This window comes from Notamacropus eugenii, chromosome 5 (genome assembly GCF_028372415.1).
Source record: "Notamacropus eugenii isolate mMacEug1 chromosome 5, mMacEug1.pri_v2, whole genome shotgun sequence".
NCBI lineage: Eukaryota > Metazoa > Chordata > Mammalia > Diprotodontia > Macropodidae > Notamacropus > Notamacropus eugenii.
In genome coordinates this window covers 73,316,881-73,388,969 of record NC_092876.1, presented here as the reverse complement: position 1 = coordinate 73,388,969, position 72,089 = coordinate 73,316,881, and the positions used below count along the sequence as shown (strand labels likewise).

The following is a 72,089-nucleotide window of genomic DNA, read 5'->3' as shown; positions in this document are numbered from 1 at the left end:
GGGCTAGTACTCTTATCATCTGAGTGAATGGCAGCCCCTGCCCACTCACTGGCAAAGGCATTCAAATTCTTCTGGAGATGTAGCTTTACTTTGTGGGGTGCAACAGCCAGGGTGCTGTAAAAGGGTCAGGCTTCCAAGTTAGTTTAAATTACCTCTAAGTGTCCCTTCCAGCTCTGCTTCCATAATGCCATGAGGCTCTTATTAAGTCAAGGATAAGTGATAGGATGGGCAGTGAGGTGGTACAGTGGATACAGCACTGGGATGGAATCAGGAAAATTCATCTTCATGAGTTCAAATCCAGCCTCAAACACTTACTAGTTAGGTGACCCTGGGCAAGTCACTTCACCCTGTTTGCCTCAGTTTCTTCATCTGTAAAATGAGCTGGAGAAGGAAATAGTAAATCACTCCAGTATCTTTACCAAGAAAACCCCAAATGGGGGTCACAAAGAATCAGACATTACTGAAATGACCAAACACCAGTAAAAAGGGATAGGACAGGGACTAATCACCATCTGCTGGCATCTTATGTCTCCTCACTTGCTCTAATCTTCTGACCTAAAGCTTTCTTCTCACTTGTATCTCACACTAAGGACCCCTCCTATTCTTATGTGTTAAATTCTGAGGAATCACAGTTTGGAAGAGGTTACTCAAAAAAAAAAACCCTCTCATTCACAGTGTCTTTGTAAACAGAGATGGGCCTGTCTCTTCATATGGAGCAGGACGACCCCCAAGAGGTTGGGAGGTAACCACCCTGTCTAATGTTAAAAATCAGGTCAGATATGAGCTTGTCAAAGTGAGGAGATGTGAGAGGGCTTGGTCTTTGTCCTGGAGTAAGCCCCCAGCTATGGGAGGGGTTTGGGTTTATTACCTCCAGTCAAGATATGCTGAAATGAGTTATGTTGTGATCACCACTGCATTACCCATGAATGCTTCCCATGTCCATTCCTGTTCACTTCTCAGAACAGTAAAGGCATAGAATCCCAGAGCTGCAAAGAACCTTAGAAATCTTCTAGTCCAGCCTCTACTGAAGAGTGAATCCCTGCCATAACATTCTTTTTTTTTTTATTTTTTAATGTTTAACAATCACTGCCATACAATTGTGATTTTATCCCCCCCACCTACCCCCCATTCCCCCCCTCCCTCCCCACGACTACATACAATTCTGTATAGATTCTACATATACTTTCCTATTGAGTATATTTTCACTATAGTCATGCTATGTAGTCAGACTAAGATAAATGAAAGAAATCGTATAACAAATCAGAACATGATACACAAACACATACACATACACAAACATGATCTGCTACAATATGTGAGTGACTTCCATATTTCTCTCTCTGAGTGTGGCAGGCATTTTGCCTTGAGATCCTCCATTGGGATTTTTTTTTTTCGTAAGAAGTTCTTATGTTATTACAAAAATCTAAGTCTACCAGAAAAAACTCTCACACACTGTGGTTGTTGCTGTGCATAAAGTTCTCCTGGTTCTGCTCCTTTCACTCAGCATCAGGTCATATAAGTCCTTCCAGGCCTCTCTGAAGTCTTCTTGTTCATCATTTCTTATAGCACAATAGTACTCCATTACATTCATATACCATAATTTATTCAGCCATTCCCCAATTGATGGACATCCCCTTGACTTCCAGTTTTTGGCAACTACATAGAGTGCTGCTATAAATATTTTTGTACATGTGGGACCCTTTCCCATTTTTATGATCTCTTGGGGATATAGTCCTAGTAGCGATATTGCTGGGTCAAAGGGTATGCACATTTTTGTAGCCCTTTGGGCATAGTTCCAAATTGCTCTCCAGAATGGTTGGATGCGCTCACAGCTCCACCAACAATGAATTAGTGTTCCAACTTTCCCACATCCTCTCCAGCATTTATCATTTTCTTGTTCTGTCATGTTTGCCAATCTTATAGGTGTGATGTGGTACCTCAGAGTTGTTTTGATTTGCATCTCTCTAACCAATAGTGATTTAGAGCATTTTTTCATATGATTATAGATAGCCTTAACCTCTTCCTCTGAAAATTGCCTGTTCATATCCTTTGACCATTTATCAATTGGGCATAACATTCTTAATAAGTATTCATCCAGCTTTCCCTTAAAGACCTCTCCAGTTATGGGAAACACTGTAACAAACAAGGAAGTCTTCTCCATCACAGGATGACTTCAACTGTTAAAAGAAGTTTTTTCTTGCTATTAAGCCCAAATCTACTTCTCTGTAATTTCTGTCCACTGGTCCTGCTTGTGTAACCCTGAAGTCACTTAATCCTGTATGCCTCATCTGTAAAATGAGCTGGAGAAGAAAATGGCAAACCACTCCAGTATCTTTGCCAAGAAAACCCCATGTGGGGTCACAGAGAGTCAGATATAACTGAAACAAATGAACAACAAAAGTAGGTGATAATACAAATCAATTTACTTATTTTTTTCAGAGACAGTGTTGGTGTAATGGGAGGAACTCTGGATTTGTAATGAAATTTGTAGTAGACCTGAACTAGAGTGCTGGTTCTGCCACTATTTACTTGGGTGAACCTTGGGCCCCAGGTTGTCCTTTTATCCATTACATCACTCTATCTATCTCTCTCAATACCTTTATTTATATGCATGTGTGTCCCCTCATGTATCACATCCATCCAACATATTCCTTTTGCTTGTGAGTTCTAAAACCAATATATTTTGAGGTTGTCTTATCCAAAAGTCTTCCTTCCTTGCTCATTTCAGTGCAGCTTTCTGCTAATCTCTATGTGGATAATTGACATTCTTACTCCCTGAATGAATCTTGCTCTTCCCCAGTCTCATTTGACATTTCCTCCTGGAACAGCATATTCCTATTACTCTGTTTTCATTGTGGAATTTCCATCCTCAGGGACAAGGTCCTGATCCTGTATCATAGTAGATTCCTATTATCTACCTCCTCTGTTCCTCTCTACTGCCATGGTGAAATGTCAAGTACTAGGGAAATCATTTGTGGCTTACAAGAGCCAAAGTTTTGGCATAATTGGCTTAGGATTGGCCAAGGTCACTGGCTACAAGACAAAGCCAAAGTCTACTCTGTCATGATCATTTAATATTAGAGATATAAGATACCAGGAAGAAAAGTGACATGACACATTAGATAGAGGAGAAAGGAAGAATAAAAATATTCTGTTGGAATTTGGCAGAGAAGAGGTCAAAAACAGTTGACTAACCATGCAGCCCCCAGAGGCATTTTTATAATTTATTTATTTATGACATCAAGGCCCCTAAAAGGACATTGCTGAGATGCTTTTCTGATCCTGACTCCAACATAGATGGATGGATTTGGAATTTGGCAGAGAAGAGGTCAAAAACAGTTAACTAACCATGCAGCCCCCAGAGGCATTTTTATAATTTTTAGAAACAATAGAGTTGTAGAACCTAGTTTGGTACCGATAAAACTGGTCTACCAACAAAAGGTTTGCCCGTGTTTAGCTCTCACTGGAGCAAAGGACTCTTCTTTTTGTGATCTGAGTGGGACTGATATAAATTAAGCCTTCTTGTGTGTGTTAATGCTGAGATTTATAATCTTAGTGAATTATATATATATATTTGTATGTATGTATGTATAGCCATATAGCCATATACATTTATATTAGTGAACAATATTTATACAGCAATATAGGTGAACTTTCAAACATGTTCCACACTTACCTACTGCAGATTCCTAAGGTAATTTAGGGATGTTTAGTTTGGAGGAGAGTAGATTTAGAGGGGAAACACAATTAACAATAATAACAACAAAAATAATAATTGTTAACATTTATACAGTGCCGACTGTGTTCTAGGCACTTTACAAATCATGTGATCCTCACAACAAACCTGGGAGGTTGGTAGATGATGTTATTATTAAGCTCATTTTACAGTTGAGGAAACTGAGGCAGGCCAGGTTGTTAAATGACTTACCCAAGATCACACAGCTAGTGTCTGAGGATGGATTTGAACTCAGGTCTTCCTGAGTTCAGGCCCAGAGTTCTATCCACTGTACTACCTAGCTGTCCCTAGTTAACTCTCTAATAGTTCTCTTCAAGAATAGGAAGAGTTGTAACAAAGGATAGAAGTTACAAGGAGATAGATTCTGACTTAATTTTTGCCATCTTTTCAAACAGCATTTCTCATCCATTACATTTCTCATATTTTTTTCCCATGGTCACAACCACCACTACCACCCCACATTGTCCCCTGTGGGGTTTATTATTGCAGCAACTTTATCATTGAAACCATGATGTCTTTTGCATAGCTAATGTACAGTTGGACTAAAAAGCTACCAAGGCCCCTTCCAGCTCTCAAAGTCTGTGATTCCGTCACCTCCAATCCATCCCAGCTACACAGATGCCAGAATAATCTCCTTAAAGCAAAAATCCAATCACGCCACTTCTCTGCTCAAGAACCATTGGCGACTCCCTATTGCTTCTGGAAGATGAAATATTAAGCTTGACACTTAATATACCTTACCATCTGGCTCTGCAGAGATCTTTGCAGGCTAATTGTATACTTGCTATAAGTCAAACTTACTTGCTTTCCACAAACTTGGCATTTTATCTCTCTCCTGCACTGTTGCAGCCTGTCCTCTGTGCCTGGAATGCATCTTCTCCTGTCCTTTCCATCTTAGAATCCCTAGTTTCCTTCAAGGCCCAGTTCATGTGTGTGTGTGTGTTTGTGTGTGTGTGTGTGTGTGTGTGTGTGCGTGTGTGTGTGTTTCTGGTATCTGCACACCCCTGGTAGAACATAAGCTATTTTTCATTGTGTCTTTTCCCCGTGCCTTGCCCGTAGTGGACACTTAATAAATGCTTTTTGGATTGAATTGGAACCTAACAAAGAGTTTCCTAACAGAACTATCTGAGATTGTAATAGGCAGCCTTGACAGATAGTGAGTTCATCATCATAGTTGGTTTTCAAGCAGAGGTTAAATGAATGCAAGGTAGGGATGATGTAAGGAAGATTTATGCTGCTGATAGATATCAGAGGAGATTGTCTCTAAGATTCTACTGACTTGGATGCTGAGATTCTGATTTACGGATGGGTGAAGGCATTTTCTTGATTGGTTTTATCCTCCTTTGGTTCCCAGGAAAGCATATGGTAGAACCACAGACTTGCCTGAAGACAGCAAAGTTTTCTGTTACTGTAGTTATTAGAGTTCTCATGTCACTCCAAGGGTTGGTCTGGGTAAAATTTATACCTTCTTCCTGTCTGACATTGACAAATTTTATAGACCAGTCTTTTAATGAAGAAATTTTAAGATTTTTTTTTAAAAAGACCAGTTATACAGGAGCCACATGGGTCTTTTCAGGCTCATTTTTTAAAGTACTGTTATTATTTCAATTAAGAATTTTGTCTTAAATAAAACACCAAGGAGAACTTGAAGAAATGTGTGGCCTGTTTCTCTATTCTCTAAGTGTCTACTTCATAGAATGAAGAATGTAGATATTTTCAATTATGAGAACCTTGAGAGCAGAAGTGGCCTCTTTTGCCTCTAAAGTATACCTCTAAGTGTAAGGTACTTAATGCTTGGAGTAGGTTCTTCACCTTCTCCCTCTTGACTCCGATCAATGCTCAGTTGATTGTGAAGATGAGTCCTTTGTGAAAGGACAATGCTCAGTGGATTGTGAAGATGAGTCCTTTGTGAAAGGACAAGACAGTTAAAAAGTGATTTTAAGAGAGGCCAAAACACCATTTTTAAAAAGCAACTTTAGCTTTCAAGCAGTAATTCACTTAGCAAAAGCAGCTAGGTAGTGCAGTGGATAGAGCACCAGTGCAGAAGTCTCACCTCAGATGCTTGACATTCACTAGCTGTGTGATCTTGGGCAAGTCACTTCATCCCCATTGCCTCATCCTGGGTCATCTCCAGTTACCCTGATGAATATCTGGTCACTGGACCCAGATGGCTCTGGAGGAGAAGTGAAGCTGGTGACCTGCACAGCCCTCCCTCACTCAAAACAAGTGCAAGTCATGTCATCATTTCTCTGAAGGCATGGTGGTCTTTGGCAATGAAAGATGAACACACACACTTAGCAAAAAGACTTCTTTATCCTATAATGCCAGAGGCATGTAATTTCATGTAAAAGTCCAGTGCAGACTCCTCAATCCACCCACTTTCTTTTCAGAACTGAGGGACCATGGCTATGGGATACTGCATATAAGATGACATTTTCAACATATTGATAAGTTTTGCCAAACTGCTTTTTCTGCTCTTTTATTTTTTGTTATAAGCTGTCTCATTGTAGAACCTCTCTCTGGGAGTTAGAGGTGTAACAGCAAGTGAAGTAGGATTTTTTTGCTATTTTTCTGGATTGAGTTTTAGCCAATCAAGTGCCTTCACTGAGTCTTGCCTTTGAATCAAGAGTCTTTGATTGAATCAATCAATAATCTTTGATTGGAAACAGTATATATAATGTATTGCTTGGAGAGGGAGTGGAGCAGTCACAAGCAGAGCTGAGAGAGAGAAGTGAGTGTGAGTGGGACAGGGGAACTTGCTTGTGGGGAAAGAATGTTTGTGATGTTGGGAGCGCTGTCTGTTGATTTGTGTTAGCTTCTCAGACAGAAGTCCTGTCTGTTGGTCTGTGGTAATGTGTATAAATATTGTTATAGCCCCGTTAAGCTTTGTTTTCCTAGAAACAGAAGCTGTGGGCAGGAGTCCCTGGAGTCTGCTGTCAGGCAGAAACAGGAAGAATTTGGAGTGGAACAGTCCCCTTGAACTGAGACAAGGAGCAAGAGCAGATAGCTGCCTGCATGTGAACCCAGGCAAGAGCTGGGAGCAGCCGTGGGGTTTGGAAGTCAGCCTCGAGTCAAAATGGGAGAGGACTTTACTTGGACACTGTGTGTTGATGAAAGAAATTGTTCTTCACTAGAGGGTGGATGGTGTGGTATTTTCTGCTACCCCTTACGGAGGCATCATGCTATAGAAGACCTAGCTTTGGACCCCCTGACTTAGAGGAGGCAATGATGTATGCTATGCGCCATATGAGATACATATCTGTATTAGAGGATATGTTTTGCTTAAGGATGTTGCAATGAATGTTGTGCTTTACTTTATTGAACAATGTTTAGTTTATTGTTGAAGAAATACAGGGTTTATTGTACTACGCAATTAGACCCTTACAATCATTCACAGTAGCAGTCCTCAGGTGCACTGCTGTGATTGGCATTACAAGAGGTGGGAGAAATGTGCTGGGAAATGTAGGTGATATTAAAAACAAAAGATATCAATATTTATAAAATTTTATTTTAATTTTGTAAAGTTTTTTTTTAAAAGAAGTATGCCATAGGATGTGTTAAGGCAAACTACCACCATCACACCTGTCCCCCCCACACACACACACACTCTCCACACTCCATTAAGGGAAAACTTATTATAAGCTGATTCGATGGATTTTTATTTTTTTGCAAGTTACTTCCACAGTATATTTTAGGTTCTTTGGCATAGGCCTTTCTGCAGTGGCAAGATATGGGTAGTTCATGTTCCTGTTGGTAACTATGAGTCCCCCAGAATCCTTGGTTACCTTCCAAATTCTTGAAGATTGAATAATATTCGACTTATTTCATTATATTCAAATTCTTCAAACAGACTAAGTCTCAGTTTTGAGTCCTACTTCATGGATCTCCTCCCCAGTGATTTTGAATACTATACTGTAATCATTAAAACCTGTTATCATTCCCCACTGCCCATTCTCCTCACCGAATTCCCCTAATGCCCCAGCTACCTACCTCTTCAGCAGTGCTGTTCTCTGGAATACCTGCTCCATAGATAACAGACTTGCTTTCGTAGTCTTTCTCTGCTTCCTAACACTAGAGGATTTCAACATAGATAAGGATAATCCCTCAAATACGATAACCCAACAATTATTCAACTTATTCATTTCCTTAACCACCTCCTCCACCCCAACTCAGCCAATCACCAAAGATGGTAAAACCCTTGATCTTGCCATCACTTTTGTGCTTATGAATTCTGAAATTACCTTATCTGATCACAATCATTCCATCTCTCCTTCTACCTTGTAACCCCAAACCCTCTTCTTTCTCTTCACCTTGATCTCTAATCCCTTGACCCTCTGAGTTCTTTCCCAAGCCAACACATCTGCCCTAGCTACACTCTCCTTCCTTCCCCACATTTACTGACCCCTTGTTGAATCAGTACAACTCTACAGAGTCCTCTTCTCTTGAATCCCTTGCCCCCTTGTATTGCCAATCTTGCCCTGCCAAACCTCAACCTTGTATCATGGCCACCATACCCTGCCTTCACTCCAACTCACATGCTACAGAACAAATCTGGGCCCATACTGACTGGGTCCACTACACATTTATGGTACCTCAACTTGGCCCTCACTGCTTTCTTTTTACACATCCGTAATTAATTCATTAGTCTACTCACCATAGTGACTATTCCATACTTTTTCATCCCTCCTCATATATCCCAAGGCTTCTCTTCTCCTGCACACTTTCAGCTTGAAAACTTTGCCTCATATTTTACTAAAAAATTATGACTGTTTGCTGAGAGATCCTTCTTCTCTCCTCCTCACCTCACATCACTCCAATGTCTTAGGTCACCATCTCTTCCCTCATTCCTGTCTCATATAATGAAGTGGCCCTTCTCCTTGCCAGGCAAACCCTTCTACATGCCAAAGTGATTTCACTGCATCACATCTTACCCAGAAGGTTGCCTCCCACCCTATCTGCCTGTTCATTTGCCCCCAAGGTCTGCTACTGTACCTGGCTTGTACCTGGAATGACCTGCTACTGGTTGCCTGGTGCAGGAGTGCAGGAGTCACAGTCTTTGATGCTGATTTGCACTGAGGTCTCGGCCTTGCTGTTGGCTTGTCAGGGATGGCTACTCTGGACAGCACTCCACTCTTACCCCAATGTGACAGACCTTTTCTGCTGATCTTCTAAGCTGTCCTGGGCTGGAAAATTATTTTTATCCTGTTCCTTTGCCGATTCTGCCACTCCAGAATTCATTTTGAGGCATGATGTTACAGTTATATAGAAAGGAATTTGGGAGAGCTCAAGTGATTCCCTGCCTTTATTCTGTCATCTTGGCTCTGCCCCTGATTTGGAGTATTTTTATATGGCTATAGATAGCTTTATTTCTTCCCTTGAGAAGTGCTTGTTTGTATCCTTAGACTATTTAGGGAGAAATAGAAGATAAATTACATTTAAAATAGCTACAAAATGTATGAAATACTCAGGGAGGCTTCTCTTCTCCAAGCTAAATATGCCCAGGTCCTTCCAGTGATCCTCCTATAATATAGACTCAAGACCCTTAACCATTCTGGTTGTCCTCTTCAAAACGCTCTCCACTTTACCAATGTTCTTTTTATGGTGTGGTACCCAGAAACTCACACAGTCCTCTGGATGTGTGCTTCCTAAGATGCATAGTGTCAGAAGAGAAATCATGTCAGGCAGATGTTAAGGTGAAACCTCTGGAAAGAAGCTCAGGAGCTAGAGGGAGTTCAAGATGGTTTGGTTCCTCATCCAAAGTCTACGTGCTCTAGGTCCTTACAATAGATTGAAGAATTGGAGGGGGAGCAACAGGAGGAAGGGCTGCCAATCTTTTTATCATTCTGATGCCATGATAATTGATCTTTTCTCCTACAGAGCCTAAAAGAAAAACAGACTATGCCCAGTCCCAGAAAAACATGAGACCAGCAAAGGGAGCCAGAGCTCAAGGGCATCAAAGGCCACGAAAGGCCCACCATCAGAGCTCCCACCAGCCTGCCACAAACACCATTGTCTCTAAAATGGCAGAGAAACATCACCTTGCCAGTGAAATTGTCCAAGACTCCTACTCACTGGTGAAGTACTCTTTGGACCAACAAAGTTTCCATGTGAAAGCCCTTTTACAGATGGCACGAGACAGTTTTGACCAGCAGCAGAAGGTCATATCAATCTTGCATGACATGGCTGCTGAACTTCATGAGGAAGTCGAATTCATGAAACTGAAATGGGGGATATCATTAGGGGAAGGGAGAGGGGAAGAAATAGGGAACATATGTTGAGGTTAATCAATTAAACGAAGTTGTTTTGGTAAGACATTTCCACAGCTTGCTTTTCATGCCATTCCTATGGTTTCTTCAGAGGGTGGACTCCCTCTGCCTCAGTTTACTTGTCTGTGAAATGGGGCTATTGATAGTATCTACCTGACAGGGTTATTGGGAGAATGAAATGAAATAATGTAGGTAACACACTTTGTAAGTGTCAGATATTTTTGTAATTATTATGACCAAGAATTTTTTTTTGCACTTATTTAAGGAGTTTCTCTCTCCAAGAGGGCCCCAAATGTTGAATAAGTTGGAGCCCTGAATGAAACTTCTTTTCCATATTATTTTTATAAAGGTTTTCTCTTAGGGGAATTTTCCCCTGTTGAATAAGGTCATACTCCACTGAAGACTTAATTTATGGTGTTATGATTCAGGATTGGCAGAGATCTTTAGAGGTCATTCTAGTCTAATCGCTCATTTTGTAGGAAAGGAAGAGGGCCCAGAACAGTTAAGAACACAAGTTAGTAGGTAACATGTGAACATTTCATCAACTTAGAGCTTGAGGGCACCTCAGAACTGTAACCTCTCATGAGGAAACTGAGGCCCCAAGAGAGAGATGATTGGCCCACAGTCACCCAGGTGGTAAGGGGCAGAGCTTAGGCCTGAATCCAAGCTCTCTAAGTCCAGTTCCCATGGTCTATCCACATACTGTCCTCGCTCAAGGTACCATGCCTAGGGGCTGGGCACAGAAAGACAAAAACACAAAGTCCCTACCCACAAGAAATTTAGATTCAACTGAAAAGCTTTAATATATATACAAGTATAGTACATGGGAAGTTGAGAGAGAAAGAGAGAGAGAGGGAGAAAGAGAGAGAGAGAGTGAGAGAGAGAGAGAGAGAGAGAGAGAGAGAGAGAGAGAGAGAGAGAGAGAAAGAACATTGAACATTATCCAGTAGGGGCTGGGAAGGATTCACAAAGGTGGTATAATAAGCCTGGAAGGAAGTTAAGGATCCTGAAAGGCAGATGTCAGGAGGGGGTGCTTCCTATATGAATGCATGGAGATGGAAGACAGAATCCTAGAAATAGCGAGTCACCCAGTTTAGCTGGAAAATAGAATTCCTGAAGGGGTGTAACATGAAATCAGGCTGACAATGTAGGTGGGAGTCAGACTGCAGAGGCCTTGAGTGGCACGCTGATGTCTTTTTCCCTAGAGGCAGGGATCTGAGGAACATTTTTGAGTTAGGGAGTGACATGTCCAGGCCATCAGTAACCACCTCCAAGACCTCCTTCCATCTCTATTGCTGTAATCTATGACTTCAAGGTCACAAACTTGGACAAGCAGAAGGATTATAACAACCTTAGCATAAAGAGGGAAGTGTGATGGACGGATAGCAAATGATCTCTACTGGGGACTTACTGAGTTTAGGGTGACTATGGGACATCCAGATTATAAGTTCTTGAGAACAGACTTGGTAGGACGGACTGTTTATCTGTCATTCAAGTTCAGTGGATCCTAGGCCTTCTCTAGTCATCCTGATGAATATCTGGTCACTGGATCCAGATGGCCCAGGAGGGGAAGTGGGGCTGGTGACCTTGCATGGCCCTCCCTCACTCAAAACAAAGTCAAGTGCAAGTCATGTCATCATTTCTCTGATGGCACGGTCTTCTTTTGATACTCACCACCAGAGGATGAGCCACCAGATGATAATTTTTTTCCAGCCATGGCAACTTATGAAGAGTTGGATATGAAATGACTAAGCACAAAATACTAAGAATTGTGTCTCTCAGTGCCTGGCACAGTCAACACTTAGTAAATGCTTATTGACGTACTGATGATGTAGGATCTTCTAATGCATGCTACAAATGAGGAAATGGAGGTTCCAAAGAAAGAAATTGACTTGTCTAGAGTCACCCAAGTAGTTGGTGACAGAACCAGAACTAGAACCCAGATATCCTAGCCCCCAGTCTGGTGTACATTCCATTCATATTACTGTCCCTAGAAATGTGTGGTATGAAGATTATGTGCCAGGGCAGAGGATGGCAAACCCATCCCAATGAAATAGGAGAAGGGAAAGGAATAAGCATTTATTTGGCACCTACTATATGCCAGGCACTGGGCTAAGTATTTTATAAATATCTCATTTAATAATCCTTGTCTTGAAATGCTAACAGTAATAATAATAATATTTCTAATAAGAATCATTCACAATAATCCTATTATTATAAATCATAATGATGCATGATAATGGCATCTCTGTTTATATTACCAGAAACTGATGACTATGTGACCAGATGTGTGTTATCAAAATTCTGCTGGGCCCCTCTGCTCCTTAGCCATTCATTTGATGAGTTTCAGTTCATCTCTTATCAACTCCCAGTTACTTTTTTTTACACTGAGTGTTCCAAATCTTTCCCCTTCTCAAGAACACAGCCTTCCATTTACCCTCCCTCCTTCCTAATCTTCAACAGTTGATTCCTGTTGCTTTGCTGAGATTGTGGTAAAACTTCCCTTCTTCCCACCTGAACTTTACCTTCACTCATCCTCTCTTCCTTCATGTCTCAGGAGAAAAGAAGACTTCTCCCAAGATGATCCTCCTTTGATCCCATCCCTTATACCATCTTCAGCAAAGGAATCACAAAAGAAGTGAGATAAGCCTTGAAAGAAGACAGATTCTGAGGGACGGAAAATTTGGAACTGTACACCAGACACAAGGGACAGTTTGTGTGAATGCATACAGGCTCTTCTTACTATTATTTGTCCTCTGTTCTTGAAGAGGACATGTCTTGTGCCTTTCTTTGTATCCCCCAGCACAATGCCTGGCACATAATTAGCTGGTTAGTTGTTGTCCTTTCATTCTTGAAGAGGACCAAAATGACATCACTGTGTTTGTCTCAAGGTACATTGTGTCTGGTCTGTGGCTGATCAAACCAATACAGTCTTGGAAGACTCTACCACAAGTTGGACATGTGAATATTTGGGTTGGAGATGTCTCTAAATTTGCACATCTCACATTTCTTTTGAGCTACTGCAATTCTGCTTTGTTCACAGAGCATAGTACCTTCTTTGATGTGGGCACACTTTCTGGGTAGTCCTGTGCCAGTGTCTCTCATGTCACATAATTGATTCCAAAGTTCTTCAAAGGGACCTTGAGAAAGTTCTTGTACTATTTCTTCTGACCTCCATGTAAGTGTTTGCCTTGTGTGAGTTCTTCATAAAATAGTCTTTTAGACAAACATATGTTTGACATTCAAACAATGTGGACAGCCCATCATAACTGCACCCTTTGTAGTAGTTTGAATGCTTGACAGTTTGGCTTGAAAAAGGGCATCAGTGTCTGATACTTTATTTTGCCGGGTGGTCTTCAGAGTCATCCTAAGACAATTCAAATGGAAACTTTTGGTTTCCTTGCATGTCACTGAGGTCAGCACAATGGATCTGTAGATCTTCAGTTTGGTAGTCAGCCTAATAATTGTTCTCTCCCACAATTTGGAACCTCCCAAACACTGAGCTAGCTCTGGCAGTGCGTGCATCAAACTCATAATCTATGTGTACATCCCTGGGAAGTACATTGCCAAGGTAAGTTAACTTATCCACAGCATTAAAAATTTCTCCATTTGCTGTAATTTATGGTTCCACATATGGATGGTGTGGTTCTGTCTAGTGGATAACCTGTGTTTCCTTAGTGTTTTTAGGTCAAAATTAGCACAAACAGCAGAGAATCAATCAATTCATACTTTACTGCATCTCAACTTCAGGGGCTGTATTGAATACACAATCATCAGTGAAGAAAATGTCACACACCAATTCTCCCTCTGCTTTAGACTTGGCTTGTAGCCTTTTCAAGTTAAATAATTTACCATCAGTACTATGACAGACCTTGATGCCATTTTCATCCTCATTAAAAGCATGTGACAACACTGCTGAAAAATATCATGATAAAAAGCATGAGAGCAAGCACCCAGACTTCACTCCGTGGGTGACTGGGAAAGCATGACAGCATCATCCATTTCCCAGAACTCACACAAGTATGCTATCATGAAACTGATGTACAACACTAATGAACTTCTCCCAGGGACCAAATTTTGCCATAATTTCCACAAGCCCTCATGACTGATCAAAGCTCTTGGTCAGATCAGTGAACATTGTGTACAGACCTCTGTTCTGCTCCTGACATTTCTCCTAGAGTCAGGCAGCAAACACCTTATCAACAGTACCTTGGCCCTTTCTGAAGTCACATTGGTTTTCTGGTAGATGACCATCTTCTAGGTGAAGGATCAACCTATTATGGAGGATACTGGCAAGAATTTTCTTTTTAGTTATCAACATTCACTTCCATACAATTTTGAGTTCCAAATTTTCTTCCTATCTCTCCCCTCCTACCACCCCAAGATGGCATGCAAATTGATATAGGCTCTATGGACAATGGCAAGAATCCTGTCAGCAGCGAAGAGAGAGAAGCACACACACATCCATGATTGTCACAGGATAACCTATTTACCTATGGAGATGGACAATGTAGGCATCTTCAGACACCTGGGGGATAACCTCCTCTTGCCATATAACCCAGAAAATTTCAGTCAGCTTTTATAGGAGCAGTGGACCCCCTGCCTTGTAAATCTCAGTTGAAATAGCATCAGCACCAGTTATTTGCCACATGAAAGGAAACCTAATGGCTCTCAAAACCTCTTCTTCAGTTGGAACTTCAGCTACAGAGGGATTGACTTCAACCTGAGGTGTACAGTCAATGGTTTCAGCAGTGGTTGATGATGGTCTGTTGAAAACACTATAGAAGTGTTCAGCCTACCTCTCCAGGATCATGTCCTTATCACTAATTAATGTGGCTCCATCAGTGCTGAGTAGTTGAGATGTACCATAGGTCTTTGGACCATAAATAGCCTTCAGGTCATTATAAAAGTGCTTTGGATTGTTATTTATCAATGTAAAATTGAATTGCACCCCTCTTCTTACTGAGCCAAAAATCCTGCATCTCTCTAAGCTTCACTTGTGCTTTACTTTTGATGGAGTTAAATGATGCCTTCTTTGAGATGCATGAACTATCCTGCTGGTAAACCTTATGGAATTCTCTTTTTTTTTTTTCATTTTGAAGATTCTGAATTTCCCCATCATTTTCATCAAACTAATCTTAATGTTTGCAAGTGTTCTAACTCAGATGACTAAACATGATGCTGTACACCAAATCTCTGAAAGCTGCTCACTCCTTTTCTGCTCCACTGTTGCCAACCATATGTTGGCTCAGCTTTAAGTTACAAATAAACTTTTCATGAAGGGAAAAGTGCTCTGATCTGTTGATATTGTCTTCTAGTTGTCATCTTGCCTTGGAGCTGCTGCTTTTGTTGAATGCAAATACTCATCTTGGAGAGGATAAGACTATGATCAGTCCAGCACACTGCATCACACATCCCCTTAGTCACTCTCACATCCTGTCAGTCTCTTCTCTTATAACGACATAGTCTGTTAAATGTCATCATTTGCTGCAAGGGTGCATTCACAGTTTTATTGCATTTCGCTAAATGAAAGACAGTGTTGGTGATGAGAAGGTCATGAGGTGCACAGATCTTCAGTAGTAAGTGACCATTGTTCTTGTTTTCAACTCCATTCCTCCCAAGGACTTCCTGCCATGTCTTGTACACAGTGCCAATGCTTGCATTAAAGTCGCTCAAAATTATAGGCTTGCCCTCTCAGCGTGTTGATGATAAGGGTCTCCAAGTCTTCATTCAATTTTTTTCTTTGAACTAGTCAGGGTTTGTCAAGGAAGGAGCATGTACACTGATGATGTCGGCACTTTCCTGCAAGTGGCAGTCATGTTGTCATAAGACTGCTTTTTGCTCCTTTTGGGAGGTGTACAAGCTTGTTGACTAGATTAGTTTTGATTTCAAAACTTGTGCCGGCTTCATGATGCTCCCCATCACTGCGACCATTCCAGAAAAACGTGTATTGCAGTCTTGTTTCATTCAGGGCTATTTGGATGTGATACCTACTTGGTTCTCTCGAAACAAGAACTGGTATGTCTTTCAAGTCTACTGGATTTCATGTTGCCCATAAATGTGCACACACTTCATGTACCAACAGTGAACAGAATCATCTTTGCCAAAGTTTTCGTGCATTTGTGTGTGTGTGTGTGTGTGTGTGTGTTTTAACCTCACAGTGTGATCTCCACTGGCCATGGTAAACAGGCCAGGATTGGGTGAAGCAAATAGTTTTTAGGGCACATTTTCTAGCCCCTTCCTCACACCAAGAGATGAGCAGTGTGATCCTTAAAAGGCTGCTCATACACCAGAGGCTGCAGAATCCCACTGCCTCTTCAGTCCAGTGAGAGGATGACCCTAGGGACTGGGCCACCTGTGTGCAGGATTGTGACTACAGCTCCCAGTGTATCCACACCTGCTGCTTCATCACTTGCTGGCTGCCACAGGACTTTGAGGTAGGCAAAAATGGTAAAATGGTCTGGGTGATATCTTTTGACTTGTGCATAAATTGTAGTTACACAAAGCCATCAGCCTCACTTTCTCTTCCAGAGTCACTGAAGTCCAATGGTGAGACAGAAATCAGGATGAGTGGTGATGGCCTGGGATGTCGTGAATGACCTTGGCATCTTCGTTGTCTGAACAAGCTCTAAGTGTTTCACAGCATCTACTTCAGCCACCTTCATGGCCCATTGGAACAAACTGTTCTCATCTGTCAGTTCTGGTGGTGGGAGGTGTTGGGGGGAATCTTCACATGCTTGGGGTAGACATCCCCCTAACTCACAGACAGTTTTGAGACCCCTTGGTTACCCTCAACGTGGTTCAGCTTGTCTGCTGAAACAATTTACTGGGGTGTGGCCGCTGTGCATGCTAAGTTTCTTAGAGCTACAGGTGAGAGTTGAGAGAATCAGGTGGACACCAATGGTGGAAAGCAGCCCTGAAAAAGACTTGGCAGCCTTCACACCAGAGGTACTAGTCTTCCCTGAAGATATTCTACACCCCTTGCCATATAATGGGTGCTTAACACTTGTTGAATTGGATACACTAACAAACCATTGGCTGAACTGTGAATTGTAAGCTAGCCTGACCATTCTGGAAAACAATTTGGAACTATGTCCAAAGGGCTATAAACTGTGCACACCCTTTAACCCAGCAATACAACTACTGAGTGTATATCCCAAAGACATTTTTAGAAAGACTTATAAAGAACTATAATAATATTTATAGCGCTTCTATTTGTGTTGACAAAGAATTGGAAATTGAAGGGATGTTCAGCAATGGCTGAACAAGTTGTGATGTGATTATAATAGAGTACTACTATGCTATAAGAAATGATGAGGGGGTGGTTTCAGAAAAACATGGCAGGACTCACATGAACTGGTGCAAAGTAAAGTGAGAAGAACTGGAAGACTGTTGTACAAGGATGTTGTAATGATGATCAACTGTGAGAGATTTGGACACTCTGATTAATATGATACAAATATTGGACTCATGATGAAAAATGCATCCCCCTCCAGAGAGAGAAAAAATGAACTCCGAGTGCAAACTGAAGTATAATTTTCTCACTTTATTTTTCTTACTTTTTTAAAAAATGTGGCTAATATAGAAATATATTTTGCATGATTTTAAATGTATAACTGATATATTGCTTGCCTTCTCAGTTCATAAAGGAAGGGTGAAAGGCAGAGAATTTGGAACTAAAAAAAAATTTCTAATGGATGTTAAAAATAAATTTTTAAATATTATTTTATAATAGTATATACACATTTATATATGTTATATATTATCTTTTGTGTTATTATATATTATATTATAAATTATATTACATCTTATATATTTATACATAAATATATAAAATAATATTTTAAAATATTTTTAGTTAAAAAATAAATCAAATGAGATAATATTTATAAAGTGCTTTGTAAATCTTGAAGTGACATGAATTGGCTATTATTAAACTCATTTACTTTTAAAAAATACTTGTTAACTTGATGGCCTGCCCGGAGAACAGTGGGTACAGGACCGCTGTCTTCCGACACACAAAGGCCGGTCACGGGAAGAGGGGTCAGCTTGTTCTCTCTGGCCCCCGAGGGCAGAACTAGGAGCACCGACTGTAATAGGAGAAATAAAGAGTCAAAAAACAAAAACAAAAACATCCTAACAAGGAGAGCTTTTCAAAGAGCGGATCGGCTTAACCCTAGAGAGCTCCCACTTATTGGACAAACTGGATGACAGCTCCCAGGGGGATGTAGCAGTTTACGCAAGTGACACCATCCCCTCCCTCCCCCCCCCCCCGCCCTCTCCCCAACCAATAACGAAACAGATCGCCAGCGATTGGTGATCTTGACAGAGGACAGGAGAATTCTCTCCACTGGTAGGCTGAGGCTGCCGTCACTTGGCCGGAGGCAGGCCCTAAACGCAGCGCGAGGCACCCTGGGAGGTGTAGTCCAGAGTATCGCCCGTCTCCAGGGAGAGAAGTGGCGCAAGGACCTGGAGTCCCAGTGTCCCCCGCGCGTGGAGGCCTCGGGGGCTTCCGTCGAGCGAGCTGAGCGGAGCTGAACGTTCCGGGCGGGGGGAAAAGCTGAGTGTGCACCGGCACGAACTGGCAGGGTCAGGGCTGGTGAGTCGGGGACGGGGTGGGGGCGCTTTATTCCCCAGCCGGCCTGGGACAGAGGTCCTGGGTCGCCGCCGCCGCTTTGGCCGGAGGAGTGTGCGAGGCCCGGGGGCCGGAGCCGACCCCGCAGCGGCCGGCCCATTTTACAGCTGGGAAGACTGAGATCCGGCGAGAACCCCGACTCCACGTCCAGCGCTCCGAGCCGGCTCGGACTTGAGGGGCCGGCTAGTCCAACCCTCCCCGTTTGCCGTCGAAGTCCCGGAGAGGCGAAGTGACTTGTCGCCCAAGTTGTTCCTCGCACAGTGAGAACTTGAACCCGGGTCCTCCGACTCCCAAACCCAGGGCTTCCAGATGACACTTTATCCCGACCCTTGGTGCTTGTGGAGTGTTTGAGGAGCCGCCCCAAACCGTGGAGTAAGAGCTGGATCCGCGGTCTGGGGAGCAGGCTCCGGGGGTAACATAGCCTTTATACGCCTCTTGGTCTGTGGTATCTCATTTGATACCACCCTGGGAGGCAGGCGGTGCTGTCGTCCCCATTTTACAACTGAGAAAACGGAAGCCGACAGAGATTAAGTGCTTTGTCCGGGGTCACACTTCCGAGATCAGTTCTCCCTGGCTCCAGATCTATTGCTCTATCTACTGCACCTCCTAGCTGCTGGTTGAATTCCAGCTTTCCATCTCTGTGACATTGGACAGATCTCCTCCCATTTCTGTGCTTGGGTTTTTTCCTCTGTAAATTGAGATATTTTCCTGCCAGTGCTAGGGTTCAGCTTCTTCCCATTGTAGACTCTTAATAAATGCTCATTGAATGAATGGATGGATGGATGGATATCGGGCTCAGTGAAAAGTTTTGATACTAACCCAGAACATCTAAACGAAGGGAGAGTCCTGCCCTCATCCCCTAGTGTGATGCTTCACTAGATAACTGGGCTCATGATTTCACCCTCTGTAAATGTAAAGTACAGAGCCTTAAGTGTGCATCCTCACTGCTCCTTGGAAATTGTACTCTTTGCTTCTTGCCTCCTAACTCTCTCTCTCTCTCTCTCTCTCTCTCTCTCTCTCTCTCTCTCTCTCTCTCTCTCTCTCTCTCTCTGTCTGTCTGTCTCTCTCTCTCTCTCTCTCTCTCTCTCTCTCTCTCTCTCTCTCTCTCTCTCTCTCTCTCTCTCTCTCTCTCTCTCCCTCACCCATTTACCTTCTATTTTACTGAGTCGATTAAGGCCGTGTTCCCAGAGTTCCCTCAGTTTCCCCCATTCATTCTTAAATCTTAGATAACACATTCTCTCTTCTCTTTTTTCAAAAGTGACCCTATTCCTATTTGGTTGACAACCCTTTTTGTAACAGTAGCCTTAGGGAGTTACTTGGAATGCTACAAAGTTAAGTAATTTGCCTGTAGTCAGCAATGTTAGAGGCAGCACTGGAACCTAAATGTAACCGAATTCAAGGCTAACTTTCTACTTACTGTGCCAATCGGGCTGTCTTTGCAAAACCATATCAGTGCCCTTGGCTTGGTCCTCTCTATCTTTTCCAGGACCTTGTCTCAACCATCATTCCCTTTCTTCTTAACTTTTTTTTCTTCCTTTATTCCATTCCTCTTTCCTTTTCTTCTTCCTTTCTTCCTCCCTTCCTTATCCTCCATCACTGTCCTTCCTACCCTCCCTCCTTCCTTTCACATTGAATCTTTCCTCCACTGGCCCCTTCCCATCTATTCATTCAGCAAGCAAGCTTGCTTAGGTCTTCCCAACCTTAAGAACAATTTTCTGTTAACTCCTGTACTGAATCCAGCTACAATCTCTCCTCCCTCTTTTTTGGGGGGAGAAAAAGCCCTCTACCTACTTCTTCTTACCACACACTCTTTTCTCAGCTTCTTGTAATCTAATTTCTGTCTCCACTTTTTTGAAGGTCACCAGTGACCTAATTACCAAATTCAATGACTTGTCTTGTTCAGTTATGATCCTTGCTCTCTCTGTGGCATTTAACATTGTTCACCACTTCCCTCCTAGTATTCTGTCCTACTTTGGCTTTTCAAACTGCTACTTCCTTCTCTTTGCTGATTTATCATGTCCTACCTACCCTTTAATATTTTCCAAACTTCCACCATCAGCTCTTTTCTTTCTGTGTTCTCTCCCTCAGCAACATAATTAGCTCTCAGGGCTTCACTGATCGAATCTATAAAGAGGATTCCTAAATTTCTGTTTCCAGCCTAGATGAGTTCTAGAGTTATACCTGAAACTGCCTAGATAAAATCTCCACTTCAATGTCCTCCTGATGTCTCAAACTAAGTATGTCTAAAGTCCAGCTTCTCAACTTTCCCCCCCAAATCTGTACCTTCTTCTGACTTCACTATTTCTGTCAATGACCCCACAGTTTACCTAGATCCCTGACATACAAAACTTTAGTGTTTTTTCTTATGATAGTGGGTACAGAGCTGGCCTCAAGACCAGAAAGACCCTGGGTTCAAGTGCCATTTCTGCTATACTGGCTCTCTAATCTTAGGCAAGTCACTTAAACCTTACTGCTTCAGGCAGCCCTCTAAGAGTGCAGGAAGCAGAAAAGGTGCCAAGCATAACCGGTATTAAGAGTTTCTTTACCAGGAGTTCAGCCAAGAAATCACAGTTCCAGCCATTGTTCCTATCTAAGCAGTTACTTGCCAAATACTATTAATTCCGCTTCTTCGTTATCTCCTTTAGCCATCTCTCCTTATTTCTACTGCCAGAACTTTAGTATAGAGGCCCTCATTACCACTCACCTATTATCTTCTAAGGGGTCACAGAATCATATAATCTCAGACCTGGGGGGGACCTTGGGAATCATCTCACCTCTTCTAACCTACTCCTGAACAGCACTCCTGACAAGGGATACTATAGTGTCCACTTGAAGTCTGCCAGTGAGTAGTAAGCCACCACCTCCTAACGCAGCTCATTTTACTTTGGGGTAGCTCTGATTATTGGACAGTTTTTCCTTTTATCCAGCTGAAATCAGCCTCTCTGTCATTCTCACCCTTATATCCTATTTTGGCTCTGGGATTCAAGTGTGTTTGAAAGCAGTCATCCTTCCTCCCTAAAGCTTTTCTTTTCTGGACCACAATTTCTCGTTCCTTCTCTTAACTACCTACTCACCTCCCTGCTTTCCTCCCTCCCCTCTTACCAGTCTTGCCTTCTTGCCATTGCTATACTAATGCATGAATCTGACTTACTGTTTCAGTGCTCAGAAACCTCCTTGTGTCCTTCCTAGTGCAGGGATGGGGGACCTGTGGCCTTCTAGGTCCTTGGGTGCAGCCTTTTGACTGAATCCAGTTTTTACAGAACAAATCCTTTTCATTAAGGGGACTTTTTTCTGTGAAGTTTGGATTTAGTCAAAGGGCCACACTAAAGGACCTAGAGAACCACATGACCTTGAGGCCACAGGTTCCCCACCTCTGTCCTAGTGGATCAAGTTTTGACTTTGTGTCCTGACATTCAGAGCCATTCATGCTCTGGTGTCACCAAATCTTATCTCTCCTATTTCCCATGTTCTCAGGACTCCAAACTGAACCACTCTCCCTCTTTGCCCTTTCTTTCCTCTATTCCTTTGCTGAAGCTGTTTCCTCTGCTGGGAATTGTCTTCCTTTCCCCCTTTATCTGTTGGTTTTTTGCTGTCCTTGAAAGTCTGACTTGAAGGCCACTGACTCCAGAAAGCATTCCTTCATTTCTCTTGCCCCTATGGATAATGCCCTTTCCTCCACTGAACCTCACACAGGAGTTTGTCACTATCTTATGTAATTACACTGTATTACTTAATGTTGCTTCTGTTTATGCTGTAGCCCCTTTCGAGACCGGAATCTCTATGAGGGTATGGTTATATCTGAACTTTGTTCTTCTTTCAGTTTAGAATATTGTGCTTAACAAAAAGTCTCACTTGACTTGGCTTTTGTTGAAGCATATTTGAATTGAATTGCTCAGTTTTGCAAACTTAAGAAGAAAATTGCTTTGCGTCTGGTGGAGAGACTGCGGTTTCTCCTCTCTAGTGGGTGCTTCAGAGGATAGACCTGCCCACATACTTCAGTGTGTCTCTTTCTCCTTCTTTCTCCCCTACTTCACCCCCCTCATCACCCCAACTCTTCTTAAATCTCTCAGGCATCATCTTTACCTTCACTAATACCTTTGATCCTCACACTCGTCTCTCACTTTGTCCTTTTGTTTATTTTTCCAAATTATAGTCTGGTTGTGTAACTTTTTCATTTCATATGAAATATTTCAAAATGAAATATGGCCCTCAGCCAGGATGCTAGCTTCCTTCCACCTCCAACCACACTCCTACCAGAGACATGCTAGCTAGCTATATCTGCCCCTGGGCAACAGAGCCTTGGTTTTCTCCTCTGTAAAATGGAGATAATAGAGCACCTACCTCATCAGGCTGTTGTGAAGATCAGATAAGAGAATGTATATAAAGCACTTTGTACACCTTAAAGTGCTCTAGAAATGACACCTGATTTTATTGTTACTTGAACAACCTTTCTCCCAAATTTCCTGTCTCTTCCCCTTACAAATCTGTAAGAATTCTCTTTATCGTAAGTTAATACACTCCCATGTTAGGATTCTCCTATGGGGCCCAGTTACTTGTTAAAGCAAATTAGAATGCCTCATAATGGAACTTAAAGCCCTCTATTGATCAGGCCTTGCATTAATTGAAAGCTATATTATCCCCTTGATTTATAGTATTCAGTCTGACTAGCAAGACTTCCTTCCCTTCCCTTCCCTTCTGCTTCTCAGACATCAGTAGTATGACTCTTTCAGCCTAGAATGTCCAATCCAACCCTTCCCCACCAAAATCTTTCTTCACATCCACCATCTTCCCAGAGACCTTCTCACCAGCTTAATGACCTGACTCTGACTGTTGTCATGCTCTCTGCACTTCCTTCCCACACTTCCAAGTCTGTCTGTACAGCTATAATATGTATGTGTATCTGTGTGTGTCTATATGTGTGCTATGTAGAGTTTGTCTCTGTGGTGTATAGAGTTTCCTCACTTGGAAAATAGGGTGGATACTGGCACTATACCCTCAAAGGGTGGTTGTGAGGAAAGTGTTTTGCAAATGTTAAAGAGCCATAGAAATATAAATGACTGTTATCATTATATTGTTACTTATATTTATACAGTTTGTATTTGTTTGTATTTTACCACCCGTTACTAAACTGTAAGTGCTTGAGGAAAGAAACTATGGTGTCTCCTCCACAGTATCATTGTTAGCGTTGAGCAGTCAGTGCTGTCCAACTTCTGGAATTGAGTTCAGTTCCTTCATTCTAGCTAAGTAGATATCCTGGTGTTTATTTAATTCTTTTAAGTTGTTTTCTGACTTAGGTTTCCACTATCCCAGAGATACTTTTAACAATCTCTTTGTTTTTATATCACCTTCATTTCCCAATGTAATATTGGGAATGAATATATATTAACATTAACATATATTAATATATATAATATTTCCCAATATAATATTCTAAATATTCCCTTTTCCCTCCCAGAAAGTTATCTTATAACTAATAATAATAATAAAAACCCATTTGCCAGGTCCTGGGCTAAACGCTTTAAAAATATTGCCCCATTTGATCATCACAACAGTCCTAAGAGGTAGGTGCTATTATTTTTCCTATTTTTACAGATGAGGAAACTGAGGCAAACAGAGGTTAATGAGTTGCTCAAGGTCACAAAGCTAGTAAGTATCTGAGACCTACACCACCTAGCTGCCCAATAAAAAGGGGGCTGGGGTGGTGACAATAGAACAGAAACTACCAACCACAGTTAGACTTAGACTTACATTCCTAGGCTCTGTCCTGGGAGCAGGGTGCATTTTCATATCTCTTTGGGGCCAAGCTTGGTCATAATTATTTCCATTTATGTTATTATAATCACTGGGTATGTTGTATTCCTGGCTCTGCTTCCTTTTCCATTAGCCCGTATGAGTTTTCCCATGCTTCTCTGTATTTGTTAGAATCATTGTTTCTTACATCTAATTAATATTCCATTACATTCTTCTATCTTAACTTGTTTAGCTGTTCCTCGATTGATGAGCATCTTGTGTTCTTTACTACTACAAACAGAGCTGCTATAAGTGCTTTGTTGTGTCTGAGATCATTTTATCACTGACATTTTGGAGGCATATGTCTTGCAGTGAGTGGGCCAGAGGTTCAGTTTTTATGAAACTAGATAGTTTAGTTTCTTTCTTAGCATGATCTCAAATTGCTTTCCAGAACAATTACAGCTCCACCAGCAGTACATTAGTGTGCCTACTCCTTCAACATTAACAATGTTCCTCTTTCATCCTTTTTGCCAGTTTACTGGATATGAAGTCAAACTTCAAAGTTGTTTTGATTTGCCCCTCTCTTACTAGTGACTTGTAACAGTCTTTCATGTGCTTGTTATTCATTCACCATTCTCCTTTTGAGAACTGTTCATACCTTCTGACCACTAACAACGTACTTTTCTTGTGTTCACTAAGTACACAGAATAGACTGGGCTATTCTCATGGTTCGTAGCCTTCCAACTTCATAGGGCAAGAGTCAGATTTTCTAAAAAGAGATGAGGGAAGGCATCTTCACAACTCACTCACCAAGTCAATTCACTGAACCCTTATTAAGTACCTGCTGTGTGCCAGGCACTGCAGATATAGTCTCTGTTTCATTTAATATCTCAAAGAACTTACATTCTACAGGTACCTAGATAATTAAATACAAAGTGATCTATTTTACCCAGTGTAGGAGCACTAACAATTTGAAAAATCCAGAAAGAACTCTTGAAAAAAGAGGCAGCATGTGAGCTGATCCTTGAAAGGAGTTAGAGATTCCAGGGTGAGAGAAAATGTTCTGGGCATGGGGGACAGTCTATGCAGTGACACATGAGGGGAAAATGGAACGTCATATCCAGAGAACAGCAAAGTAGGGTGATTCATCTCAAATACAGCCAACACCTTTTCGATACATAATTTCAGAACAATATATACATATATATACATAACATGTTTTGAGGCCAACCTATCTATATAGATGGGGCAGCAACATGGAGCAGTGGATAGAGCACCAGGCCCTTGTCAGAAAGACTTGAATTCAAATTTAGCTTCATATAATTATAAGCTGTGTGACCCTGGATAAGTCACTTAACCCTGTTTGCCTCATTTCCCTCATCTGTAAAATGAGCTGGAAAAGGAAATGGCAAACCAGTATCTTTACCAAGAAAACCACAGAATGGGTTCATAAAGAGTCAGACATGACCAAACAACAACTGAATTCACATAGATATTCTGTATATTCCATCCTACTAGTCTTTGCTATTGTAAATAATCTTAAATGTTTTCAAATTATCTTCAAATTATTTGTACATTTTACTAAAGTATATTATTAATGTTCATTTGCTACAAATATAATAAATACAAGGCAAATAATTTGTACCAAATACAGAGGAACTCTTAAGGAACATGATAATTAGGTTTCTGTTTTCCTATTTTTTTCCTCAGTCCTCTCTCTCTCTCTCTCTCTCTCTCTCTCTCTCTCCAACTGTCTCGCCATCTCACCTCTCCCTGTCCCTCTCCCTACCCCCCACTATGTCTTCTAGGAGCAGCTCCAAGTGATTTTTCAGAGAAACAGAGATGTGAGCTCTACAATTCAAGCCTGCTCTGGAGCAAGGCTGGTCTCACCCCCAGACAAAAAATGGCTGCTATTCTTGCTCCATCATATCAGGAAGAATTCCTATTAGTGAAGCTGCAGGAAGATTCTTGCTTGGGACAGGACCCTAATCTCTGGGGAGATGACCCTGACTCTGAAGCCTCCTGCCAGCACTTCAGGCAGTTCCAGTATGAAGAGTCCACTCAGCCTCATGAAGTGCTCTTCCGACTCCAAGAGCTCTGCCATCTGTGGCTGAAGCCAGAGAAACGGACGAAGGAGCAGATTCTGGAGCTTCTCATCCTGGAGCAGTTCCTGAGCATCTTGCCAGAGGAGCTGCAGACCTGGGTGTGGGATCACCATCCCAAGAACACAGAGGAGGCAGTGACCCTGGTGGAAGCTTGGCAGAAAGAGCCCAAGAGACCAGATCAGCGGGTGAGAGCAGCATGGTCTAATGAAAAGAGCATTGCTCTGGGAAGGGGGAGATGTGGGTGCCAATTCCTGCTCAGCCTCAAGCCAGCTGGGCAAGTCACTCCATTTCTCTGTGCTTCTTTTCTTCATCTGTAAAATGAGGATTCTAGCTCTGTCCTCAGAGGATTGTTCTGAATACAAAATGAGAGAAGATGCAGCAACAATTAGATAGGAAATTCAAGGTAGTATTTTTAGGAAAGATAGCACAATTGAGCAGTAGGTGGAGCAGAAGAAAACCTTGGGATTTTCCTTCTCTCTCTGTTGAAAATTCAGTTGAAGTTTCTTTCCTGTCTCATTTATATTTATATTATCTGTGCCCACCATAGTACCTTCCATAGCCATGACCCTCAGTTCTGGATGACCTCTGCCCCCTTAGTCCAATAACTCACCCTTTGAATTTGACGGGCCAAAGTTATCCTGGATGGGGCTTAGGCACAGTTTGCTTTTGAATTAGAGTCCTATTGTCCTGGTGACAGAATAGTCACAGACTAAAGTGAAATTGAGAAACACAGGAGTCTAGCTATTCTCTTGAGAAATTATCTGTTTCCCCGAAGTAGGCCATACACAAGCTTCTAGCTTTTAATTTAGATATATACATACCTTCAGTTCTCTTATGTGGGTGATCCAACACTTTTGACCAGACTTACTGTTCCAGATAGAGAAAAATAAACAAAAACACTGTTGAACTAATTAGTTAAAAAATATTTACTGAGCACCCACTGGACATTGTGAGGGATACAAAAGAAGTCTAAGAATGAATTCCTGTCCTCAAGGAACTTATGATCAGGTTGGCAAAAGAAGACAAAACATCAAACAGTTAGATGTCAATTTACTGCTAAAGCATTTTGTACTGACTGGAAACAGACTTAGAATTTGAAGAAAACACTAAGAGGCTAATACATAGTTAGGAAAGATTCCCTGTGGAACTTCAGTTGGACCTTGAAGGTTTAGAATAGTATTTGGAGAGGAGGAGGGAAGCTGTTTATTGGTAGAAGATGGTGAAAACATGAGGGAGCCTTAATTCATGGGAATGCTTCTTAATCATTTCTTCCAGGAAGCCCTGAGGAGAGAATTCCACATTTGCACATGCACAAACATGTAGTCACACACATTTTTTTAGTTATATCACAGTTCAGTCAAAGATGCATCACTTCTCCATTCATCTGAAGAATGCATAAGATAATCTTGCATTCTATTCTGACAAATGAACTTTGATTTCTCTAAAACCATTTCTACTCACATTTTAATTGGACTAGCCTCACTCCTAAAGATAGAGTGAACATTATATTGTGTTTATTGCTAGTAGAAATAATTATTGCACCTAAAGGACTATTCTTAAAGTACTTGGGTATCCCTATATCCTTAAACTCTCATCACCAGTGCATCTCTCAGGCCCATAATTTTTAACCTTGAATTGTCTGACATGGAAAGCAGAATGCCACTTCATAGGAAGCTCAATTTCTTGCCCAGACATATTTTATAAACACCTTAGATATACTTCAGAGTGGTCACTTTGATGGCAGTGACTGCTAACTGTAGCACCAAGCATGGTACTATTCTCACACTTAGAACTGTATTTTTTGGTGGGTGATAGCATAAGGGTCCCTACCAGTAATTCTAATACTCTTGACCCACCATGCTAAGTTCTAGGAATATCACTGAGATCCCTTCTCACTTGCCCTACTTACCTTTGTGTCTAATACTTAGTAAGTACTTAATTAGGGTTTGATTGATTGATGTGAAAACTAAGTGTGGTAAAAAGAGCACTAGATTTGAGTTCAAATCCTGGCTCTTCCAAGTAGGCCTCATTTTTTTGTAAAATGAGTGTCCTTAAGCACCTACTAGGTACAAAATGAATGGCTTGAGTTAGATGACCTCTAGGGTCTCTTTCGGTATTAAATCTATGATCTAGGACCTTTTCCATTCTTATCCTTACCTCATTGCCTGTTGGGAAGCTTTGGACTACAGATTTTTAATGGGTTTTTTTAGTGCTTTGTTCTTTTAGAGTTGTCTTAGCCAAAATGAATTTAGGAATCATGGCATTTTATGCTCTAGAGATCATTGAGGTCAGAGCCTTTGCCTTTCCCTCTGAAAAAAAGGACTTCAGATCCCTGGAAAGGACAAACTTTGGGTCCTCTGGATATCTGAATAGTACCTAAGAATAATTCGAGTTCTTCATTTATATTAATTGTGAGTCCCGTGGCATATACCTGGATCCAAAAGAAGTCTTACATTTGTCTTAGAGTTACTGGATTACCACATTTAATCTTATCCCCTTGTTTTAAAGTTTCATTAATAGTTATGAATCCAGACCTAGGTGTATAGAAGGGCTCAGAGCAACTCTAGATTATCCTTATTTGAAAGGTATATTCTAGGAGGTATGTTCAATCTTGGGACTGTGAGACAATGGTGCTGGTGGCAATGGGAACAGCCAACTCTAAAAAGTTCCTCTAGGGTTCACTGGGTTATTGTCTCTTTCCTGACTAGGTCATCCCCCTGATTGGCAAGTTTGGATCTGATTCGTTCTATCTCTTCTAGTCCCACCATTGCAGTAACTAAAGTATCCAGAGAGGTTCCATGCTCATCCCATCCTCTGTAGAGTGTTCCCAACAAAGGTTAGTCCTGGCCTACTCCAAGATGGATTCCCAGGGTCATCTCAGTTCCGACCATTTTCAAGGCCACTCCAAATTGGTCTTGTGAGGTAAAGAGACAGGACTTCATTCATTTAGAAGTATGTTTGGCACCAAGTATAGGCAGGGTCTATACATGATGTGCCTGCTTGGGAGAGGCCTACATCCTCATAATAGTTTAGGGCTTCATGCCATTCCCAAGCAGTAACTCCCCCATTGCCAACATGATAAAGTCATCAGTCTGCTGCTTAAAGATCCCTCACGGTCAGGTCTTGATCTAGTTTGCCAGACTTCTCTACTCTTTTACATATGTCCTCCACTCCAACCAAATGGTTAGTGTACTGTCCCCTAAATATGGCTCATGCTCTAAAGTCTCTGGGCCTTTGTTCATGCTGTCCCCCCAGCCCAAAGATACCCATGACCTCTCTATCAAAACACCCATCTTTCAAAGCCCAATTTAGATCCTCCCCCTTGATTCTCCAATTCAGATCCTTCCTTGACTGCCCCAGCCAGATGGGATCTCCCCCTTTTCTGAACTCCTATAACGCACAGTGTTGACACCACTTGTCTGGCACTTAGTATATTCTGCCTGATAGAGGGTTGTTATATATGCATATATCCTCTCTCCAAGTTGATTAAGCTCTTTGAGGCCAATGAGTATATCATTTTTCTCCATCTTTCATGACACCTAACATAGTACCATGCTCATGTAGTAAATGCTCCTGATTACTGGACAGGAATGCAAAGCACTGAAAACTTGATTTTAGGGTACCTGCCTACCCTAGACTTGGCTTCTTTTTCTTTAAAAGCTCTAAATGATAAGTTGCTTTCCCCAGAATAAAATAGATTTGATTAAAGAGGCAGTGTAGTTTGAAGTCAGAAGATCTGGGTTTGAGTTCCAATGCTGCTGCTTAGTAATGGTAACCCTGGGCAAGTCATTTAGCATTCCCAAGCCTTGGTGTCCTCATCTGTAGAATGGGAACAATAGTTGTTACTTTACCTATGTCCTAGGGCTATTGTGGGTATCAAACGAGGTAACAACAGGTAAAGTGGTCTATGTCAAGGCACTGAGCAGATGGTCACAGCCAGCATCATTGCCACTTTAATTACTCTTCCTGTGTCCTGGGTTCTTCTGTCTCCTTATGGAGTTTTTACTTTGATTTCACCAAGAATCCCCTGACCACAAGAGCTTCAGTATTGCCAGGTCACCTTTTGTATACAGGGACAGGAAGTGCTTTCTGAATTGTCAGCACCCTTGGGTACAGCAAGGAGTCCCAAAGCTTCCAGTTAGGTTCAGCAGAGATCAAGCCAGAGGGAACATCCCAGGAGAAGGGAATACAGAGCCCCTACTGGGAACCACTGGAGCAACTGAGCCCTATGGAGGAGCCCAAGCCCCTGCACAAGAGTGGTGAGAAGCAGAGAATGTATTCTAAGATGACTTGGGGAGTAGCCTATGCTAGGAAGAGAGATCCATGGTTTAGAGAAGAAGGTGGTGGGACTGGGGAGGAGATGCTGAGGGGGAGAGCACACAGGTCTAACCTTATTGTCACCAACTAAGTAGTATCTAATAAGCAGGAGAATCTTTCCTTTGCTGCTATGAATGATGGACTCTCCCTCTCTCGATCCCCATTGAGGCCAGAGAATCAGTATAACCAGACCTTAGAGAGCTCCAGAATAGGGAGACCCTCTAATGCATAGAGCATGTCAGTTTTGCTCAAGCGCATAAAGTCATTGGATTTGAAGAATGATAGGGCCAAGGACAGAGTCATAACAGTACTAGCCACAAGGATAGTCTTAACTGGATATAGAACAGCAGGTGCTCAGAATTGATGTGTCTCCCAAAAAAAGTATGAATGTGGCCATCTGGAAAACAACCAGGACTTAGGCAGCTCCTTTTTCTTCTTAGACATTCTGGCTCCTCAGGTTTCTGCCCTTCCTAAGATGAGGAGCATTGGTGACTACAAGATGGTAGCTGAGTCCCAGGTAAGCTCCAGTTTGCTTTTCTTTCCTGAAATGTTTTTACCTTGGTGACTAGGCCCAGCCTGTTGACAGTTCCTTTGTTCTCCCATTCCTTTCTCTTCTCTGAGTGTAAAAAGCCCACACTTGGTGATCTTCAACCCCACCAATTCCTGAATTCCTCCCTTTGGACTTTAGCGCTCCCTGTTGCATTAATCAGGCAATATGAAATGCCCGTGAGCCCTTAGACCTGACTGGTGGGGCCTATGGGTCAGTGACATTTGAGGATGTACCCTTATACCTCTCACAGGAAGCCCCATGCCATGGAAACCCTGCTCAGGACCGCTGCAAGGACATTGAGAGACAAGATTGTGGGAATGAGCTCTTGCTGGGTAAGAACTTATTTCCCTCATAAATGATAAGTTTTCAGATGTCTACAATTTCCAATTCCCTGAGTCTTCTGAGGATGTCCACTGAGCCCAATGCCTTTTGAGGGTTAAAGTGAGTGGCCTGTGATGTTCGGAGATGTCCATAATAGAAGCACAAGACTGGGAGGGCTCCCCAAAGACCCTCTTGTTAAACACTTAAATCACCTTAGGTCTCCACTTATTTAAATTCTTCTTAGAGGCACATTCCACAGACTGCAGAGTTTTCATGTCTTTTAAGTTCTTTTTCTATTTGGTCCCAATTTCTTTGTTCTAATATGGGCTTACCAGGTGTTGAACAGAGGGAGAAAAGAACTTTGCTGCCCTTTTGCATTCCCAATAGTAGAAGCATCATCATGTTCAGGCATCATCATGTTAGTTATCCACTTTATAGAAGAGCTGTATAACCCAGAGCACCTCCATTGCCCATTGGTTGGTCCACAGCCAATTGGCTGCCCAGGCAACTGTCTTCAAGTTCACTTTCTATGCCTCTATTCTCCTGATGTTTTGGGTTTTTTTTGGATAGTCAAATTCTGTTTTCCTTCCCAGACATCTGTTTCTTGCTCACAGAAACAAGATAAAGAATGAGAAAAGCAGCAGAGGAAAATAGTTTTGAACTCAGCATACTCTTAGACCCTACCCAGAGAAATTGTAATGTAGGCTTATTTTGTGGATGGCTTGTTGTTTCTCTAATAAAGTCCTCCCTCATAGTGGTGTAGAGGTAGCACTGGACTTTTGAAAACTATACCAATAGAGTACAAGCTCTGGTTAGCTTCAGGAGTGGGCCAGGTGGCACACTAATATCTTTTGTCTAAGACTCACATGGCTAAATTCAGGTAGACTGAAGGCTGGCCACTAGTGGATGTATTTTTTGGTCCACAGAAACTCACAAAGACCATCTGGTTGGGTATCAAGAGACTGAAATCTGCTGGAAGTAAAAAGTCCCTGCTCTTAGCAGGATCTAGACAGACTATTTGTAGCATAGGATCTTGAGAATCTGGTCCAGCTTAAATTGTGAAATGATGTGATTTTGCCTCACCTGGAACCAGTCAAGGAAACCAGTCAACGGAAAGCAAAATAGCGGAGAGGGGCTTGAAAACTTGGATTCAGATCCCAGCTCGGCTACTTCTCAGCCATGTAACCTGGAGCAAATCACTTCTTTCTAAGCCTTAGTTTCTTTGTTTATAAAATGAAAACTTTGGGCCAGATGACATTTAAGTACTCTTCCAGTTCTGACCTTGTGTAATTCCTTAAATTGCATGTATGCCCCTGTGTTCACACAAGTCATTATTCCATAAAGCTTTTGTATAGTTGGTTTGCTTTCTTTGTACTTTGCATCTTATTAAGAGTTTGTGCACTCCCTTGCTCATGAAAGGAGTTCCCTGATGGAGAGAAGAGTTGAATTTCTTAAAAGTGTCTTCTGATTTCTTTTATCTTAAATATATTCTTTAGTTCCTAACAAATCACTCCCTACCTGGCTTATTTTTTAAGCTAATTTTTAGTCTTGGCTCTGCCATCAAAGTTACTGAACGTTTCTAGCTCTCTGAGGTTAAATTAAAGCATTTCCATGATCCCTTCTGGTCTTTATATTCTCTGATTCTCTCTTCCCCCCAGGGTGAGAACTGATGTCTGAACTCATTCAAATCTGTGAAGTTCTCACTGTGACCAAATCACTAAGACTCCTTATTCCCCTCTCTCAGTGACTTGAAGGAGAATGTTTAGGGTTACACAGTGGTCTCTTGGTCACTCTCTAGGAATACCCCTGATATATCCCGTTGAATTCCAAGAACAGTTTTATAATGATCATATATTGTCATGTCCTGTTTGCTTTCTTACCAGCAGAGTTTCCACTTCCCAAGTCCAACATCACTTTGCCATTAAAGCAAGGAAGGGGCCCCTGGGACCCAAATCTCCAGTGCTCTGAGGAAACAGAGAATCCAAGAGACTCCCACGCAGATGAAAAACAAGGAAGATCTGGCCCAGAATTTGCCAGGGAAAAAGTGAAAAACAGGGAGGAGCAGAAACTGTATGGTGGAACAGACACAAAAGCTTCTGGAGTCCTCTGGAGCTATGAGGAAACCATGACATTTCTTGCCATCCTTGGTGAGCCTCAGTTCGCAGAAAAACTCCAATCCCATCGTCGAAACCGCCAAGTATACCAAGCAGTAGCTGAACGACTGCGGGAGCAGGGTTTCCTGCGGACATTGGAGCAATGCCGCTATAGATTCAAAAACCTCCAGACAAGTTATCGAAAAGCAAAGACTGGCAGAGCCCCTGAGTCATGTGCCTTCTATGGGGAGATGGCCACCCTACTGAGCACCCACACCTCCCCTTCCTGTACTGACACCTTGAGAGAAACTTGGGATCCTTCTCAACAGAAGGACAGCAATATTGATACTGAGGAACCAGAGAACAGGGAGCATGAGGAGGGGACAGAGGATTGTGACACTGATGGGATGATCAACCAGGAACTGACCCATAGGGACAAGATGCCAGGAACCCAAGGCTTGTTCTCTAGCTGCTGGGGTAAGAACCAAATTAAAATGCCTTCTCTCAGGCATCAGTAGAATGAGAACTTTGTTTCTTTTTTTTGCCTGTGGTGCTGTGACACTTGTCTTTGTGTTTTTGTGGCTCCCATTTGGTAACAGTTCTTGTTATGCAGGATGTTATGAGAATGTATTATTTACCTAATAATTGCTGGCCAGATTACCTAAAGATAATGAGTATCAGTAGCCAAATTCTTCCGTATGTTATCACTGATTTGAGATTATTAAGAGCAACAGATTCAGAAACATGGGAAGAACAGTTATACCACTGAGATAAATGCTGACAATGTAACAAAAAGTTTCTTCTGTAAAGTCAGTTTCTGTTTACCCAAAATTCACATACCAGATGTACACAAAGAACTAGAATGTGTTCCTCAGTGGCTCTGTTAATAATAATCAATGTCCATACCAATGACCTTGAGGTACTGCAAGGTCGTAAGTGTTCAAAGAGATTCAGTCATGGTCAGCATTGTGTGGGGCAGTGAGATAGCCAAGTGCCAGGCTTGCAGTCAGGAAAAATCTTGTTTCACATCCAGCCTCTGATTTGTGCTCATTGTGTGACCACAGATAAGTAATTTACCTTCCCTAACTCTAGTTTCTAGTAAAAATGGAGATAATATTCGAGGTAGTACCCACTTCACAGGGTTGTTGTGAAGATCAGATGAATGAATATATGTATAAATGTGCCTTGCACACTTCAAGGTGTTTTATAGTCAGTTATATTTTTGGTGTTATTAAGCATGTTTTATTAAATTCTAATTCTTTAAATGCTTTAACCCACATGTAGCATGTGGTATGTGTGATGATTCAATTAACAATAGCATTCAGTATCTTAGAAGACCTCTATTCCCAAAGCATTCTGGATAAACAAGTGTTTCCTGATGATTCAGTTTATCACACTGGCCTAAACCAAATTATCTATGGCTGCCATTTGGACAGAGATTGCCTTAGTCATCCACCATGGGAATACTGTGAAAATGACCTCTTTCCTGAATCCAGTCAGATAATCAGCCTTTTGTTCACTTAATTATCTTGGCTGTGGAACACATTTTATCAACACATGTTCACTGGTTTGTCTAAAAGTTGTCATAGAAACATACATTCTTAGATTAAGAAGGGATCCTGAGGACCAGATCCTGTTTGAACCTCCCCCACTACAACAACACCAATAAGCCAAATTATGCCTCTCTGTAATTTATCATGGCCCCTGGAGCCAAACAGAACAAGTTTGCCTCTCTTTCTCATCCCCTCATCTCATTCTCAGCTCTTCTCCACAAAAAATATCCCTAATTCCTTCAGCCTAGTCACAGTATAACATGTACTGTGTCACATGTGATCAGTATAGAATCCCAGACTTGGAAGGGACCTCAAAGGTCATCCAGTCTTACCTTTACTTAAGCACAAATTCCTTCTACAGAAGAGTACTGTGACTTTCTTCTTCCTCATCTTAGATGCCTTACTTCTGTTTATGCTGCTAAGTCTCATGATCTTATTGATTTGGGTCCGGTCTTGGATGGCATATAATACCACACATCCATCCCTTCTCATCCTTGTCTTATAAATATTTCATCAAAGATGTACCCAACACACTGGACTCCTTCATGGAGATGGTGCGGTTCTCTCTCCAACTACATGGCCAGCCCATGTCTTCTTGATCTTCTATTTCCTGGCTGATAGCTTTCATGTCAGTCCTTACATGCAAGCCTATGCTTATTAATATGCTATTCCCATGAGCATAATAGGCTGGATTCTAATATTACTTTGTTTTTCAATTATTTTAGCTACTACTTAGACTGGGGACATACTGCATGCCACTGAGGGGCATTAGGCCTGCAACTTCCATCAAACCTCTGGGTCTTTTTAACATGAATTGTCTAGCCCTGTCTTCATCCTCAACTTACTGAACTTCTCCCTCTTCTCCCCTCTTCCCCCCCGCCCCTGACCAATGCTTGAAATATGACAGGAATAAATAGAATCTTGTTTAGATTGGGCCATTTCCCCAGTCTATTTTTCAGATCTTTTGGGAATCTGATTCTGTCAGTATATTAGCTATACCGTCCAGCTTCCTGTCATCTATAACCATTTATACCTTTATCTGAATCATTGATAAAAAGTGTTGGCCAAAGCTAGACCAAGGACAAAACCCTTAAACAAGACTGCAGAGACCCCATCCCAGCTTAGCACTGACTCATTAATCAATATTCTTTTATTCTAGTTTGTTCCAAGTCCATCTGACTTTCCATCTTGTCCGGTAATATGGTGAGAGGCTTTGTGAAAAGCCTCCTATTGAGCTCATCCCCAGGACTTCACATCACAGAAAATGGAACTAAAAGGCCTTAAAGTCAAGCTGGTTGTTTATGCATACAGTTTGGTTTGTGTCTCTTCTTGGCCCTAACCCTTCTCTCAAGTTTTAGAGTCATAGAGTGGAACATGAGGCAGCTCCTACTGCCACCTTTCAGCTACAATCCTTCTATGCAAGTATAAATTTATTAAGTGAACATTTGGGTAGTCTTGAAGGAGAAAGGAAAATGAAACATTTATTGAGATGGCATGGGTTTGTTCTTTAAAACTTGGACTCAGTCTGAAGGCCACCCCCAAGACCTAGAAGGTCATATGTGGCCTCAAGGCCGCAGGTTCCCCACTCCTACTGGCACTCTCCAGTTCAAACATTCTCAGACTCTTGGAACTATCACAAAAGACAGCATGCCAGTGGGAGCGGGAAGTGTGGACACTGTTATCAGAGCTTTAGGTGCTGACTTATCAATCAGTCAACAAACATTTTAAAACACCTGCCATGCGCCAGGCCCTGCACTCATCACTGGGGATACAAAGAGGCAATACATAGTGCATGCCCTAATAAACATGAGGACCAGTTTCCAGGCAGTCTTTTTTGCCCACTGCCTTCCACAAGGTTCCTCTGACAGTACAGATAACCCCCCAATCATGCATGTTTACCTCAATTAGCCATACCTTTTACCCAGAGCCAGCTCTGATTGCAGTGTGTGCTTGTGAAAGAGTTACTAGTTTCATTCACCAGGGTTGCCAGGAATGAGCTTATTATGAATAATAAGCAAATAAAATAAAAGTTCTTACAGGAGGAGGATAGGCAGGAATAATACAATGCAAAGAACATGGACTTAGGAATCAGGAAGCCTGAGGTCTAGTTCCTGTTCTGCTATAAGCCACGTGACTTTCAGCAAATCCCTCCTGTTTCTCTGGGTCTCCATTTCTGAGGTGGGCCTCAGTAGTTCCTTCTGGCTCTCTATTTCTGTGGTTCCGCATGACAGGATCATTGCTATCAGGAAGTTTGCAGTCTTGTTGGAGAAATAGGAATACTGTCAAGTGTCCCATCCAGGTGTATGTGAGAGAGGAGGAGATGATAGTGATAATAGCTAGCATTCATATAGCACTTTAAGGTTTGCAAAGTAATTTACATATGTCATCTCACAACAAGCTTGTAAGGTAAGTTCTGTTGTTATCCCCATTACAGATAAAGAAACTGAGGCAGACAGATTAAGTGACTTACCTAGGGTCATATACCCAGTACCGTCTGATGCAGAAGTTGAACTCAGGTCTTTTTAAGCAGTACATTAGCCACTATGATACCTCAGAAGGCACTGTCAAGTGTCTTTTGGTAGACCAATAAATACATAATACTCCAAAGGCTTTGTGATTTCATCAGTATAGCTGCTCCCTCCAGTGATGTAGATTACAATCCATCCATGCCTGCCCATCCTATGCGACTCTCATCAATGTATTCCCAAACTATTACAAATGATGATATCATGTAGAAGATGATCAATGCATAAAAGAAGCTATTAATGTTACAAAGGGAAATGACTTTGAACTGGAGAAAATTGGGAAAGGTTTCCTGGATGAAATGTCATTTGAAGAATGAGTCATATGTCAATAGACTGGGGTAGGGAGTAGATTTAACAAAGGCATGGAGGTAAGAAACCCTGGGATACTTTTGAGGGATCAGCTGGAGTATGGATTAACATAAAGGGAGAAGTGTGAGTAGTGTGAGATAAGGCCTTGGGAAAGAGCATGCAGACTGCTTCGAATGTCAGCCTGTGTCACACAAACAGTAAGTGCTAGGGGAGGATTGGGGAGAGGGGGAGAGAGCTAAGTGTCCATTGGGATGATCAAGGCTCAAGGGTCTTTCGAAGGACCTTAAAAGATGGGTAGAATTTGGGTAGGGGAGAGGAGTACGAGACTCTTATACCCACTCTACACCAACTCATGGCCCAGGCCTCCCAAGGCCTTTTTTATCCTCAACACCAACAGAATTTGTAGGGTTCTCCTCCAGGGAAGCCACAGTCTTTGCACAGTCCAGAGTACAAATTGTTCTGAGTTTCTGTCTACCCTTGAACTGTTATCTTTTCATTTTCTCTAAATTGTTAAGTCAACTAGGACTGAGTTAAAAAAAAAAAAACTAGATATTCTCTGGGACAGGCAACTTTGCACATAGTAGACATTTAGAAAATGTTTACTTGAATTGCTTACCAATGCCAGTTCTTATGTCTGCTCTTTATTTCTCCCCCATTGACCTCTCCAGATCCCAAATCCCAAGAGAAGTCAGGGAAAGGCTCATGGAACTCAGATCTCCATATATCAGAGGAAAGAGAGAGCAGCAAGGATTCCCACCCCAGGAAGGATCAAGGAAAACCTTGTCAGGCTCCAGCAAAGAAGGAAATGAAAGGCTGGGGGGACCAAGAGCTAGGCGGCACAAATGATGAGAAATATGCAGGTGTACACTGGGGCTACAAGGAAACTAAGATCTTTCTGGCAATTCTCAGTGAGACTTCATTTTCTGAAAAACTTCGGACCTGTCATAGAAACAGCCAAGTGTACCGTGCCATCGCTGAGCGGCTGCAAGAACATGGCTTCCTCCGGACGCTGGAGCAGTGTCGGTACAGATTCAAAAACCTCCAGACCAGCTACAGGAAAGCAAGAACCAGCCACCCCCCAGGAACCTGTCCCTTCTACGAAGAAATAGCAGCCCTGATGCATTCCTGGGCTGCCATTAAACCAACGTATGCCATGAAGGAGATCATCTATCCACTACGGAGGACGGGTAGAGTCTCTGACTCCCAGGAGCAAGAGCCAGAGGACTGGAAAAGAGGGGACACCAGAAAGGGGGCCACAGCCAAAGATTGTGAAAGGAAGGAAATAGGCCTTAAGATGTTCACCCAGGAGCCCAAAGGTCCCAGGGCCACGGCCCTTTTCCAGAGTCGAACAGGTAAGAATCTCTTTAGTAATGAGGCCTGGGCATCTCTTCTAAAAAGGATGATCTAGGGCATAGAGTATTGGCATGGGGTTCTAATTCTATTGGAAACTGTGAATTGCTCTTTCATATTCCCAGATGAATTCTACAAAGTTAAGGAGAAGCTGTGTTAGAAATACATAAGACTAGAGAAACAGATACTCGATAGATAACAGACTGGATGACAGGATTCTGAAAAGTCTTAATAGGTTCAAACATTAGGCCAAATTAAATGACATGAAGCCTAATAGGGACAAATGTAAATTTAAACATAGGTTCCAAAAATCAGCTTCTTAAGTATGGATAAGATGAGGAAGGAGTGACTTAGGTAGCCATTTATCTGACAAAGATCTGGGTGTTCCATTGGGCTACAAGTTAAATGTGAGTAAAGAATGTGATATGGCATCCAGAACTAATGCATTCTTAGCCCAAATTAAGGAAAACATGGTATCCAGTACTAGGATAGCAAGAGTCCCACTGTCAAGACCACCCTTTGAGTTGTGTGCACCACCTTTTAGGAACAACAATGATGGGGTGGAATGTGTACAGAGGAAGGCAGCTAGGCCAGTGAAAGGCCAAGAAGAACTGATTGAAGAAACTACGTATATTTAGCACAGAGAAGACAAGACAGGATGGACTATGGCATCTCTCTTTAAGAGACTGTTACATGTAAAAGGGATTACACTTGCCCTTCTTGGTCCCCAGAACCAGGAGCAATGGATAAAGTTTCCAAGTGGCAGATTTAGGCTTGACATAAGGAAAACCTTCTCCAAAAGCAGAATGGGCTGCTCCTTGGAGGTCTTCAGGTCAAGCCTAGGTAATCAATTGTCAGATGTGGTAGTGGAATCTCTTGTTGAAGCAGGGAGGGATAGGGCTAGATGACCTGTGATGTCTCTTCTTACTCTGAGATTCTGCACTCCTGGTGTGGGAACATGGTGGAAATCAGGGGCCTTGGTTCAGTAGGCAGACCTGACCAGTGAACTCCTCTCCCCTGGCATAATCTATTCATGATTATCATTATCACTCCCCTGATTTTCCCTTGCTCTGTGGGAACTAAGGAAGTAGCATAGCAGATACCCCTTTCATATGGCACCAGTCCTTAGGGAGGCTCAGTGTTAGGGTGATGCTTCTGCCAGGGCTGGGATTTTCAGAGCAAACAGAATTTCTTGGATCCCCGCCTTAGGCAATGGTGGAAAGAAAGCATCATCAGGGAAATAAAGGGTATTCACTTTTGACCTGGGTCAGGACCTGTTAGTGCTGGAGCTACTCCCACAGAGTACTGGGGCTCACCAAGTTTTTGCTGGAATAGTTTAACCATCTGCAGTCTGCACCCTGCCCCCACCTGGAGAACTGGCAGAGCTTCCTCACCTTGACCTCAAGTGTGGGTTTCTGCCTAGATCACTTTTCTTTAACATACAATTGTTGTTACAGGTGACTCCACCCAATTTTTAACCCAAATCCTGTGCCTCTATTTACTCCAGAGAAATGTGGAACTGTGGAATATCTGCCTCCAAAAGATAGTTTAACTGGTCTTACAGAGGAAGGCTAATTATCACTGATGACCTGTAGAACTGGACCCCCCTCGGACAATGTGACAGATCTTTACCTCAAAAAGATCATTGTGAGCTGTAAAAAGGAAGAACAAAACTTGGAAAAAATGGAATATGTGTCAAAGAGCCCAGAGAATCCAGAGCATGGCAGATGGAGCCCAACAGCCCCATGCTCCCTTTCTTTTCTCAGTTCCTCCAGCTCCTTCCCAATGTAAATAGCTGGCCAGCTTCCTGGGAAGGGAAACTTCTCATTGGCAGAGAAGTCTTTCATGGGCATAGAACTTGGCATGGCCACTCAACGTGCATTTATTGTGGGCCAGGCAATGTCCTTTGGACTCTTCATCTTCCATTCTATAGAACAACTTGATGAGGTACCAGTCATGCTAAAAACCTCTCTTATCTGGTAGCATGCTGTTCCTGGAGTGATTTAATCAATGGTTTATTCATCAGGCATGAATTGGATACGTGCTGTGCAAGGTTCCTCTAGTCAGGGTTCCTGGGGATGTTAAAATAAGTAAGACAAGGTCCTTGTTTGCCTGAATAGAGCTTCCCCCCTAAGGGGGGCGGGGAAGGTCAGGCACATAGAGATAACCAAACACAGGGAGAACATTAAAGGGCCCTAAGAAGGGTATGGATAACTATGGAAAACGTTAGTCTTATACGTTCCCCCTTAGTGACAGTTTTAAATTCTTTCTTCCTGTGTCAGGTGTGCACTGGGGCTATGAGGAAACCAAGGCTTTTCTGGCAGTCCTCAGTGAATCTCAGTTTTATGAAAAGCTCCGAACTCGCCACCCCAACCAGCAGGTGTACCGCGCCATTGCTGAGCGCTTGCGTGAGAAGGGCTTCCTGCGGACGCTGGAGCAGTGCCGGACAAAGTTCAATAGCCTCCAGACGAGCTACAGGAAGGCAGGGAACAGCCGTTCCCCTGAGACCTGTGCTTTTTATGATGAGATGGATGCCCTGGTGAATGCCCACACAGCTGTAGCAGCTGCCAGGATCCTGAAGGAGGTAGCACCCCACCCTGGGCAGGCAGGCAGTTATGCTGACCCTGAAGAACAGGACAGTTGGCACAGGGAGGAGATACTGGAAGATTGTGACAGTGATGAAGCAGCCATCAGAGAAGCCAAGAGGCCTGGGGCCCCTCCTCTAGTCCAAGTCTCAGCTGGTAAGATGAGGCTCATTTTTCATTGGAATGTGACCCTCCCCTTCCCATTGCTCCCCCTCCCAACTCATGGTCTTCATGCATGGGGAGCTGTCTGGTTTAGTAACAAGTACATTAGACAAGAAGGCCAGAGATTTGGGTTCATTTTCATCCATATGCTGAAACTGATTAACTCCATTAATCAATGCTCATGTGATTTTTGGTTTGCTATTTGGGTAGCACTGAGCAAGGCACTGTGAGTATCCTATGATAGGTGTATAACATGGTCCCTTCTTTTGAGTAACTAAGCCTAGATGAGGAAAACTAGAAAATAGGAAACAACGGAAAACATATTTGGGAGAATAAGACCAAGGTCCCAGCTCTCCCAGACCACCTCGGGCTTCAGTTTCCACATCTGTACATTCCAGGTTTTAAAAAATCCTTAATTTCATGTCTATAGCTAAAGTGCTGACTTGTGTTCCATCTAATAAAAATGCTACGAGAATTCAGAGGATGAAAAAGTGAATGAGGCCTCAGATAGTCAGCAGTGAGACCTGATGAACAAAAAAAGGGGTAGTATAGCACAGTGGCTCGAATGCTGAACTCTCACCATAGGCAAATGATGTGACCACCCTGAGCCTCAGCTAGAAAAGGAGGCGGCTAATATTGTGTGAAGTCCCGACCTCTCAGGATTTTTGTTGGGCTCAGATAAATGTGGACAGAGCACCTGGCCAGCTTGAAAGTGTTGTGTCAGTCATGATTACAGACTGATAATACTCACGATACCGTTGGAGCCGGGCCTCAAAGGGAAATTTGGCTAGGCAGGAGAACACAAGTGAAGGCCCCATGTGTGGAGCAGGAGAAGGATGGTGAGGATGTCCTCAAACTACCTGATTTCAAGCATGTCTCTTTCCATGCACTTCTGTCCTCATGTGCAAAATGGCTGTTTTAACATCAGGTCCTCATTTGCAGGAGAAGATGGGTAAGTTTTATGAATCTAGCTGGAAGATAGAATTGTGTTCCCTGACTCATTTTGTTGGTTGAAATCATCCAATTTTTGTTGTTGTTTTCCTCAGAGTTGAGGATCCAGCGTAAGAACAAGGAAGAGACTCAAAAACAGGGCATTTCTGAGAAAAGGCGAACCTGTGAATCAGAAGGAGATGGAACTCAGCTTCTTAAGTGGGGGAAAAACTGTGAAAATAAGTACAAACCAGAGAGAAGATGGGAGAGAGACCTAGAAGAAAGACATGAAAAACAGACTTCCAAAGAGGATTTACAAAATTCTGCAGCTCACAAAGGATCCTCCGCAGAAGGAAAGCCATACAGATGCCTTGAATGTGAGAAGAGTTTCAGTTGGCGGTCACACCTGGTCACACATCAGAGAATACATACAGGAGAAAAACCCTACAAGTGTCTTGAATGTGGCAAAAGTTTCAGCTGGCGGTCACACCTCAACACCCACCTGAGAATCCATACCGGAGAAAAACCCTATAAATGTCTAGATTGTGGAAAGAGCTTCAGTGATGGAGCAGGCCTCACTGCACATCGGAGGATCCACACTGGAGAGAAACCCTATCAGTGTGAAGTGTGTGGCAAGAGCTTCAGGCTCAGCCCCAGCCTGGTCGTGCATCAGAGGATACACACAGGGGAGAAGCCCTACAAGTGTAGTGAATGCGGAAAAGGCTTCAACAACAGCTCCCACTTCAGCGCCCATTGGCGGACCCACACAGGTGAGAAGCCACATGAGTGCCCCGAGTGTGGTAAGAGCTTCAGTAAGGGCTCTGCTCTGCACAAACACCAGAGAGTTCACATGAGGGGAAAGCTTCCACTGCAGCCCAGGCTTGACTCTACATCAGAAAGCCTGCATGGGAAGAGTGCTGTAAATAGACTGGATTTGGGGACACCTTCCAACAGAGATGACTGCATCTGATCAACCCTGGTTTTGTTCAGGAACAGTGCTGAGCTCTGATGGTGTCGGAAGAGCACTGTGTTGGAAGTCAGGAGACCTAGGTTCTAATCCCAGCTCTGCCATTACTAAATGATGTGACCTTAGGCCAATCATTTCCTATCTTGCAACCTACAAATCGATGAATGTGAGTTTACTCCCTATTCTCTGCAATTCTAACTCAGTGTTTATTTCTACTTTGGGAGAGGGTCTTTTGTGTCTGAAGCTAGACTCACCAGATGGGGGTCTAAGATTGGGAATATCTCAGTCCCCTTCCCAGCTGTGCCTTTACCTTGCTGCATGCCATTCACCCCTCCCACATGCCTCAGTTTTACTGTCGATAAAATGGGAGAGAGTAATCCTGATCTTCCTAAACATGGTTTGGTTTTTTTGTACTTTCACCCACAAAGGGAGCCTCATGCCTTGAACACCTCAAAGTCTAGAAGTCTCCTTTCCTCTTACCTCAGGTTTTATCAGTGCCACCATCCCAGAAAAGTATTTCACTACCACTGGGATGGAACCATTAAACTTTGGGGTTCAGAATACCAGGGGGAGTCAGAAAAGAAAAAGAGGGATGATTTAGGAATTCTGAGTATTTTTCATTAAGGATGAATGAGGACTTATAAAATGTGGAAGTAGTTAAGAATATATGCAGGTGGTGCCACTCTCTCTGTCTCTTTCTGTGTGTCTCTCCGCTCTAATGCTGTCAGGTCTTTTTGCTTGGAGTTTTCTGATGATAGCAGCACTGGTCTTGTAAGGACAAATGTAGGTTAATAAATGGAACTTCAGGGTTTGGTCTGAATGTATAAAGAAGCATCTTAACCTTGGATATGGGAAATGTAGAAAGTGAAACTCATTTCCCCTTCCTCATGTTAACCTCAAAGAATGCCTTAGACTATGGTGAATGTACTCCCTGTTCTTTTTATTATATTAATAAAGTTGAATTTATTGCTCTATGTGGTTCTGGATGGTAACAATTATAGGGTGAAGAATTTAGATAGCATTTGGATGGTTATGAGAAAATTGTAAGAATACTGATAATGCTAAACACTTTGGGTGGCAAACCTATCTCTTGACTTGCAGCTCTAAATCTATGATTTGATGATTCCAAGTCTGTTTGAGGGAAGGAGGAAGTCAATCATAGATAATACTCAGATTTCTACAATGTTTTTACAGCTGTGCCATCTGGAATTTTCTTTCCGAATCAAGCTCACATCTCTCTAAGGGAACATTGGCAACATTTGTAAATTGCCAACAGTGTCTTAAAATTTCTGACAGGCTTCTACATCACTCATGCATGAATGATGTAATGTGGTACACTGTGTCCAAATCCTTCTTTGACCCTTACCTGTGTAAACTTGGATGTCACCAAACCCCTAAAAGCCATGTTTTCCTTATCTGCAACGTCAGGAAGTAGGACTAAATAACCTCCATGGTAGAAATTCTTCACCTTTTCTTCATAATCAAGGCCCTTCTACCCTCCACAAGATAGAATCCCACTCCTGCTTTCATAATCAGCAAAGGCTGATGACATCAACATGCTACTTGGCGCCTTGAGGCCCATTTAGTCAATAATCTACTCCCTACCTACATCCCTCTCCCCTGCCATATCTAATAAAACCCAGTTTCCTGCTTCTTTAATCTGTGTGATTCAAGTCAATCCAGCAAATGTACTGGGGATACAAAGACAGAATGGAAGTAATTCAAACTACAGCCTGCCTACTTTAAAACATCTAACCCACACTCCTATCCAATTTATTCTACAGACCCTATACTCTTCTGCTGTACCTTCCTCCCATCTCCACTGTGACCTTTAGTACCTCTTCTGCCAACAAAAATGTTCCCCCATTCTTGATACCTTTGGAATTGGAAAAATGTCCAGTCCGCCATCTTGTTTTTATGCACTAGAAGATAACAGCAGCACCATGAGTTACTTCTGTATATATGACCTGACAACATGTTCCCCAGGTATATACTCCTCCACATGTGTACTCTGGACATATCTATTTCCTATTTATATGCCTCTTGATAAGTGTCCCCTATTATGCATGTTAGGTACTCTTCTACATATGTACCCTGGCCACACATAATCCTTACACATAGACCTATCCATGTGTGTTCATTCTTCTCACTAATACTGTTCAGGGAAGGGGCCCTAGGTTTATGGAGGAAATGTTTTACTGCTACTTTTCTACTATGTCATTTGCTTTTAACTGTGTCTGCTGGCTGACAACTAAAGTAAACACACAGATAGGAGTTTGTGAGCTACAGTTTTAGGAGATATGAATCCACAAAGTACCTTGCAGCTGAGGTTGTCATTCCCTTGGGGACATACTGTGAGTTGGGGCCCTCAAGTGCTACACAAAACGTATAGGGAAAAGGATTGGGCGCCTCTTCCTTTGTTCCTTGCAGATAACTAGACAACAGGTCAATCCCACAGGAACCAATGGCCTTTTAAATGTGTGTGAAAAGTGAAGGCCAAGTGTGAGTCTTGGGTAGAGAAGTACTTCATGATGAAATCCAGGGTATGTGGCTGGGGTAAGCCAGGGGTAATTATTGGCTCCTTTCTTGGACTTTGTCTCCTCTGACCTTCCTGGGGTCTCAACTTCAGTTATTCTTACATTATTATATCTACTCTCTATAATATGGAACTTGGGGCGTACGTGGACACACACATACAGTCTCATCTTCCCTTCCCCTTTTAATTTGAAAGACCTTCTGATTAGATCTATAAAGAACCAAACACATTCTTTACAGCCCTTGTTAGGTACATGCCATCTCTGACTAAGAGCCTGGCTTTCTTAAATTTTAAGCCATGGCCAAGAAATCCAAATCCCAGTCCCAGAAACCATCTTCTTAACTATCTACTCATGCTCTGTATCACCATCATTCATCCAGATAATTGTCCTTCCTCTGCAAGGGCATGGAGCCCAAAATGAGCCATGTTTCCCCTGCCCTGTGTGAGTCAGGTGCATAAAGGCAGGGGGTAAACAGAGGAATCTGTGAACATGCTCTTAACAGGAGAAGCCACTCAAGTCAGTATCTGGAAAGGACCGAGGCTCTGAGGAATGCTGATGGGGAGAGACCCCATCAACAACTATTTTGTTGGCGCAATCTCAGACCTTGGACTCATGCACCACTTGCTATAGATGCTAGGAATAAAATTATCCCAGGATGGTCTCTTAGTCAGGAAGATGATGAAGCAGAGGCACAGGGAAAAGGAAAAGAGTTGGGGAAAACTGCTGAAAGATTTCCTGGCTAACAATCTCTACTCATCTTCCCATGCTGTATGTGGTATCTCCATCAGTTCCGCATCAGCTACCTACAGGAGCACTGAAAAAGTATGTGACAAAGAGAAATGATGTGGGTGTGTATGATTTGTTCTTTTGACCAGAACTAGCTGGTTCTTTTAAGAGTAAGAAACTCCTGACTCTCTCAAAGATTAGGCGGGATTTTTCCTTTTTGTTTCCAAGTTAATACATGTAGCTGGGGACAGAGGATTACCACCTTAGTCTGTTAAGCAAAACTGAAGCTTTTTTCATTTTTCTAAATCAGCAAAGCAAATAGCCACTGAAATTCATTTATTACCAACTCCTAAAGGTGTGTGAGATTAAAAATTACATTCAATGTGAAAATAATCATTTTCTTTTATTAATGGAAAATGTTAATACTTTTTTTTAAACTGTGAGTTTAAAAAATATTTTAAAAATATCAATTTCTGAAAACTGGCGCTGGAGTTCTAGACTTTTAGGGGTTATTTGAGTTCCTAACACCAGATCTCAAGACCCCTAGACTATCCTGTGTGAAGAACTAACTGGGTGAGGGCACAGTAGTGTCTATAAACATCTCAGTTTGCCAGAGCTCTCCAGCATCTACTGAAGTCTAAGACAAAGTAAGTCACTGGCACTAGAAATCTGCAATGACATCTCAGTATTCATGTTCCAGGAATAGTACCTGCTTGAAGGTCCCCAAACATCCCAGGCTTCCTTGAGACCCCAGAAGAATTAGAAATTGTCTCAAAATGGCACTGCTCAGGAACCCCCCAAAAAAATAACTAAGGTCCACAATCCTTTTAATGAACACTGGGGATTTCAAACTAGTTGTCTGATAAATTACCTGCTTCCTCTACCCTATCAGTTCCACCAGAGTTATTCTGGAAGGCAACTGACTCACCCTAAACTTTGGATGATGGTACTCCAGATTTTCCATCACCTAAATAAGTTTCTTCATTTCCAACATGGCTTAGACCACAAAGATTCCACCAGATTACAATTAGTACTAAAGACACAATTGACTCAGCAAGGCTGTAGAAAAGGAATGGAGAAATCCATCTGCACACAACATATCAATGTGATCCTCTACCAACTACTCATCTGTGTCTTAATAATTTTAAGACAATCACAAGGACTAAATTCGACTTTATTAAGATAATCAAAATAACCGGGCATTATTTTTATTCCTGGGCAGAATTCCAAAACAGATTGGAAAGGTGAATATGAGGTAATATCACCATCAGCATTTCCCCCATACTCTGCAGAAATACCTGAATTCATGGACTACCACTAATTCAAAAAAACAAACATACAAAAAACCCCTGAGCTTCCCCATAATGACTGAGCCAGGGGTTTGCAAGCATGGCACCAAGCACAGAAAGAAGTCCCAGATTCATCTACTGAGTCCACTTTCCCACCAGACTAAAAGCTATGTTTTCACCAAATTTAACAAGATTTTCTCCTCTACAGATTCTATTGTTGTGTTAACAATGTCTGAGCTATATTCAAGATTTGTTTTAATCATTTATTTTCCCGTTTATAAATAGAAGAAAAAAGTCTCTATTTGCTTTATAAGGTTGTAATGTGAGGCTGAAATGTTTTCTGTTAAGTGCTTTAGGTTTGCTGAAAATCACAAATCTGTGACAATATGGTAATTTTTTTATTGCTTCAATTCCATACATGATTCCTGAAATGAGTGAGAAAGTTCTTATGCTAATGGCTTGTCTGTATTAAACCAATAATTCATATCTGGACTTATGAAGTTACTTGCTTAGCTCCAACATTTTTCATTACCCAAGGTAATACTGGCTAAGGAATATGTGTTTGGGTGGGTAAGGGGGTTGCCAACACAAAAGCAAAATTGTTTTTGTGAAATGTGTTTTAATATTCAACTCTTTAGAGTTTTAAAATTCACATCCAAGCTGCTTAGCTTTATATCAGTATTGTTTTCCCTGGGATGAACTGAGTTGAAAGCTTAAAAAAGTACTTTTCTAGCAAGAATATCATATGATGCCCGAAAATTACAATAAACACTTGGTTTTTCTCTCCTACATAACTTTCCGTCCCATGTGTGTTCTCCGATGGGCACTAAAGTGGGAACTATTGTTGAAATCTTTTCCACACTCGGCACATTTATAGGGCTTCTCTCCAGTATGGATTCTCTGGTGTATAATAAGGCTTGAACTCTGGTTGAAACATTTCCCACATTCACCACACCTATACGGTTTCTCTCCTGTATGAATCCTGTGGTGAGTAATAAGGTTGGAACGGTCACGGAAGTTTTTCCCACACTCCAGACATTTATACGGTTTCTCTCCTGTGTGAACTCTCTGATGAGTGATGAGCTTTGAACGCTCACTGAAGCATTTCCCACAATCAACACATTTATATGGTTTTTCACCTGTGTGGACTCTTTGATGGTTAGTAAGGGTTGAGCTCTTACTGAAACTTTTCCCACATTCTGCACATTCATAAGGTTTCTCCCCTGTATGGATTCTTTGGTGACTAGTAAGGGCTGAGCTCTTACTGAAGCTTCTTCCACATTCATGACATTCGAAGGGTTTTTTTCCAGAATCAGCTCTTTGGGGCCCAGGACAAGTTAAGCTCATACTGAAATTGTTTTCTCCTTCAAGCTGCTCAGAAATCTTCTCCCCCATGTGGTTTTTCAAATGTACCCTCAATGATGAATTGTTAGCAAAGCTTTCCCCATGCTCATTGTATCTGTCAGTATTTCCTCCCATGTGGATTCTCTGATGTTTAATAAGATTTGAACTCTGGTTGAAGCTTTTCCAACATTCACTACATTTATACGGTTTTTCTCCTGTATGGATTCTCTGATGGGTGACTAGGTTTGAGTGATCACTAAAGCTTTTTCCGCATTCAAGACATTTGTATGGTTTCTCTCCAGTATGGATTCTCTGATGGGTATTGAGGTTAGAACGGTCACTGAAGCTTTTCCCACATTCAAGGCATTTGTACGGTTTTTCACCTGTGTGGATCCGTTGATGTGCAATAAAATGGGAACTCCGACTGAAACTTTTCACACATGTATTGCATTTGTAGGGTTTTTCTGTTAGGTATAGTCCCTGATGATCTATTAATTTTTCTAAATCCTCTTCAGAACCACATTTCTTCCACTCTTCCTCTAAGGGACTTTCACACTGTCTTGATGATTCATATTCATCCTCACTGTCTTTCTCCCAAACAGGTTGGTGACCATCTTCTTCAAAATGTTTTGATAATGTCTCATGCAAATCCTCAGAAACTTTCTGCTTTGAATTCTGTTCTTTGTTCTCATACCTCATGTCCACATCTGAAAAGGAGGAATAGAAATGTACTGTGATAGTGAATAAAGAAAGGCAGAGCTGGGAGAAATAACATGAAAAAGAATCAAAATTAAACTAGAGATGTTAGTTTAATTGCAACCTCCCTCCCTTCTTTGAAGAAAAACATCCTTTGAGTCCCCACTCATTGTGGATTATGAGTATACAACATTGCCTCCATAATGCCAGGCTTGGGTTGTGTGCTTTCAGTTCTGTTGAACTATTCCCCTCTCCTCTTTTCTTTATTCTTTGTTATAAGGGATGGGAGTAGGAAAGGGTCAGGATATATGGGAAAATGTACAAAAGATATCAATAAACATGTAACAGCTCATTTTCAAAAACCAAATTTTTAAAGCACCTCATGGGCAAGAGTTATGTCATCTATGTCTTTTGTAAAGATTTTGGGAAAAGTTTTCTACTGAGTAGGAATTCAATGTTCATATTTTGAAATAACTGTACTCCTTGTCCAAACTGGGAAAATCCCACTTGGACAAGGAATGAAGTAATTTTACTTAGGAGACTAACAGGGACTATCATAATGAAACCTAATTACAGAACTTTCCTCAGCTAAATCTCAGCCTCTCTGCCATGATCAGCCTACATACATCCAAAAGAAAATGCTTAGAGAGACTCTTTAAGGAGGTATGGGGCCCTTTGGAGAGGTCTTAAGCACAATTCCATTCCAGGATCCAATGAATTCCTTTTGGAACCAATCTCTTAGACGCCCTCCTGATCCTATGATCATATTTGCGGGCTTAGGTTAATAAAAACCACGCCCCTCAGAACCCTGAAGGCTCCTGCTCTCTAACATTAGGTGAAAGAAAACCACCCAGCCCCTACAAATGGGCACTGATTCATTTATAAGGATGCAAGAAGAGACTGTATGAGTGAGTGGCTACTTCAGTGTATTCTCACTAAGCAAATATGTGTTATGTACTTGCTGTACTAAGCTCTGGGAATAGAAAGACAGACAAATAACCACCTCTGCCCTCAAGGATCTTACATGATTTTAAGCTTGGGCCTGTGATATTACTGGTGTAGGGAACTTTCAATGAGGAAACTCCCTCTACCAAAGCACGCTGATATTTGATCTGCAACTTAACAATATCAGAGAGCTGCCCAGGGTACTGACTACCCCAGCTACCCCAGCCAACAGATGTTATAGATAAGACTTGAACCCAAGCATTCCCATATCTGTCCATGATATCTCAGGAGCTTACAATTTATCAGGGTGGATAAAAATGTACAAAAATAAGTATGTCACAAGGGATAATAAAATAAGTACAAAAATAAGTATGACACAAACATGGGATCAAGGCAAGAGGACGGCCTAAAGTAACTGGAAAATTCTGAGGAAAGAATGTGTTACATTCAGCTACGAGGGTAAGTCAAGATGCATGGAGAAGTGAGCACCTCAGCTAGGATTTTAGTAGGAGGAAGTGAAGAAGGGAATTAACATTAAGCACAGGGATGGCCTGCATGACTTGGAGGAAAATGATGAAGAAAGGATGATATCCAGGAACACTTAGCAGTCTAATTTGGTTCACATGTAGAGTGGATCAATGGCTAAGAGAGAGGGAGATAGGGTAGAGTTGGGGGCTAAAACAAAGGCTTTGAACTGCTGTCCTAGGGAGCGCAGTACAAAGTTAATCAGAAACGAATAAAAGGTATGCCACACAGTGAGTCAGTTGCTCTTGTACATTCTCCTTTGAGAATGCTCAGGAGCTTGGGAGAAGGAAAGAAGGCAGATGATGTAGGTGAGATGTGGGTGAGGCCACAATGAGAGCCATTAGGGCAAGAACAGAGGAAGGAAAATGGAAAGTACAATTGAAGGGTAGAAGGGACTACACTGTTGACAGGGCTGGTTATATAGTTAAGTTATTTCAGTAACAGTCAGGACTATACATGAAGGAGGGACATTAAATTAGAACAGCTATAGTGGACTGAGAAAACACGAAGAGTCTCTAAGGGCCTAGAGATAACAGGATCATGGATTTAGAGAAAGAAAGGACAAAAGAGGCAGAATCCAACCCCCTCATTTTACAGGTAAGAAAACTGACACATAGAAAAGTGAAGTGACTCAGTTTCCATGACCAGGAAGCGGGATCTGACCTCAGGTCTTCCTATGTCCAGGTGTGGAATGCTCTCCTGTATGGCATGCTGCCTCTCAATAGTTACAATAAAGGGCTTGGCTTCTTCTAAGGTAGAAATTATGCCCATTTAACATTTGGGAAGATGGAAGTAGTGATAAGGTCTCAAGGTCACAGTGATTAGCAGAGCTGGAATGAGGCTCCTAACCTTTAGATTCTCAGCCCAATGCTGTTTCCATTAGGCCAAGCCTATGGCTGCCCAATGAACAGGGAGAAGCTTACCAATGCAGCTTTTAAATGGAGCTGCAGCGTTAAGGGCCTTCAAATGCTGGCTTGGCACATCACGGCACTCGTCCTCTTTGGCTACTGCTTCCTCCTCCTCCTCCTCCTCCTCCTCCTCCTCGTCCTCCTCCTGTCTCCAGGCCCGTTGGTCTTGCTCTTCAGCTTCCATCCTCCCTGGCCTTTCTGGGAGGCGGGCACTTCTGAGAGCTGCTCGTGCACGCATGAGAGTGTCCAGCTCTTCATAAAAGGGGCAGACCCCTGGGGGCTGGCTGCTTTTAGCTTTCCGGTAACTTCGTAGGAGGTTTTTGAACCTGTAGCGACACTGTTCTAGTGTCCGGAGGAAACCCCGTTGACGCAGTCGCTCAGCAATAGCACGGTACACTTGGCTGTTCTGGTGACAGGTCTGAAGTTTTTTGGAGAATGGAGATTCGCCAAGAATGGCGAGGAAAGTCTTGGTTTCTTCATAGCTCCAGTGCACACCTGCTACCAGAAGAGAAGGTTTTAGCACTCTCAAACCGAGAAAGGGTTATTCTGGTTGGTGCCTGGTGGCCTAGGGATAAAGGCCTGTTGAGCACAAGAAGAATTTTAAAGGAAAGGAAAAAAGAATCAGCACTTAGAGCTGGATGCGACCTGAGAGATTAGCTAATGAATGCATTCCCCTCTACAGAAGGCCTTCCACTAGGGGAGAGACAATTGTCAAGAAGGTTGTAGAGGGGAATTCATGCTTAAGACAGGGTACTTCAGGCTAGCTTCCCTTTAAGGTCCCTTCCAGTTCTAAGATTCCATGATTTTAGTCCAAGCCCCTCATTTTAAAGATGTTCAGGAAACTGAAGGTCAGAAAGATGAAATAACCATCCAACAGTCAGTGACACAGCCAAGACCAGAATCCACATCCAATGATTCTCCTACTAAAGGAGTGTCATTGACAATCAGGCCAAAACTGCCATCCTATCAGACCCACACCCACTAAATAAAAGAGCCCCTCTAAGCCCTAAGGTCAATTTGGGCCCCCAAAGAAACACATCAAAGATTCAGCTACTTACAAAAATCTGGGCTCAGATCTTTACGTCCCTCTCCTTTATTCACTTATCTGTGCTTATGTTGTATTTCCCTAGCACAATACAAGCTCCAAGTAGGAATTGCTTCACTTTGTATTTATATCCCTAGCACTGTACATGACAAATACCCTAGCACTGTACATGACAAATACATGCACATCTATATATGAGCCAGACACTGTGCCATAGATATATGGGTGTATTTATGCATGTCTATATACATGCACATGTGTGCATTATTGCGTGTGTGCATACACACAATATGCATTCAGTGTTCACTGAATTGAATGGTATCTGATCCCCATACCCCAACGTGCTCTCTATGTTGGGAGAATTTAGCTTAATGATCCAAAAGGACTCTTCAGTACCTTCATTCATGCCATGCTAGGGTCATCAGGTTAGGGAATGCTAGTCTACACTGCATATGTTTATTGTTGTTTACTCCACATTGACTTTTTTATTCTAAACTTCTGAAGGATATTAACTAAAGTTGGGCAATGTTGGACCAGTGACAACTTCTCAAAGCCTCAGTTCCCACAACTGTAAATGAGGCAGCACACCTAAATCCAATTCAAAAAACATTTACCAAGCATTAATGTGTGTAGTGAATTGTACTAAGTGGTGGGAAATAAACAACATTTAGATAAAATGTGGTCTTTACCCTCATAAAGTTTACAATCTGAAAGATAATCTTTAGGGCCCCTTCCGGCTCTAAAGGTTTTCAACTGTAACAACATCCGATTTCACTAGCTCATCATTCCCCCTGCATCCCCCCACCTAAGTCCTTTGTTTTGTATGTGTATATGGGTTAATTTGGGGGGATGGGACCACTAGGGGAGTCAGGGCAGGGGATGAAACAGTTGAGGGCAGGGATAGGTATGAGGATCCTAATAAGATTCTTACCAACACGACTTTGGAAAAAGGTTGAGCCACTAGACATCTTGGGTCCCTGGATTGGTTCTTCAATGACCATCTCATCCCCATTACAATCTTCAGCTGTTGTGGCCTCTGTAGCTGCCTCATGTTCCCAGTTCCCTTCTTCCTGCTCTTCTGTCTCAGCATCACTATCCCCCAATCTGGAGAGACCCGCAGCCTTCTCTGAGATGTCTGTGGTTCTGACAGCAGTCCGAGCCTTCACCAGAGTGTCCAACTCCTCATAGAAAGGGCAAGTGCCAGGGGGGTGGCTGCTCTTAGCTTTCCTATAATTTCTTAAAAGGTTTTTGATCCTATATCGGCACTGCTCCAGGGTTCGCAGGAAACCCCGCTCTCGCAATCGCTCAGAGATGGCCTGGTAGACAGGGCGGTTCTGATGACAGGTCCGGAGTTTTTCTGAAAATGGAGACTCACCAAGGATGGCAAGGAAAGTCTTTGTTTCCTCATAGCCCCAGTGTACCCCTGTAACCCTCATATCTTCCACATCCCACTGTTCCTGTTCTTCCCAGGATTTTACTTCTTTCATGGAGGAGGTCTGCCCTAGTCTCACTTGCTCTTCAAATGCACTATGGTCAGTAGGGTTCTCTCTCTTCCCAGAGTCCAAAAGGTTTGGGACACATGGCTCGCTTCCTTGCTCTGGCCAGGAGATCCTGCTAGGTTTCAAAACTGGAAATCCGGTTCACAGGGAGGCAAAAAGGAGAAATGATGGTTTGTGCAAGTTCCTAAACTTTCCCAAGTTCAGTCCCTTTCCCTGATAGAGGTGGACAGAACATGACCCCATAGAAATAATGACAATGGTGACATTGATGATAATAGGTGACATGTAGGGTACTTTAAGGTTTACATACATAATCATTTGATCCTCACAAAAACCCCTGTTGGACAGGGCACAATATCCTTTGTGACAAAGAGGAAACCGAGGCTGAGAAGTTAAATGACATTCCCAAGGTCACAGAGCCAGTATGTATCAGAGGAAGGATTCAAACCAAGTCACTCCTCCATGTCAGCCACACCGTGCCAAGGGAGTGAGTGCATATTTGCTGTTAGAAAATGAAGAAATGGAATGTTCATTAGAACAGCTAGCAGGAGACAGAACACTGGCTGGAAGCAGGAAGGCCAAAGACTAGTAGGGCCCTGGGCCTCAAGTCAGGAAAATCTGGGTTTGATTTCTGCCTGTGGCACTAACTGGTATGACCAAGACACCCCTCTGGGCTTCAGTTTCCTGTTTGGAGCTGATGACCTCTCACATCCCTTCCAGCTCTAAATCTGGAATCCTCTGAGTTCAGACCTGGTTCTACCACTAATTAGCTACATGACCTTGGGAAAGTCGCAGAGCCACTCAGAGTCACATTTCTTCATCTATAAAATAATAACTTAATCTTTGAGGTCCCTTCCAACTCTAAAATTCTATGATTCTTGTAATTCTGATTTTAAACTTAGTTAACCAGTAACTGCCTAGCTCCAACTTTGAATTAAACAGTTTCATTTTCTGGGCACTTCACTTTTTAAGAGAAAGATTAAAAAAGACAAAACAAATTTTTATTGAAGATCTAGTAAAAATGAGGCATCTCCCACTTCCTGGCTTCCCAGGCTTCCTCCAAGTCCTGGCTTAAATCCCACCTTCTACAACAAAGCCTTGCCCAACCCCTCTTAAATCTAGTGCCTTTCCTCTGTCAATTAATTCCTATTTATCCTGTCTCTACCTTGTTTGTGCAGAGTTGTTTTCATGTTGTCTCCCCTAATAGACTGTGAGCTCCTTGAGGGTAGGGATTGTCTTTTGTCTTTCTTTGTATCCCCACAACACTTTGCACAGTGCCAGATACAACCAAATCTACAGTTATGCCCCACCCCAAATGGTAACCACTCATGTCTGAAGGGATGACTCTGAAGCCCTACAAGATATTCAGTAAGAAAAGAAAGGTTCTATTATGTTCACATTCTTCAACTTTCCTAGAAAGAAAGTGGACAGAGATTTCTAAAATATTTTCAGCAAGAGTTAAAAAAGACAGAGTTATAAAGATAAGTAATCCTTGAATAACCAGAAAATTCTACTCATCTGACATTTCTACTTCTGGAGTACCTGGTTAATCAATTAGATGATATTCTATTTCTGAATATACAGGGAACAAATATTTCGGGGGCCCATAATAACAGTCTATGTTAATGTTAACTCTAAGGAGTGTACTGTCAAGGGAAGTCCAGGAGCCCAAGTGACGTTACATTTGGGATCATAAAAGCTAGAACAAGAATTTTAGAGATATTGACTAGAAGATTAAAAGAGACTATTCTCTCTCAAAAGAATAGAAGCTCTTTGAGGGCAGGAACTGCTTTGTTTTTCCATTTATGTCCTCAGCATCTTACACAGTACCTGGCACATAACTGGTCCTTAATAGAAGCTTGTTGATTGCTTCTGATTAAAACAGACACAGCAAAAAAAGATACGGCACAACAAAGTCGTCAGCTCCAATGTAAAAGAGGAAGGTAGAAGGGAGGCCAATGGTAGAATGAAAATTCTTGTATAAACCAAAAATGTTCACAATATTACTTTTGGAGCAAAGAACAAACTGGAAACAAAAGAGGTGCCATCGCCTGGGAGACAGGTAAACAAGAAGTGGTGGAGGAATGAAATAGAATACTATTGTCACAAGGAGCAAAGGTGAGAAACAGGAGAAGACTTGTATTAACTTACACAAAATAAAGAAAGTAGTAGAACCTGAAGAGAAATATACACAATGATACTATAAATGAAGACAACACAATTCAGATCAAGTGCGAGGACCAATATCGGTTCTAGATAACTGATGTGGGAATGCACTGCCTTTCTCTTGGCACAAAGGTAGCAGCCTCTGGGTATGGGATGTTGCACACACTCTTGGAGTCTGTATCATATGGTTTTCTTACCTTTATTTTTTCTCTTTTTAAGAAGGAAAGCGAGGAAAGGAGGGGATCCTTATAAGGTGACAGTAATATAACAACAAAAATGTATCAATAAAAATATTTTTAAAAAGAAATAGAGCAAGTTAAGTAAAGAAAAGTCCTGCTGAATAAAGGGGAACAGTTTTGGGGTTTGGTTTTTTAAGGTGGGGGGGCAGAAATGTAGTTCCATCAGCTCCAGATCCCAGAAGGAATTCTTTAATCATATGCAAATCATTAGAGTAAAAATGTTTCTTTGTGTCTCTTGCCAGGATAAACTATGCCCCAGCAAAAGCTCTGGCACATTCAACCCCAACCAGAAAATGTCTGGCTACAGGCAGAAGAGCATCTGCAGGTCAAGGATCAGCTTGCTTATCTATGAGATGCACAGCAGCGGCTCTCAGACTTTCTTGGTTCATGGTGCCCTTGGTATCTCAGGAATTTTTTTACAGCTCCCTGAGGCCAAAAGAAATACTTGATTGTTCTATCTATTAATAAGTTATCAAGTTAAAAATGTTTAAATGTCCAACTGTACCCCCATGAGTTTATTGCAGGGTTTGGGAACCCCAAAGAACTGGATACCAAGTGAGGGGGTGAGGGACAGTTTGGCCATAGTGACCCATAAAATGGATAAAAACATAAAACAGGTCTCAGGGTTGTGCATCCTGTGCCTCTTTTGCACGGATGGTGGCAGAAAAGAAGTTTTAAACATCTCACATTTCTCAGACTACTCATAAAAAATTTGTGCTGTTCTTAATCTACAATCTCTAACAGTTAACAACCTGACACATCACTGAAGGAACTGAACCACAACCACACTGATGTTGTCACCATAAAAAAGGTGGAAATACATGAGAAATATCACTTTTGAATATAGATCCAAAGCTTCCCCAGGAAAGCCATAACTATTTGAAATATCAAACCAGTCACTCTCATTGGGAAAACAAAGTGAACAAAATATGCAGTCTGCCTAGACTATGACACCAGGTTGGACAAAAGTCCCATTGAGACAATACCTGATTAGCCTCATTGGAATGTAACAGAAAAAACTTAAAATCAGTTTTATTCATTTTTTGAAAACATTCAAATTTTAAAAATTTTTTTGTTTGTGTTTTTACTATCCTAACTTTTTTTGCAGAGAGCCACTGTGGCATAAGAAATAGTGAGAAAGCCCCAGAGACAAAATGGCCTGTGTTCAGATTTCCCCTCAGCAACATTCTGGTTGTATGACTTTAAGCACATCCCTCCAGGTAGCTTTCTAAGACCAGAAGTTGTACAGAAGGAACTGATCTGCTTTGAGAGAGATCAAATGAGATGATATTCCTAAAATGCTTAGAACAGTGCCTGGCACCTACCAGGTGCTTAATCAATTTTTGCTCTCTTCCCTTGTTCCCTGGTGGAAGGAGTTTCCTCACCAGGAGTTTTCTATAATGATGAAACTAAAGGCCTGAACAAAACTACTCTTTTGAGCCCCCTCCTGTCTTAAAAAAGACTGGGTAGTTCCTGGGCCAGATTTCATGTCAAAGGGCAGGCAGACTGAGAAAATCCAGCCTGGCAGGAGCAGGAAACTCATCTTGGCAGGCAGGTAACATAAAATAAGCAGCAATCCCAGGTGACACCCACTAGTCCAGGGGCTTATTTCATGCTTAGCCAAGAGTGCAGCCAACACTGAAGGAAGGAAGCTGCCAGCAAGGACCAGACTTTCACAGGACCAAGAAAAAGAACTTTTGGTCTGGTATGGAAACTAACAGGAAAATGTTGTTAAGCCTGACAATTTCTTCTGTACGAAAATTTTACAAATTCTTGATCTGATCCCTCTACCAATCAACGTGGCCAGTGATTAATGAAGGAACTAAACTTGGGCATCTCTGTAGCGACTTTTCCATTAAGCCATATGGATGAACCACAGCCTGGCTCTCCAGAGCACTCTGGCACCTCCCTGGTGCTCCTCCTAATTACAACTTAGTCCTAGTTAATTCATTCTTCTTACAGAAGAGCATGGAGAAAAGCCCTGGGAATCTCAACACTTGATTGAAAAACTTTCAGCAAAGTTAAATTGTGAATTAGTGAGAAAACTGAATCTGCCTGTGAGAAGAACAATCACACGTCAGACGATGATGTCATTTATGCAGCATTTTAAGGTCTGCAAAATACTCCACACATGCTGGCGTATCTGATCCTCCCAACAACCCTATCAAAGGTATAATTATTATTCCCATTTTACAAGTGAAGAAACGGAGGCAGAGATTAAGAGATTTGTCTAGGGTCACAGAACTAATGTCTGAGACTGAATCTGAGCTCAGGTCTTCCTGATTCCAGCATTCTATCCACTATACCAGTAAGCTGCCTAGGAAAAGAGCAGGGGAAAGTCAAGAAGAAGAAAGACAAGGACACAGGATACAGTCAGTTTCCTAACATTGATGAGGTGATCAAAAATAATCATGAGGCACTGGAAATAAAAGATTAGGATGAAAGAAGGCTTAGAACTAACCAGAAAAGACCTTAAAGATCACCTAGCAGTCACCCAGCCCCTACAGAAGCCTCTTTATTAAAACATTAAATATAAAAACATGTCTCAGGGCTAAATGGAAACAATTTTTAGATCATTCCTGCCTCTAGTCCAGGGGCTCTTAATCATTTCTGTGTCCTCTCAGCAATCTGGTGAAGCTTGCGGACTAATCCTCCTCAGAAAGTTTTTATATGCATTAAATACATAGGATTTTATAGGAAACAAATTATATTGGAATGCAGTTATCAAAATATTTTTAAAAACCAAGTTCACAGTCAGTCGGTAAGCATCTATAAAGTACATTTTGTGTGTCCTACCATGTGCCTGGCACTGTGCTAAAGCTACTATTAAACAGCTCCTGAGTTATAAGACCACTTTGATTAGAATAATGGAGAGCAGAGCACTGGATTAGTGGAGATAAGATGAAGCAGGATAAGATAAGCCAAGACCCTCCTTGCCCTCATATGGCATAGTGATAATGAGAGACTAGATCCACTGTAGTCAATGATACATCAAGGTTTACGAAGAAGGGTCTGAGTGACAACAAAGGGAACCCCAGCTAAACAGAGAAGAAAGAGAAGTAGGCTGAGTGGAAAAGAGAATAAGCTAGTATAAGGGGCTGGCAGGATATGCAGATAAAAAGGCATGTTTGGAGGTCAGAAAGGCCAGAGCTAGAAAGAGCCTGAAAGAGAGAGAACATGAGGATGGAATCTAGGGGAAGATTTGGGAAAGTGCAAAGAGAAAAAGAAGAGCGATTTTTAGTCAGGCAAGGGTTGGGCTAGATGTTGTGACAGACTCTTGAAGGACAGTCACCTTAACAGGGGGCTAGGAAAAAGAAAAAGAATTAGTGAAAAAGTCAAAGAAGGGAGTTATTATAAGAGATCTTGATTTGATAGGCTGGCACCATTTAAACAAAGGAAGGTATTCACTTATCGCTTAATGCCTCAATTGAGCAAGCATGCTCTTGAAATATTAAAGACTTAGAAGGCATACTAATCTAATCTGGAGATGATAAGAAATGTTATTAAAGGAACAGCTTGGAAGGATTTGGAAAAAGAAGAGGTGACAGACACCAAGGGTTCATCAAGAACATCATGCCACACTAATAAACTTACTTACTTTTTCTAGCAGGATAACATGACTGGTCATATTTATAGATACTCTTTTCTACATCATTGACCTTTGTTTATTCCAAACCAGATAATTTTGATAATTGCTAATATATTAACCTAGTAAATCAAGGAAACACCTGGTTTTCCACAAGAAAGTGACAATGTCTCTCAAGAGTTCCTTATAGAAAGGAGACGAGTGGCCTCCAAACTTTTTGATAGCACACTCCAACTGTAAAAAATGTTTTGAGCACATATATTTGCTTACAAGTTATATACATTACTATTGGGTGAATAACTATGTACGTTATAAAACACACAAAAATTGACATTTTAGAAGAAGAGATAAAAGTGAATAATGTTTTGTTCTGGAGTCAAGAGGGAACCAAGGGAGTTTACTAAGTAGGGGAGTAACACGGTCAAACCTGAAAATCATTTTGGAACTGTATAAAGAATAGATTGCAGAAGGCAAGAAGGATAAGACTTGAATCAGGGAGCCCAATTAGAAGATGTCTGCAACAGTCCAGGTGAGAAGTGATGAGGATCTTAATTAGAATGGTGGTGCTTTAGGGAAGAGGAGACACTCCTGAGAGATGTTATGAAAAAAGAAATGACAAGACTGAGTAACTAACTGCACAAGGGGAATGAGAGTGAGGAGTCAAAGATGACACTGAAGTTGTGTGGATGACTGGAAGCATTGTGGTGCCCTCAGCAGTAAAAGGGAAGCCTGGGGAAAGGGTGGGTTTTCAAGAATGGAAGGGAGGAAGGAGTAACTATTTATTAAGAGTTAACTATATGTCAAGCACTGTGCTATGATTTAATTTAATAATGAGTTAATGGTAAAGATAGCTTCGATCCAGATCACAATCCATGTATGCCTCTCCATCCCATGTAACTCACCTTGTTCCCCCCAAAATGAAAAGGGAAGAGAGGGGGTCTGACTTATTGGTCAGTTCCCTGAAGCACAGAACCTCCCCACCAAGGGGCACTAACCACAGCTATAGGTAATCTGGGGGAAAAGGGGATGGTATGTTGGGAGCTTAGAGAAGGGAAGGAGAGGGAGAGGGAGGAGGGGAAGAAGGAGGGGGATGGGGAGAGGGAGGGAGAGGGAAAAAGAGAGGGAGGGGGAGAGGGAGAGGGGCTTCTCAATTACAAGAGAAATCAGTCCTTACCCAGTGAAAGCTCATTTCTATAACTCTCTCGTGTGGCATCCTTGCTGATAGCCTTCCGAGTAGGCTTCCCATGGCTTGCAGAGAAGTACAACGATGCATCCTCATCTGTTACCAACCCCTGAAACAATCCAAGGTCCCCACTGTCAGGATCTGTAACTCACAGACAATCTTCCTGCCCAGCTGGCATAACAGAGATAGCTAAGGTCGAAAGGGATGCACCAAGACAAATTACTGAAGGAACTTAAGGTTTTCCAAGGATGGGGTTTGTTCCAAAAGAGGCAATGTGAAAATGAAAGAAGACCAGAGGATGGGGAAACAAGGGAGTTATCTATAGCATAGGCAAGACTCTCCACATTGGATCTAGAGAGAGGGTGACTACCCTGGAAAGAAAAGAAGAGGTATGGGGGAAGGAAGAGCACTGGGACCCAATATGAGAGTGAAGCTGATCTCAAGAGAGGAAAGAACAAAGTGCAACTTACCTGGGACTCAGCTGCCATCTCCCAATCACCAACACTACCCATCTTAGGCATGGCAGGAACCCTGGGAGCAAGGACAGCTGAGAAGAAGAATGAAGACATTTAAGGCCCAGCTGCTTTCCCAAATGCCCACAGCATAAGCATCTTTGAAGCACACTGACCAGTTCTTCTCAGTATCTGTTGCTGTCCCTATGTTTGTGGGCAGGTAAACACTTGCCCTTTTGAGAGTATATCCCCATCTTGCTGATGACTAACAAAGGAGCCTCAGACAAATGCACACAGCAATGAATAGTAGCTCCCTGTAGTATACCTTCAGATGCAATCTGAGAACTGAAAAAATAAACACAGAAGAAAGGAAAAATCCTGACTCTAATATCCAATACAGATACTGACTTGAGACAAAGCAACAGACATGTTGAGTATACTCCAGCTCAAGCCCCTGAGTACGGTGGTATCCAACTACTTCACTGAGTGTTTATATCTATTGAAACCTCGATAATGCTACCACCCACTATTATGGGATGTAAAATGGATAATTCTGATTATATTAAATCTAAAAGGTTTTGCACAAACAAAACCAATGCAGCCAAGATAAGAAGGAAAGCAGAAAACTAGAGGGAAAAATTTTACAGCAAGTTTCTCTGATAAAGGCCTATTTTTCAAATATATAGAGAACTGAGTCAAATTTATAGGAATACAAGTCATTACCCAATTGACAAATGGTCAAATAACACATACAGGCAGTTTTCAGAAGAAAAAAAGTCAAACCAATTATAGTCATATGAAAACATGTTCCAAATCACTACGAATTAGAGAAATGTAAACTAAAACAACTCTGAGGTACCACCTCACATCTATCAGAATGGCTAATATGACAGAAAGGGAAAATGACAAATGTTAGAGAGGATGTGGGAAAAACAGGGACACTGTTTGATGGAGCTGTGAACTGATCTAACCATTCTGGAAAATAATTTGGAACTATACCCAAAAGGCTAAAGAAACTCTTTGATCAGAAATACCACTACTAGGTCTGATTCCCAAAGAGATTTTAAAAAAAGGAAAAAGACTTATTTATACAAAAATATCTATCGCAATTGTTTTTGTGGGGGCAAAGAATTGGAAACTGAGGAAAAGCCTATAAGTTGGGGAATGGTTGAACAAGTTATGATATGATTGTGATGGAATACTATTGTGCTATAAAAATGATGAGCAAAATGCTTTCATAAAAACATGGAAAGATTTACATGAACTGACACAAAGTGAAGTGAGCAGAACCAGGAGAACACTGCACACAGTAACAGCAATATTGTAGGGATGACCAGCTGTGAATGACATAGCTATTCTCAGCAATACAACAATCCAAGACAGTTCCAAAGGACTCATGATGAAAAATGTCATCCACTTCCAGCGGAAGAACCAATGGGATCTGAATGCAAACTTTTTTTGCTTTTCTTGTGTGTGTGGTTTTTTTTTTTTTTGGTCTGTGTATTCTTTCACAACATGACTAATATGGAAATATATACTGTACCACTGCACAAGTATAAACTATCTCAAATTGTTTGCCTTCTCAATGAAGGGGGATGGGAGAGAGGGAGAGAATTTGAAACTCCAAATTGAAAAAAAAACCAAATGGTAAAAATGTTTACTCTTTATTTTTTTTTAACAACTATGATTTCCTCCCATTTTCCTTCTCTTCCCCCATCATTTGAGAAGACAAGCAATTTGATAAAGGTTATACATGTGTATAACATGTATATGTATATACATGTGACATATACATATACATATATGACTATGTGTAGTCACACAAAACATAACAAAAAAGTGTATGTTACCACTTGCTGATGTTCAGACCCATTAAGGCAGAGTTCTCCTTTGCCCCACAATGCCATGGCTCTCACCATTCTCTTTAAGAGGACGTGGCTCCTCCTGGAGCTGGCGCTGCTCAGGCAGCCCTGGACAGGGTTTCTGTAGCAGCTGTTTCTGGGATTGTCCCTTAGACTGGCAGTCCACAGGCTCTATCTCTGAATCCTTCACTGATCCCAAAGGCCTAGACTCCTTTGAGGCCACTTCCTGTCCATGTGCATTGGGAGGAATCTATGGGAAAATATCCAATTATCATCACTCAACAAATCCCTGGCTCAGAAGTATAACCCAGAGCAAGAAATGCTAATATCTTTGATTCAAGGCAGTGGCGTTTTATGTGGGACATGGCTAAATGTCTAAGACAGGGGTTTATATATTAAACACAACAGGATTTATATATTCATACAATTTAGAACTGAAAGGAGCTTAGAGACACCTAGCCCTGTACCCTCATTTCATACAGGAGAAAATTCCAGCCCAGAGAGATTAAGGAGCAGATTTCAGGTCACTCTGAGGTTAAGGGGCTTACTCCATTAGAAAGTATATGCTAATAATAAGTAGCAAAGGATTTGAACCCAGGCCCTGAATTCAAATTCTGAGATTCTGTGAACTACTCTGGTCTTCTCACTCCACTGAATTACTGTCTAACTCAATTTACTTATTCCAACAATACAGCCTTTGTCCAAGACATCTCTGGAATCATCCTTGGAAGCTATCTCCAGAGGGACACCAAGAATGCAGATCCACAGTTTCACCTTCCCAGAATACTCTTGGGGAGCAGGAAGTGGAAACATTATTCCTGTTTTACAGATGTGAACACTGATCTTCCCCAAGTCACCAGAGTCAGAGGCAGCAATCAAACTCAGATCTGACTCAAGTCCCATGTTCTCTCCACTATCTCATGCTACTTCTAAGCCCAAGCCATTTACTGACCAGAACTGGCACTTAATTGAAGCTAATTTCAAATATCTAATTCACCTTCAAAGGACAAATATTTGCCAACACAAAAGACAGTGGGAGGGCAGTCCACTATTGTAGAAACAGTGCTAGATTTGGCATCAGAGGATCTGGGCTCAAGTCTTTGTGTCTCCCTGACTCTTATCACCAGTGTGACGTATAAAGTCCCCGAGTATCCTGAGTCCTAGAATAAATCACTGAACTTCTTTAGGCCTCAGCTTCTTTATCTATAAAATGAAGAGGTTAGGCTAGATGATCTCTAAGGACCATGCTAACTTTAAATCTATGGTCCTATACATAAAAGAATATGCCATGGGTCACTCCAGAAAAGCAACTTCTGAATGTTTTGAGCTACAGCAGCCTCACTGGAATGTCTGCAGCCCCCCAAGAGGTCTGCTTTGAAGGAGGTGATACCCCTCTTGATGTTCAAATTTTCAAACGTTTCATTAACTTAGAGTCAGATGATATATGGCCTTCCCTTGCCTGGTTCAACAAAACCTCACTCCTACCCTCGCCCCTCCCCAACTCTCCAGTATTACTATTCCCAAGTGGAGATGACACAAGGAGCCAGTATCAAGGTAAAGATAAGGAAAGAATGCATTCACTAAGGGGGAAAAGTGAACAGGAGTTAAGGGCAAATTGGCTGTGGCAAGCAAAGCTGATTTTTTCTGCCTGGAATGCCCATTTTTCCATTCTTTCTGCCCACTGAAATCCCACTCATCTTTTTTGACTTCAGTTCAAAGGCTACCTTCTCCATGAAGCCTTCCCAGAACCCTTAACCAGAAATTACTTTTCCTTTCCCAGAGCCCTAAAGTTCTTTGTGCCTTGGTGCTTCTGAGTTCATTGGGTTCTCTTGGTTATGACAACTATCTCTATATAATGTGAGAGAACACTTGGAAGAGGGAATTTTTGGAAAGGCTATAAAGAAAAAGATGAATGAGAGTTCTGGGGCCTGGCCTGAGAGGGAAGAATGAGGAACAGTGGGTGGATGCTCCAGCTCAGCAGACTTGACATGGCAAAAGAGAAAATGTCCTCACAATGAGAGCTCTCCTACAGTGCAATGGGCTGCCTCAAAAGGGTAATGAGAACAGGAGGATCTGGATGACTAACTGTTTGGTTTTTATAGAAATGATTCCTGTTCAGGTAGAGGCTGACCAAAACTATACCTGAAAGTCTCTTCCATCTCAGAGACTCCGTGTTAATACAAGGGGGAAAAAATGCTAATGGAGTTCAACAAGACTCCAAGGCCAGGGAATTCCAAGGAAGTGAAGGCAAGAAAACTATGAAAACAACATGGAAATCCTCAGCTCTACAGCTGGACAAGGAGAAAGGCCAAAGGTTAAAGGAGATCACTGACAAAACTGGTAGTACAATGGACAGAGTGCTAGACTTAAGAGTCAGGAAGACCTAAATTCAAATCCTGTATCAGATACTAGCTGTGTGACTCTGGGCAAGTCACTTAATCTCTGTCTAAGTTTTCTCACCTGTAAAAATGGGGATAATAATAATGCCTGTCTCACAAGGTTGTGATGAGGATAAAATGAGATAATATTACAAAGTTTTGCAAACCTTAAAGCTCTAAATGTTAGCTATTATTATTGAAAGTTAGCATGAACATCTATTGGCAATTAGCAAAGGCTGATGATCATCAGGTACAGCCCATCAGAAAACAGAGGTCTAGCATGATCACCATGAGTGTTTGTCTCCCAACACCATAAAGAATGTTACTAATGCTACTAGGGATTAGATGATTTTAAAAGATTAAGAATGGGGGGGGGGGAAGCTCATGACCCCTACCATGGTACACTTCTCTTCTGATGGAGAGGTGAACTAGAACAATAAAGTATATCTATTTACACAATGAGAGCTACAGACATTCCTGTAATACAATGGATCTGTTGTAGCTGTATCAGAGGAGAAACAAGTTTTTATCAGCCACACTGTGTATTGGAGGATGGGGGAGGGAGCAGAAATCACTGGGATCAGAACATCAGTTCTTACCTAAGGGATACATACACACATACACACACACACACACACATACACACACACACACACACACACACACACACACACACACACACACTCACACTCTAAAGGGAACAGTATGTCCTGCAACAGGCAAGTTCTTTCAGAGAATTTTAAAAAGAGGGATAATTATTAACATCTAGGCAACAACTACAAGAGTAAAGCCTTTAGGGAACTCTGTGCCTGGTGGCAGGATGAGGCTTCTTGGTAATGCCTACTGATAGGAAAGGGAAATTCCCCCTGGAGGGAGGAAGTGAATAGGTCAGAGAGAAAATAACTACTGGTACAACTCAATTAAGGACTTAGTCCCATAGGAACCACATGCCAAGAATCAGAAATTGCCACTTCTTTCCCTTCTACAGATCATATGAAGAAGGGCAGTACTACATGATCTGTCCTCTACCCCTCAAAGCCCAATATTTCAATTCGCCATGTTTTCTAACCTATGTAAATCCTATGACCAGGGACAGAAGAAATTCTCTTTATAGCTTTCAAACCCCTAAAATAGGTTGCAGTTACTGTCAGATTTGGGACCACACTGCGCGCAATGCTGTCACCCCCAAAATCCAATCTGTTCCAGGAGACACAGCCATCAAATATATTTTTGTAAATAGAAGCTTATTTTCCCCCCTGGACTTCCTTTGTGAAATTGGAGTCTACTGGGAAATTTGTGTCCACCGGTCTTAATCTTCTCTTTAAAGTATCTCTGCTCTAAGAAAAGGGAATTTTTGGAAGGTTATGGACTTGAGGAGGTGAAAATTTTGGTCAGCTGATGTGGACTATGGATAAGCAGTTAAGGCCATTAGAATCATAATACTTTCTTATTTTGGATACTGGAGTAAAAAGAAGTGGCATAAGAAACAAAGACTGTAAAGAGGAAGGCTCAGTAATCAGGAAAGGAAGATAACACAAGTGCACCAGTCCGGAAAGAGGCCAGTAATAATAATACGACATTGTCCTTTAACTTGAAAAGCAGCAAGGTGGTTTGTGTAGAGGTTATATACCTGCTCACATGGAATGACCAGGGTTCAACTCCCTTCTCTGATGAATAGGGGTTATGTGACCCTGAGCAGATCCCTCTAAAAGTGTAGACTGCCAAATGTTTGCCAATCTGCATTAGTTGAGAGAGGCTCCTCACCTGGTGCTCCCTACACCAATGAAATCAGAGGCCTGGATACTCCCTGCCCACTCAAAAAAATAAAAATGAACCAGGCCCTTTACCGCATTTAACAAGGTCACCTCATTCCTTTCCTTACCTGTTGTCCTGGTCTCCTAGGATTTTCCTGCCAGTCCTCCACCAAAGCCACAGCCTCCTCACCACTCTCTGGATGATGCTCTCGAACCCAGCTTTGGATCTCCCTGGGTAAGATATTTAGGAACTGCTCCAGCACCAGCAGCTCCAGGATCTGCTCTTTCATGCGCACCTCTGGCCTCAGCCACCGACAACAAAGTTCCCAGAGTTGGCTAAAAGCTTGATGAGGTCCAGACACCTGCTGATACTGAAACTGCCGGAAGCGCTGACGGGAGATCTCAAGATTGAGCTCATCTCCCCAAAGAGAAGATTCTTGTTTCCAGGATGAATCCTCTTCTAATTTCACTATGAGGAGACCCTCCTGCTCTGTTGCAGACTGAACTGGGGATTCCAGGGCAGTGGCCATAGTAGAATGTGGTGAGTGTCTTCAAATAGGCTGGGCTCCAATCCAGGTGGGCCTCCTACTCTTCAGTCTCCTGGTTTGCCTCCAGGTGGATATCTCTGACATGGGCTTCTCCCCCTAGGTCCCTAGGAACAGAAACACAAAGGGGATGACCAGAAAGGACCAAGCAGCCTTATCCTGTTCTCACCTACCCTGGCATTCAAAGAATAAAAGGTTGCTGTATAATCCTAACTCAGGCTTCTTCCTTCAATGATGGTCAAAAAACTGCTCTCCTGTGCCTGCTTGCCAATCTTTCATCAGGAATGCTGTGTTTGCAAGGCCCCTCAGCCGCAAACAGGTAACTGGATCACAGCCCGACACCAAACCCAGAAAAGGCAATGGCAGAAGAGAGCAGAGCTAAGTCAAATGATTTGGATATGTGTCTGAAAACACAATATATTCAAGAGAAAATAAAATGTTTTCATCCATGTTATAGGCAGTAACAAAAGCTATTAGCATTACTCAGGTGAGACAGAGACGTCCAGGCTGAAAACCACCTTCCAAAGCTATAAAGGGAATTATACTGTAAGATCAAATTAATCCCATTTCTGAATCTCACAAAACCCTCTGACATGGGTCAGAGGAGTGGTTTTTAGCATTTTTGACAATGACATTTTGACATGCTGTTTCCCACTGGGCTGTGTACTCATAGCCAGCCAGTGACAATATAGCAAAGGGACTAGGTGGAGTACGGATTTTTCCAATCTTGGGAAACAGGCATCACAGACCATATGGCAGATCCGGTGCTTAAAAGTTCTTTAAGAGTAAGGCAGGTGATAACTCTAAAACTGCTAAGTACATGTATAACTTAATCATGAAACGGAAATCACAACTCTTTCATTACCAGAAATTCATCACATCTTTTTCTCCCCCTTTCTCAGAATTCTGATAGCAATGAAACAGTCAAATGTAGTTAGCCAAACAGCTGCTCAACTCAACTCCATCTCAAAAGCTGGCCCAGTTCCATATAAATTCCAGATGTTATGGCCTATAGAAGTCTGGCCTGGAAAGGCTCTATTCCCACCAGTTCTCCCTTGGCCCTAAGTCTCCTTAGAAGACTGACAGCACTAAAGCAGCATTGGAGGTTGGCTACCTAAGCCCAAGGTCGGCAAGAGTGACTTAAATTCCTTATGAGGATCCCAAGATTGAACCTAGCCTACTGCATCATTCTTAGGATTAAAGACAATCAAGTTCCAGTATAGATTCTCTTCTCCGCATTCCACTACTGGGTCATAAATGACAGGGATGTATTTCCCATACCTGGAGTCTAAGCAACCTTAAACTTCATATGGCATTGTCAGACAGCCTTCTGATTTCTCTAATGGGCACTCACCCCTCCATCCCCCCAGCATATGTACACAATCCATACAGGAGGAGGAACCTGAACACTCTCATCGTACGCTGTATATATCCTTAGACAGTCCCTGCGCTTCTTCGGAGAATAACAAGCCTTTCTTCAGTGCCTATTATGTGCCAGGCACTTCGCTAAGCGCTTTTTACAAGCATTATCTTATGTGATCCTTTACACGAAGTCCCCAGGACTTCCTATCATAGTCCTCTTCCGACCCCCTTCCCCCACCCCGTCTGCCCCAGAATGTCCCTCGACCCCGCGGGTCCTTCCTGCCCCCTTCCCCTCCTCTGCCCCTCCCCCAGGATGTGGCGGCCCCTCGGTCCCTCCCGGGTCCCCCTGCCTCCCTCCTCGTCCTCTCCTCCCACTCCAGGATATCGGGCTCCCCTGTCCCCCTCCCAACCCTGAGGCCCCCCCATTCCCCTCCCCTGCACCTGCCCCTTCCTCGACCCCCTCCCATCTCACAGCCCCTCCCCCTCCTTCCTCAGGCTGTCACGCCCCCCCATCACTCCCCACCCCCTGGCGCCCCTACCTCTACCCTGCGCCTCCCGAGCGCGACATCTCCGGCCCACCCCCTACCCTAGGATGGACGCGAGCCTCCCCTCCCCTCCCCCGCGGCCCGCACTCACCTCAACCCCGCCAACCCCCTTGAGCTTCGGCGGAGCCCACCGCCGGGCGGAAGTGACCATTGGGCTCTCGCCGGGCACGCTGGGAATTTGAGTCCCGAGGGGCGGGGCCGCCTCTGAGACTACACCTCCCAGAGGGACCTGCGCCGCGGGCCTGCGGGAGGCTCGCGCTGCTTGCCTTTCTTTCGGATTGACTGCTCTCCTAGCCAACGGGCGAGGAAGCCGCCGCTGAGGCCCTCCTCCGCGTGTGCCGGGGCGGAGCGCCAAAAAGTGGCACCGCC

The 72,089-nt window shown here is 42.3% G+C and overlaps 2 protein-coding genes and 1 long non-coding RNA gene across 4 annotated transcripts in view; 2 read left to right on the top strand and 1 right to left on the bottom strand.

Annotated features, from left to right (window-relative positions):
• The window catches only part of LOC140504571 (uncharacterized), a 16,740-nt gene extending 6,690 nt beyond the window's left edge, over positions 1 to 10,050 (top strand). Inside the window, exon 3 of the long non-coding RNA XR_011967151.1 lies at positions 9,614 to 10,050. This is a non-coding gene — a long non-coding RNA (uncharacterized lncRNA). The remainder of the gene's footprint in view (positions 1 to 9,613) is intronic.
• Positions 10,051 to 18,513: 8,463 nt separating this feature from the next.
• On the top strand, positions 18,514 to 45,108 carry LOC140504570 (zinc finger and SCAN domain-containing protein 20-like). Its single transcript, XM_072609701.1, is given in 10 exon segments — positions 18,514 to 18,601; positions 19,813 to 26,657; positions 30,546 to 30,588; positions 30,591 to 30,731; positions 31,230 to 31,306; positions 31,590 to 31,671; positions 33,547 to 34,230; positions 38,809 to 39,492; positions 41,773 to 42,231; positions 43,284 to 45,108. Coding segments are annotated over 9 exon segments (3,411 nt in total). The 5' UTR covers positions 18,514 to 18,601; positions 19,813 to 26,270; the 3' UTR covers positions 44,138 to 45,108.
• A 4,177-nt stretch (positions 45,109 to 49,285) lies between these two features.
• ZSCAN20 (zinc finger and SCAN domain containing 20) lies at positions 49,286 to 71,885 on the bottom strand. 2 transcript variants are annotated; one of them, XM_072609698.1, is made up of 8 exons: positions 71,812 to 71,885; positions 69,397 to 69,920; positions 65,191 to 65,386; positions 63,293 to 63,369; positions 62,814 to 62,931; positions 55,081 to 55,776; positions 53,120 to 53,602; positions 49,286 to 50,737 (listed from the first exon to the last, which is right to left on the bottom strand). In XM_072609698.1, the coding sequence occupies exons 2-8, from the start codon at positions 69,796 to 69,798 to the stop codon at positions 49,473 to 49,475; spliced, it is 3,237 nt and encodes a 1,078-aa protein (XP_072465799.1). In that variant the 5' UTR covers positions 69,799 to 69,920; positions 71,812 to 71,885; the 3' UTR covers positions 49,286 to 49,472. The 2 variants fall into 2 exon arrangements, with proteins under 2 accessions (XP_072465799.1, XP_072465801.1); XM_072609700.1 differs by having other exon boundaries at positions 53,120 to 53,599.
• Between the last annotated feature and the right edge of the window lie 204 nt (positions 71,886 to 72,089).

Bases quoted from the DNA above. Each gene is read 5' to 3' on its own strand.
- ZSCAN20 (XM_072609698.1), bottom strand. From the start codon at position 69,798: ATGGCCACTGCCCTGGAATCCCCAGTTCAGTCTGCAACAGAGCAGGAG. The intron at 63,370-65,190 runs GTGAGAGCCATG...TCTTCTTCTCAG, and splicing joins ACGTCCTCTTAAAGAGAATG to CTGTCCTTGCTCCCAGGGTT. The intron at 62,932-63,292 runs GTAAGTTGCACT...GGATTGTTTCAG, and splicing joins AGATGGCAGCTGAGTCCCAG to GGGTTGGTAACAGATGAGGA.